Raw genomic sequence first — 72,089 nt, forward strand, 5'->3', positions numbered from 1 at the left:
GGCAGAACTCTATTAGCCTTTGCCCTGCTTCATTCCATACTCCAAGGCCAAATTTGCCTGTTACTCCAGGTGTTTTTTGACTTCCTTCTTTTGCATTTCAGTCCCCTGTAATGAAGAGGACATCTTTTTTGGGTGTTAGTCTAGGTCTTGTACATCTTCACAGAATCATTCAATTTCAGCTTCTTCAGCATTACTGGTTGGGACATAGACTTGGATTACTGTGATATTGAATGATATGCCTTGAAAACGAACAGGGATCATTCTGTTGTTTTTGAGATTGCATCCAAGTACTACATTTTAGAGTCTTTTGTTTACTATGATGGCTACTCCATTTCTTCTAAGGGATTCTTGCCCACAGTAGTAGATAGAATGGTCATCTGAGTTAAATTCACCCATTCCAGTCCATTTTAGTTTGCTGATTCCTAAAACATTGATGTTCATTCCTGCCATCTCCTGTTTGACCACTTCCAATTTGCCTTGATTCATGGACCTAACATTCCAGGTTCCTATGCAATATTGCTCTTTACAGCATCAGACTTTACTTCCATCACCAGTTGTATCCACAGCTGGGTGTTGTCTTTGCTTTGGCTCCATCTCTTCATTCTTTCTGGAGTTATTTCTCCACCTATCTCCAGTAGCATATTGGGCATCTACCAACCTGGGGAATTTATCTTTCTGTGTCCTATCTTTTTGCCTTTTCATACTGTTCATGGGGTTCTCAAAGGAAGAATACTGAAGTGGTTTGCCATTCCCTCCTCCAGTGGACCACATTTTGTCAGAACTCTCCATCATGACCCATCCATTTGGGTGGCCCTACATGGTATGGTCATAGTTTCATTGAGTTAGACAAGGCTGTAGTCCATTTGATCAGTTTGGTTAGTAGTCTGTGATTGTGGTTTTCATTCTGTCTGCCCTCTGATGGATAAGAACAAGAGGCTTATGGAAGCTTCCTGATGGGAGTGACTGACTGAGGGGGATACTGGGTCTTGTTCTGATGGGCGGGGCCATGCTATGTAAATCCTTATTCCAATATTCTGTTGATTGGTGGGGGTGTGTTCCCTCCCTGTTGTTTGACCTGAGGCCAAACTATAGTGGAGGTAATGAAGTGCCGGGGTCCAGCCCCAGCAGGATCCAGGGAACCCTCAGGATGAACGGCGTCGGCTAATGAGAGAGAGAGTGAGACAAAGCTCAAGGGCTAAGTCTGAAGTTTATTTTTGCACGGCCCCTTTATACCCTTAACAACATCTTTTTGGGGGAACTGCATATTGCTTACACACAGGTCATCTCAAAACATTACAGCAACTTGACCTTCAACAAAAACAGGATGTCACCCACATACTTTCGTTCACAAGAGTCTTTCTTATCATTTGGCCTTCAGGCCTGCTAACATTTTATGGCTTGCACCTGGTGTGACTTAAGCAACTTCAGTAGCTGACCCTGTTTTTCTTATAATTAATCTATTTTCTTTCTAATAAGCGTCATCTCCACGGGAACTAGATAGGATTACATTTTTACAGAACAGAAATGCGAGGGAATGCAAAAACAGCAGATATAGCACAAAACAGGCTCTTACTCTAAAAGTTAACTACCTGCAAGAAGTCTCCAGCTAATCTCTATCTAAAGTATTTTCTATTAGGCACATTTGTGACTATTATTTGTGGAGTTTTTCTCACCCTGCGGAGGGGCCTATGCTTAATAGTTTCTTTTGTTAGCATACTGTATTTAGGATGTTTAGAACAATCAAGAGCATTTTGTGCAATGAGATCACACATTTATCAAACAAGCCAAAATGCCAGCAAAATGTTTGAATGGAAGCATTTCCTTCATCCCTGGCCCCTTCATAGGGTACCAGCGTCCAGGAGATTTATTAATTAGGGTTTTAAGTTGGTCCTCATTCAGTGAAAGAGGAGCAGGAGAGCTCTCGGCAGGCAACACAAGAATCTGCAACAGGGCAAACAAGAACAACAGCAGAAAAATGGGGGAGGGTACAGGGTGGGTAGAGGCCGAGGCCAGCCTGGAGGGTCCCTTATCCTAGACGGCCTTGCCTGTCAGGTTTTTTCCTCGTGACCTTGTCATGGATGGGGTCCCAGACGGCCTTGCCTGTCTGTTATTTTCTTCATGACCTCGTCACGGGCGGGACTCCCATACGGCTCCCGGCAATGAAGATAATGGAGACCTCCTTCAAAAGCTCCCAGACTCAGACACTGCCACACTCAGTGCCCCTGACCCTGCAGCAGGCCACTGCCAACCCATGCTTCTGCCAGAGACTCCTAGACCTTCATGAGCAATCTGGGTTAGTCTCTTGTGAGATCACTGTTCCTTTCTCCCGGGTCCTGGTGCATACAAGGTTTTGTTTGTGCTCTCCAGGAGTCTGTTTCCCCAGTCCTATGTAAGTTCTGGGACTCTATGGTGGGGTTAATGGTGACCTCCTCCAAGAAGGCTTTTGCTATACCCAGGTCTGCTGCACCCAGAGCCCCTGCCTCCGCGGCAGGCCACTGCTGACCCATACCTCTGCAGGAGACACTCAAACACAGTTCTGGCTCAGTCTCTGTTGGGTCTCTGGGTCCTGGTGCATATAAAGAGTTTTCAATTTAGTGTGTAGTAAATATTCAATGTCTTATTAACTGGTGATTAACTGTACAAATTATATAAGTGTGAATACATTGGCCATGAAAAACACAGGGGGCTTCCCTGATAGCTCAGGTGGTAAAGAATCCACCTGCAATGCAGGAGACCCCTGGTTTGATTCCTGGGTTGGGAAGATATGCTGGAGAAGGGGAAAAGTTACCCACTCCAGTATTCTGGCTTGGAGAATTAGTCAGTGGGGTCGCCAAGAGTCAGACTGGACTGAGGGACTTTCACAGTTTAGTCATAGCTTAAGCATAATAAGTATTCTTCATTGGCACTTGCCTCTACAGAAATTACTGTGGAGGTGGGAACATTTGAACAAACAACTGTTGCAAAATCACATCTATTGTGAGAAGACAGCTTGTTCCAAGAAATCTGGCTTACACCATGTCAACATTTTTAAAAGATGCTTCAAATAAGAAAAAAGAGAAATATATAAATAAATTTGGCTTCAAAATCGTGAAGGGATTTCTGAGAACCGTGGAACTTCAGAGAGAGATCAAATGAACAACTATTTCTTTCTGTTCCAAGACCCTTCATACTTTTTCCTTTATATAATAAATTCTATTTACTTATTTCATGAATTTTTCACACATAATAGGTAGAACATACTGTACTCTTTCAAATATTCTTATATTTATTGATCACTTATTGTGTTAGGTGCTGCATATAAAGAGCTTACAGTCTTGTCTATAGTAAATATTCAATGTCTTGTTAATTGGTGATTAATTGTACAAATTATATAAGTGTGAATACATTGGCCATGAAAAACACAGGTCTACAAACATTCTCAAAAGAGAGAGATCACTCAACCTTTTTGAAAAAGGTACGAACTCTGGTGTCATAATATTTCATTCATTCATTCAAACATTCATTCATTGCAAATGGTTTCCTAGTGTCTAACCTATGTGGTAGGTGATGTGCTAAACATTAGAAACTACAAAATGAACAGAAAGTAGTTGTTTCCTGCTCTCAATACCCTCCTGGCACCTACCAGTTGTGTGACTCTGAGTAAGTCACTTCTCATGTGTCTTACTTTTCTTGATACATAGATAATTAGGTTGATTATACCTAAAAGGATGTGTGATATCTGAAATCCCTTCTAGCTCTAAAGTTGCATAGGGGAAGACTGAAATTTAGTCTTGAAGGACAAAAGAGATTTAAAAGTGAATGCAAAGACTTTCTGGAAGGAGAGTTAAAAATAAACCACAGGCACACAGCCAAATACACACACAAATGTAGAAGTGAAGCCTATTGCACAATAGGTGTGTATGGAAAAGTAGTGGTTTATAAGGGTCTTAGGTTGTACTATGAAGAGTCTTGAAGCTGTATGACAGAGACTGATTGTTCTCATTCAGAAACCATTCTGATTCTTTTCCATCTGGCTAGAGAAGACACAAACTTTTAGTTGGTAATAAGTGCTCTGACCAAGAGACTACATTCTCTGGCATCTTTTGCCACAGGATAATCCAGTTTGCTCCCATTGGGTGGATTATACATGACAGATAAAACTTCTGTGTCATTTTCTTCAAGACAAAGCTGCTTATCCCGGACTTCCTCCCTCCCAACCCCAATCCTTCTGGGAAATCATGTCAACTAGAGCAACTTTGGAAGCCATATATTAAAGATGGTAAAACTACTTCTCTAGCCATGGACTGCTCCTATCTGTGTTGTGTGAGATGGAATCATACAGGTGTAACCTTTTGGCTTTTTCATTCAGCATAGCACCCTGGGGATTCATTCAGTTGCAAGTATCATAGTTCATTTCTTTTTATTGCTGAGTAGTAGTCCATGATATGGTTGTATAACAGTTTGTTAAACAACTCACTCAAGGAAGGACATCAGGATTATTTTCAGTTTGGGGCTATTATTAATAAAACTGAGATGAATACATAGGTACCATTTTTCTTGGGGACATAAATTTTTATTTCTGTGGATAAATGCCCAAGAGTATAAATCCTAGGAAATATAAATGTAAATTTAGGGCTTTTTTTTGTAAAGAAATTGCCAAACTGTTTTGCAGAGAGTTTATACTATTTTATATTCCCACCAGCAATGTGTCAGTGATGCAGTTTGTCCACATTCTTGTTAGCGTTTGGTATTATCATTTTTTAAATTTTAGTCATCCTTATAGGTATGTGGTAATATTTCATTGTGATTTTAATTTGTATTTCTGAAATGACTAATAGTTTTGAACATCAATTCATATGCTTATTTGTTATCTATATATCCTCTTTGAAATGTCTGTTCATGTATTTGTCCATTTTTATTTTACTGTTTTTCTCTTTTAGTCTCTTCTGTTTACTGTTATTGAAGTTTTTACTGTTGAGTTTTGAGGATTTTTTTATAAAGTCTAGTTTGACTTTTAAAAAATGACCCATAAAGACAAACTTTGCTCTTTGAAAGACTCTATTCAAAGGATGATGGATAAACTACAGACTGAAAAAAAAAATATTTGCAGACATATATCTAACCAAGGACTAGCAGCTAGTCTTTGTTCTATATCCTAAAGATTTTCTCCTATATTTTATCTAAAAATTTTTTAGTTTTACATTTAAGTCTTTGACTTATTTTGAGTTTATTTTTTTAATGCCTCTTTTTATACTCTGGTGGCTCAGATGATAAAGAATCTACCTGCAATGCAGGAGATGGGGGTTCAATTCCCGGGTTGGGAAGATCCCCTGGAGAAGGAAATGGCAACCCATTCCAGTATTCTTGCCTGGGAAATCCCATGGACCAAAGAGCCTATTGGGCTACAGTCTGTGGGGTCACAGAGAGTCAGGCACAACTGAATGACTAACACAAACACACAGACCTCCAGAAATATCTATGGTTATTTAATTTAGATGCAGAATGGGAAAGACTGGGCTAGAGGTGGAGTGGAATTAGTTTACCTAATACTCAAAACTACATATTGTCTCTCAGAGGGATATCGCAGGCTAGAAGGAACAAACTACAACAAGGGAGTTTGTGGGGGGAAAGTTCCTCTTATAGAGAATATCTAGCTTTCTTTCTATAAGTTATTGTATGTGTTTGTGTTTGTGTGTTAGTCACTCAGTCATGTTCGACTCTGCGAACACATGGACTGTAGCCCTCCAGGCTCCTCTGTCCATGGAATTCTCCAGGCAAGAATACTGAATGGGTTGCCATTTCCTTCTCCAGGGGATCTTCCCAACCCAGGAATAGAACCGGTTAGTAGGAGGTGTAGTGTCAGGAGGTGTTTGAGAGAAAGGGAGATTATACACGAATGTGATTTCATATTTTTTTCTTCTTTAAACTCATTCACCTACTTGTCAACTGTACTATTTTTAAAATCTAACCCTAGAGTTTAGATAGATTTTTCTCTTAGGCTATGACTGAAAATCTTAATGAAGAAGGAATAAAGGAGACAAAATGAAGACTCAGTAAGTTTGTTAAATAGAATTGGTGGCAGAACTGTAGCTTTGCTCAGTTTGCCCCTCCTTCTCATTGATGATAGTGAATAAACACTAGCAGTTAGGGATTTTTATTGACAATTGTATGGCCAGTGAGATGAGAGTCATTTCTGTATCAGAGGACTCATCTAGACATTTTACTTTCTTCTGTTTCTTTCTTTCTTTTTTTTTTAAACCATTAGGAAGCATTGTCACTGGGAATTTCCCATTATTGGGTCTCATCTGTAATATCATATGTTCTGTGCTTAGTCACTCAGTCATGTCCAACTCTTTGTGACCCCATGGACTGTAGCCCACCAGGTTCCCCTGTCCCTGGAGATTCTCCAGGTAAGAATACTGGAGTGGGTTGCCATGCCTTCCTCCAGGGGATCTTCCCAACCCAGGGATTGAACCCAGGTCTCCCACATTACAGGCGGATTCTTTACCACCTGAGTCACCAGGGAAGCCTGTAATATCATATACTATGACTGAAGTCTATATTTCCTTCAAACTGTAGCATTCGATCCTAGAGCATAGTAGAAACTTTCTACAGAATAAAGACAGGAGACATTTAATAAGCAGAGAAAATGAAACACTCAGTCACAAACAAACCATTACCCATTTTCCAGGCCACATTTCCCTTTTAGATTAAACCATTTCAATTCCTTTTGATTTCCTTGAATTATTTTAATTAAACTATTTTCTGAATAATGAATTTCTATATTCCATTTGAATTTGAATATGAAATAACCCATAGATATCAAGTAAAGACTTGACCTGTAAAAGGTATAAATGATATGGTTTTAATGATAACTTCCTATGTGTATAACCCAGAATCCACTCACCTGATACCTCATGAGAAATGTATTAGGATCAGGGTTACTTATCCAATCATAGTATAAGGGGTACTTACACAAATGATTCTTTCCTATTTTCTTTTTCAATACTCTGTAACATTGATATGCAAAAAATCTAGGTCTAAATGGCTCAGAGGTTAAAGCATCTGCCTCCAATGCAGGAGACCCGGGTTCGATCCCTGGGTCGGGAAGATCCCCTGGAGAAGGAAATGGTAACCCACTCCAGTATTCTTGCCTGGGGAATCCCATAGACGGAGGAGCCTGGTAGGTTACAGTCCTCGGGGTCGCAAAGAGTCAGACACGACTGAGCGACTTCATTCATTCATTCAAATAAATTTAAAAGAACTTCTTTAATAAGCGTAAAACCAAAATTCTAAATGATAAGGAATACGTCATAGTTCAAGAAGCTTTTCCTTCTTAGCGCAATACTCTTTCTTCTAATTATAATCAGTTCTGAGTTATTCAAATTTTTTAGCTGTTTTCCTATAAAGTATTATCAATTCATACTCTGTCTGAAGTAAAAGACCAAAGTGCTCCAGTTTTGATGAAGAAATCTAATCTTTATTTCTATGATGTTAGCACAATATACTCACACAATAGCTCTGATCTGTACTTAACAAAATACATTATAGCACTTTACAAACTTTATCAGTTTGGAAAACATTGCATAACATTTTATTAAACACAATACTTTATATATATCATATATATCTTCATAATTTTATTTACTTTAAAAAGATAATTAACTCTCTTTATTCAATACTTGGTTTTATCAATAAAGCACAGCCTAACAAAGGAAGAAGTGCTCTCATTAGCAAATAAGATAAATAGAACACTAAGAAGAGATACCACCTGTTAGTCTCATTTGTTTTAAATTAAGGTACCAGTGGAATGTAAACAAATAATTCTTTGTAATCTTTTGTTTACAAAAGATGTGTTATCAAATACACATGCAGAGGTCTGAGTTCTAGCGACTATCATTATATATTTCCTTAACAATGTGGTACAATTTAAGTCATTAAAAACTGTAGCCTTTGGCACTTTGAGTAGAAAAAGAATATATCAATATTCATGTAAAGGAAAAAAAAACTTCAATGACTAGAGAAGTACTTTAAAATCTTTTGTTAAGAAATAGGAAAGATTAGGAAATATCATACTGCACCTGAAATGCTGCAGCTTTTTTTTTCTTCAGAGCACTAAAACCAATCCACCTTTCTCTCTATAAATTGGCAAAAGCCAGTAGGAGTGTCATAATGGTGGTGGTGGTGAGAAGTGGGGAAGGCAACATTTTACTCCCACTCCCCTCTCTGAGAAGGAAATTGCCAGAAGGGATATAGTTGAATCTGTATTTTATTGCCAGAGTTTTCAATTCTGCTGGTTTCAGCTAAATCCCTAATGCCATAGGAGGTTGGTTACTCTAGAAAGCTCTGCCCTTTTCCAGTAGAAGTTGATTAAGAATGTGGTCTACTCATCTCTAAACAAGTACTTCTGTTCTCAGTGAAAATTGAACTGAGATCAGATTAACCAGCATTGTTGTTACCTTTTGTCCCCGTGGCAATTATGAGATGTACATCAGAATTCTTAAGAAATGGTGTAAAAAGGTTAAATGCAAAATTACAAGGACCAAATATTTCTTCATACTTAAAATTTTAAGTTGGAAAAACACCTCAAAATGTTTTGCTTTTACTTTCTTCTTACTGGCAATATTGGTTTCCATTGATTTAAGTTGAAGGCTTCATTCAGGATAGGTAGCGAAAACTGTTATTGGTACATTGAGCACAAAAACTGTGCCTATCTATTTTGAAGAAATACATTCTTAATGTATACTCTGAGATATTTTTACTTATCAATTTTCTTTTTTTTTGTCAGATTCATCCTGTTAGTATACAAATAACAAAATATTTTAAAGATGGTAAAACCCAACCACTGTGACTCTAATTAACTGGTTATCAGGATATCAAAAAATGTTAATAATCTGGAACAAAATGAAAATTTTGGATTACTTAAATTAGAAATTTAAGCCAGTTGGCTGGAAACACCTAAGGTTAACATATGATCAACACTGCTGGCAGCGTAACCCACAGTGTCAAGGTTTGGTTCATATTTCTTGTTTATAAATTCACAGCAGTATATTTTACTCAAGGAATATCAACTGTTATTTTTGCATTAAAAACAGAACATACCTATAATTAAAAAAATTTAAATCAATAAATAAAGGAGAAGCCATAAAATGCAAAATATGATCACATCAATTTCAAAAAACTCTTAAAATAATATCTTTAAATTATGCAAATGTACTCACTAAAAACAGATTTTTCATTAGCAGTAACTTGAAATAAAAAGTAAGCAGCAAAAAGCTATGCAGAAAAGTACTGGTTGTTCCCTTTCACTGAAAATATCCTTATAAATCTTTGTTGTTGAAGAAAGCAAAATTTTGAAGAAATGCACAAAACCTTTTCATTTTTTGACTGACGGAGCCACTACAGAGAAGCTTCAGGGTGTCCTATTCTAACACAAAGAAGCCAACATCTTCTTAATAACAGTAGCATTTCTTTGACAAGGAATTGCACACCACTATTTCACAGCTAAATAGAAATTGAGAGTTTACACCATATATGTACTATAATAATCAGCACCAGCCATACTGAGCTTTTGGTGCAGATTCTGCAAAATGAATATATAATACTGCATGGCCTCTGCTGTAGGGAAAACGTGTGTTCTGGATTCCCACAGCTAATTATAAAGAAAGAACCCTAAAGTTGGCACATTCAGGAAGTACAATAGTATACACTGAAGGAAACCGCTTTCTTTTGATACTGCCCTCTGCAGCCGTTTTGCGTTTGAAGGTAAGTCTTAGGAAGAGTCTTCACATTATCACACGAGTTAGGTTCTTGCATTGTGCTTTTCCCTTCCCTTGATGTGGTCTGCAAGCTTGGGTGGAATAGTTCTCGAGTGTCAGTGAGTCGCAGGCTGATGATGGATAATCTAGTTTGGTGAGAACGTTCCCAATTCGCTGGAACAGAGCACTGGTAGAATCAACACGTGGTCTCTTGGGGTGACCCAAGTGATTTGAATGACCATCCCTCAATCCTTATAAGCCCGTGTGGGGGAGGTTCCTTTGTAGAAGATATTCCTCGTGTTTTCGGGGCTGTTGCTCCTTTCAGGGATTAAGATGATGTTGCCCTTTCTCCGCAGGGTGGAGTCGCGGGAGGAAGAAATGGACAAAGTCTCTGAGCCGACTTCGCTGCCCTCTACCGGGGTGACGCGGATGGTGGTGATTCCGTGGTGGTGATGCTCACTGTTGTCTATGTTGCTTCTCTTTCGATCTCCGGAACCAAAACTGTCTTTCAGGGACTCACAGCTTTCTGAGTCCCTGTTAAGATCGTTGAGCTCGTACGTTTGGCGAAGGCTGCCCTTTTCAGGGGCTTTCCATTTCCAGGAGCCACTGCCTTCGCCTTCGGTGGACGGGATCTGTATGATGGGCCTGTTGTTCTCCGGGTGGGCCTCGACCCTCACGATCCCACTGGGCTCGTGGTCTGTCAGGGTTTTGTAGCGGATGGAGCCGGTGCAGGAGACCGTGCTGCCTTCAGTGTTCTTGGGGCTGCTTTGGAGGACACCCTGCTGCTTGGACATGGCTATGACCTGCATGATGCGAGGCTGGCTGTTGCTTCTGTTACAAGCCACGGTCTTCTCCGCGGCTTTCAGCCACTTGGCCCGGGCAGAGCTGCTTTTGGGGGAGGTGCTTATGTTTTCCTGCGTCTCTTCAGGGATGTGTACTAACTGTGAGGACCCAGGGCGGGATTGAATGGATACTCTTGGTCCCCCAGGCATGCTGTTGTTACACCCAGGGACGGTGCCAGGCTGGATCTTGAGGTACTGATTGCTGCTGGGAGCGTGGTGGTCTCCATTGACCCCCACCCTGGACGGCTCCGAGCTTGATCTCATTTCAATGGATCTGGGTGGTGACTGTCCCGGCTCGGTCTCTATAACCTGCAGAGACAGCTTCCGGCTTTCATTCTTATTCTTCCACTGGGTGAGGAGCTGCTTGGATCTAGCAGAATCCATCGAGGCATGAATGGTGGCGTTTCTTCTCACAGGGTCTTCCACCGATGGGGTATTGGCTCTAGGCAAGGTATTGCTGAAGGTAACCATGTTCTCCTTCCCCATGGGGCTCCGTGGAGTGATGATTTCTACATCTGCATTTGCCCTTTTGAGGTTGGTCAAGGAGCTAGCATCTCTATGGTTTCGGTTAAGGATGCCTTCAGTGTGAGCAATTCCGTCAGTGCTGCTACCATTTTTAGCAGATAAAACTCGGCTGGGGTCTTGATTGAGGTCTGTCAGAGACCTGAGGGCTTCTCTGTGCTGAAACACACTCTCTTCACTAGGCAGAAAATTCCCCACAGCATACAGACCCTAGTGTTGGGAGAAACAATAAACATCAGGCACTAGGAGACACGGTTACTGAGAGTTTGCATTGGAGGATGTAGTGAGGCACATAAAGATGTGTTCTCTATACACCACTGACTAACACAAATAACCAAAACTAAAAGTACAATTACTAGGAAATAGTTGTAAGTTACACCATCAGCCACGGAACTAACTCTTCAGAACTATAAAGTCCATTATTTTTCATTATTAGTTGGGTTTTCTCTCCTTTCTCCATCCCACTGGATGTTTTGGATAATCTTATCCTCTGTTTTGAGAAAAGAAGTCAGACAATGAGAGAAATAAGGACATTCTTCTGTTTCTCTTTTTAAAATTTATTTTTCAATTAGATGAAAATTGCTTTACACTGTTGTGTTGGTCTCTGCCATGCAACAACGTGAATCAACCATCTTCTGTTTTTTCAAAGCAATTCATTTTTCTGGATTTATGAACTGCTTGTTGAGTGACAACTCAGATGGCTTAACTGATGTATTTTACCTTCCATTTTCAATCATACCTCCTGATGGTATGATTGAAATCATACCATTCAATCATACCTGCATGTGGAAATGGAGAACAACAAATCATTCATAAAATATGACATAGGTTTTGTAGTGAGGTCAGAGACACACATCTCAGCTGACATGGAGCTCAGCCCTGTGTGTGGAGCATTTTACAGAATGTTCTGGGAAAAGAGGGCAGAAACTGTCCCTATGTTTGGTTCTAAGTTCTTTTCCAACTAAAACCTGATCTTAAATTTTGAAAGTAATATTTGATCAACTCAGTATTATTACACTAAACTTGAGCTGAGTTTTATTTAATCTTGTCTTCATACTCAGGTGATCAATTATTTTTTAATTTGGGGGATAAAAATCTGATGAAGGCTAAATATCAGATTCAGAATTTTAAACTTTTGACATGTAGGAGATCTAATCCCTGCTGAATTTTCAGTTTTTGAGATGCTTAGTTTAGAGATAAGAGCCAGAAGCAGATAACTATTTGTGTGTTAATCTCAACAGAAGGGAGCCACTGTCAAATTGCAGATCAAACCAAAGGAATTCCATGGATATGATATTTTGTAGAGTGCCTAACAATGAACAAGGACATTGGTTTAGAATGGATAAATTAATAATTTCAGGACAGAGTGTAAACAGGAGCAGAATAAAGTCAGGCTTCTCCCTCTCCAAGTATTTTAATTCCTGGCTAAAATCTTCTAAATAATACCTATCTATGCTCGCACTACAAAAGTTTTCAGGGTAAACAGTCTTTACCTCATGTTCCATTGATAATTGTATTTAAATTCATAAGTCTAGGACCATCTTCCACAAGACTGTACATCAGTTCAGTTCAGTTCAGTCACTCAATCATGTCCAACTCTTTGAGACCCCATGGACTCTAGCACGCCAGGCCTCCCTGTCCATCACCAACTCCCGGAGTTTACTCAAACTCATGTCCATCGAGTCGGTGATGCCATCCAGTCATATCATCCTCTGTCGTCCCCTTCTCCTCCCGTCTTCAATCTTTCCCAACATCAGGGTCTTTTCCAATGAGTCAGGCCAAAGAATTAGAGTTTCAGCTTCAACATCAGTCTTCCAGTGAACACTCAGGACTAATTTCCTTAAGGATGGACTGGTTGTATCTCCTTGCTGTCCAAGGGACTCTCAAGAGTCTTCTCTAACACCACAGTTAAAAGTATCAATTCTTTGGTGCTAAGCTTTCTTTATAGTCCAACTCTTACATCTATACATGACCACTGGAAAAACCACAGCCTTGACTAGATGGACTTTCGTTGGCAAAGTATTGTCTCTGCTTTTTAATATGCTGTCTAGGTTGGTCATAACTTTTCTTCCAAGGAGCATACATCTTTTAATTTCATGGCTGTAGTCACCATCTGCAGTGATTTTGGAGCCCCTCAAAATAAGGTCTGTCACTGTTTCCACTGTTTCCCCATCTATTTGCCATGAAGTGATGGGACCAGACGCCATGATCTTAGTTTTCTGAATGCTGAGCTTTAAGCCAACTTTTTCACTCTCCTCTTTCACTTTCATCAAGAGGCTCTTTAGTTCCTCTTCACTTTCTGCCATCAGGGTGGTATCATATCTGAGGTTATTGATATTTCTCCTGGCAATCTTGATTATAGCCTGTGCTTCATCCAGCCCAGCGTTTCTCATGATATGCTCTGCATGTAAGTTAAATAAGCAGGGTGACAATATACAGCCTTGACATACTCCTCTTCCTATTTGGAACCAGTCTGTTGTTACATGTCCAGTTCTAACTTTTGCTTCCTGACCTGCATACAGATTTCTCAAGAGGCTGGTCAGGTGGTCTGGTATTCCCATCTCTTTCAGAATTTTCCACAGTTTATTGTGATCCTCACAGCCAAAGGCTTTGGCATAGTCAATAAAGCAGAAATAGATGTTTTTCTGTAACTCTCTTGCTTTTCTGATGATCCAGTGGATGTTGGCAATTTGATCTCTGGTTCCTCTGCCTTTTCTAAATCCAGCTTGAACATCTGGGAGTTCATGGTTCACATATTGCTGAAGCCTGGCTTGGAGAATTTTGAGCATTACTTTACTGGCATGTGAGATGAGTACAACTGTGTGGTAGTCTGTGCATTCTTTGGCATTACCTTTCTTTGGGATTGGAATGAAAACTGACATTTGCCAGTCCTGTGGCCACTGCTGAGTTTTCCAAATTTGCTGGCATATTGAATGCAGCACTTTCACAGCATCATCTTTTAGGATTTGAAAGAGCTCAACTGGAATTCCATCACCTCCACTAGCTTTGTTCGTAGTGATGCTTTCTAAAGCCCACCTGACTTCACATTCTAGGATGTCTGGCTCTAGGTGAGTGCTCACACCATCGTGATTGTCTGGGACATGAAGATCTTTTTTGTACAGCTCTTCTGTGTATTCTTGCCACCTCTTCTTAATATCTTCTGCTTCTGTTAGGTCCCTACCATTTCTGTCCTTTATTGAGCCCATCTTTGCATAAATGTTCCCTTGGTATCTCTAATTTTCTTGAAAAGATCTCTAGTCTTTCCCATTCTATTGTTTTCCTCTGTTTCTTTGCACTAACCACTGAGGTAGGCTCTCTTATCTCTCCTGGCTATTCTTTGGAACTCTGTATTCAAATGGGAATATCTTTCCTTTTCTCCTTTGCTTTTCATTTCTCTTCTTTTCACAGCTATAACCTCTACCTACATTGTTTGAAATTCAATGCCCGGAACTCAGCTTAATAGTTGTTTGATTCCTTGTTATGATATGAGGCAAATAGTTATCATCTTCATTTTATAGATGAAGAATCAGGCTTCTGAATGGGTACAAAATTGGCCAAATAGCAGAAAACTGAGATTCGAGCCCAAACCCTTGGATTCCAAGACACCATGAAAAGCAGACATGTACAAAAGCAATGCATGAACTGGAGAGTGACAGTTCTCAGTTTTATTCTGTAACACTTGTTGCCAGTGAAACCCCAGGGACAACCCAGGTTTATGCACAGTTCCTGGCACACCAATTTTCATTTGATGACTTTCTCCTTCACTGAAGAAAGTATGAGTAGGAAGTATGAGATCTGAAGTGACAATCCTGTCTATGCCACTAGTATATAAAAATGAAAAAAAAGTAAATCATTGCTCACTTTAGTACGTTTCCTGTTTTTGTAAGCATTTTTTTTATTAATGCTTTTCACAAGTATTCCAAGATCACAAGATTTAGAACTGCTCCAACAGACAGTTAATTTTTATTTCTCTGTAGATCCTCTTAGTTTCTTTCATCATTGCCTTTTCCTCTGCATGCCACTTGCATATTGGTGATTTCCTGGCTCCTTTTATTCTTAGGACCTGGTAATTTTATATACTCCCATAACTATAATGTTATTTCCACCTATAATGTCCATGATTTCCAAATCTATCTTCCATCAGTCATTGCTCCTTTAAGCTCCAGATCCAACTATTCAACTGCCTATTGATCTTTAAACTGAGCTTGTACAGATCTATTCAGTCAACTAATGAAGTCACCATCTGCCAGTCTTCCAAACTAGAAACCTGGCCATTATCTCTCATTCCTTCTGTTCCCTTACCCTCCACAAAGACTTGATCATTGATATGTCCATCTTTTTGCATATGTAATTTCTTCAGCTTGAATGCCCTCCTCCTTTCTTTACCCTAAGAAACTCTCATGTTTTAAAAACATGAGTATAACTCTATGAAGCCTTCCTTGGCTTCCTTAAGCAGTTTGCTATCCTCAAAGTACTTTGTTTATACCCTCGTTTGTCATTTAACATATTGTAACCATTTATACTTTTCTTAATCTTTGCACTGTAAACTCATAAATGATATATCTTATTTATCAGTGCTGTGATGCTCAGTATAGTACCTGGCACAGATCAGATTTTGAATAAATGTAAAGGTAATGAATGCATGAATGAAATGGACAATTTCAGTTCCCTTATGCTGAAGATATTTCCCTTAAAGGAAGATCAGGTTTGGAAATGAAGGTTGCTAAAGAATTCAATGGGACTCCTCAGGTGGCACAGTGGTAAAGAATCCACCTGCCAATGCAGGTGGCAAGAGATGTGGGTTCAGCTCCTGGGTTGGGAAGATCCCCTGGAGAAGGAAATGGCAACTGAAGCCAGTATTCTTGCCTAAGAAATCCCATGGACAGAGGAGCCTAGCGGGCTACAGTTCACAGGGTCGCAGAGAGTCAGACATGACTAAGTACACACACACACAAAGAATTAAATGTTAGCTGGATTATAGTAATATCCAGGTGCCACATTTGTGTTATTGGGAAAGTATATAATTTTTCCATTAAACTTCTACTCTCTTTAACTAACTTTCCTCATCTATAAAATTATACTAGTAATAGTAGCCCTTGACTTTTTTTGGTGGGAGAGTGATAAGGGAAAATGTGATAATCTTTCTAAAATCCCCTTTTCTAGCCCAAGGTATGAGTTTAATAAATTATTTTACTGAAAGTAGAATATTTGTTTTGGCTTAGAATGGGGAAGGAGTCAGGAATTTTCTCATAGATATAAACTATATTGGAAGTAAATTATTACAGTGCAAGACATTTTGTGCATATTTTCCTTTTTAAACTGTGCTTTGTTGAATAATAGTAAATTATTTACCAAGTACAGAGCAATTCCTCCTCCTATTAAAAAGCCACAGTAGACATCAACTGGGTGATTCTTATACTGAGTTATCCGTGTTAGCCCACAGATGATTCCACAGATGATAAAGGTGAAGACCAAGAGAGGTTTCAGAAGCTTAGAGGAATCCGTTAGTGTGGAATTGAAGTACATCTTTAAAAAAGGAAAGAACTGGGGTAAGTATGTTTAAAAGGTCATTTTTTTCTATTCAATTATAATCAAATAAAAAGGTAAGCTCAAATCTCTGATACACTTGATGTCAATTTTACTATTTCTTTCCCCCTGCTATGGCTAATTTCTGTACCTGAAAAAAAAGGAATGTCTGACAAAATTCATCAAATAAATAACAGACCTCTTATGTGATTACACAAAAGTTTGGAAAAAATTAAAGCAGTAGAATTAGCCAGATAACTGGTTAATCTCCAAGGTTACTTGTCACTTAATTTCAATCCATTTTTTCACATAAAATCTAATAAACTATTATATTAATAAGATATAGTGACAATTCATTGCAGAGCATTCATCAACTTACACTCACTTAGAATTGCTGTTACATAATGATTGAAACGAAAGTGTGTGCTGTGTATGTATATACTTAACACAATTCTTTCAGTTTTACAGTTTTTAACATTCATGTAGTTCACAATACTCTCTCATGAAGTATAATATCACATTAAGGAGATACAAGGCTAAATGAATATTATGACTGTGTCAAAAATTACCTTACTATTATATTGTTTACAGTAGCATCTAAATTCTATTTTTTATGCCATTATACTCTTCTGTTATTACCCAGCTATAATATAATCTAATTAGAGTTTGGAGACAACACTTATTTCTCTGATTTTCTCTAGGACACAGTTTGATGAAAAAGACCCAGTTACTTACCGAAACGTACACAGCTGCAAAGGCAGCAAGGGTCGCATGTTGAGAAGGGAATGATTTTCTGCCAAAGGAAGAAGTCAAATTATGCGTTCTATTTCTGACATGCTGCTAACAATTATCACAAGAACACTGAGTGGTTAAAATGTTCAATTAAAAAGCCACAAGGTAATAAGCAATAACTTTAATTTCTGTTTGGTTTTCTGGAGAAAGATCTGAGTGATAAAATAAACACTGTTAATCACCATTAGTATTAAAGAAGAGTAGTGATATACTTTCCAATATAAAGTGTTAGCTTTCTTAAGGGATCACTTCTTTACACCATTGGAATGCTGGTTGAAAGTGGAAATGGAGTGGAAAGCATTATAACTGTTTATTGGTATTATAATTATGTCAGGTTAAAGTAAAAGCCTATAAAAACTAAGATTTTAATGCCTTTAAACTTTCTCTATGCCCCTAAATATATGGTTTCATTTACATAAATATTTAAAAGAATAATTATTTTCTTGCAGTAGTGGGTCTAGAAGTGTTTTTTACACTTTAGAAAGCATAGGGGTAAAAAATCTAATTTTAGCAAAATGTTTCTCTATCCCACTTTAAAATGACTATTATCTCAAGAATCACAAAGTATATTGTTTTGTTAAATAAGAAGCACGGTGGGAGAGGTAGAACAGAGGATTGTGAAAGATAGAAGGAGAACAGAGAATTTTTAATGAATAAAAAATGGGAAAAAATTTGGTTTTATTAATGACCTACTAATTATTTGGTACCCAATAAAAAGGGCTACTATCCAACACAGACATGATAATATAGAAAAACTGAGAAAGAATACAGAATATAGGTCTTAAATGTAAGTTCAAAATTAATTGAATTGAATGGACTATATGTATATAATTATATAATATCAGGTTCTGATTCTTCAAGTGTATTTAACTTATTTTTGACTCTTAAATCAATCTTTGGTAACTGACTGAATGAAAAATAAAATTCTTATATCAGTCTTTTGCTGCCTTCACCCTTCTGTACTTTATTTCTTATGAACTTCTCTTGCCATCTAAGTTTCTTTCTTTTTTTTTTTTATTGATTGAAAACAGTTTAATGCCTTGGTAGTTTCTTGAGCTTTTCAGTTTTTATTTTCTGAAATGCAAGGTCAGGACCTGTACAGACTTTCTGGGTTTATTCAAAGAAGACACATGCAATCCTAGATGCTATTTCTTTTAAAACTCTACCAAAAGGAAAATTCATATGATTTTTTTTTAATAAAATATGTAATGGAGCTGGAAATATATATAGTCTTCTACTTAAATCACTACATGACACATACTGATTATAAGCCATGACTAACTAAAAACATCTAAAATAAACCAATTTGTGATAACCTAAACCCATAATTCAATCCCTGGGTTGGGAAGATCCCCTGGAAAAGGAAATGGCAACCCACTCCAGTACTTTTGCCTAGAAAATTCCATGAATGGAGGAGGCTGGTGGGCTACAGTCCATGGGGTCGCAAAGAGTTGGATACAACTGAGCGACTTCACTTTCTTTCTTTCTAAACCCATAATTAGTATAGAGGAGATCATAGAACATGACTGGGGTTTGGTGATATGAAGATGAGCAGAATGAATATGGGGCTGAAATTTAGAGAGAGAGGAGCTGGAATGAGCCACCAATGGGTTTCTACGGTATCATCCCTAAAGAGATCACTGAATTGAAAAGAAAAATACAATCCAAGTCATTGTGATTGAAAAGTGTATGCCTATGATGATACCCCAAGCTATTAATGAACAATGAAAACACCAACATGGAAGTATTAATAATCTCCATTTCTAACCTGCCACTGTTGATAACTGTAAGGTCTGATCCTGAGCAAATATCTTCTACAATGTAGGAATTCTCTTTGCAAGACACATTGAGAGAGGTATAGTTTGGCTTGCACACAGTCAGAAAGTACGGTGCCTGGTAGCCTGTGGAGAGCTGGATGATGTCTGTGATAAGAGCTGTAGAGCAGAGTCCAAAGACATGAACACCTAAAAGGAAAAGGAAAGAGCCTGTTACCAAGCTGGCTCTTGATGCCAATGTGGTGCCATCATCAGTCTTGCATATTACACATTAACATGCCAACCTTGAGATCTACTGTGATCATTTTCTCTGGGTTTATTTCAGGAAGATAGTAAAGACAATTTCTAAACTTCCAAACAGATGCTGAAGGCAATGAGTATCTCCAAAGTCATCATTTGAAGGATTTTTGTCTGTTTGCTTATATCAGGCCAACTCTTAATATTATCAACTGTAGGTCACTTGACAGATGCCTGGAACATGTTAAGGTGACAACTGTGTGATTTGAGAAGGATTCAGTACAGGGAATGAAGCAAAATTCAAAATCACTGTAAACTGCTTAGCAGAATTGTGCTTCCAGGGCTCTCTCCCCAGGAGTTCCTCACCCCAGCCACAGTAGGCAAACCCTACGGGTTTGGTTCCTGGTATGACTACCTACAGATGACGAGCATACCAGGAATGTTAATTAAAACAGAGAAAATAGCAAGCCAGCCCTATGATGAAAACAATAATCATACAAGCACCAGGCTGTGGGAGGCTTCCTTCATTTTGGAATGCAAAAATGACATTCTTAAATCTCTTGATTAAATTCTTTCTTTTCTCTTCTGGGACCAGTTTGAAACCATAAACAGACAAATCTTGATGCAGGCTTGTACATTCGAACTCCATTCTTGCTTTGGCTTCCTTGCCTGGTCTTATCTTTGGGAGTCTAGCCCACCTGCTCCCTCTACACCCTGGAGTCATTCTGACTTGAGAGTCTGGATTCTGATTCATGATTTGCTCAAGGAAATCACTGTGACAGGCAGCCAGGTAACCCAACAGTGTTCTCCTTCTGGCCTGGCCCCTTTTGCATTTTCCTTCTCTGCTTGTTGTCACCTAACAATCACTCTCCCAGTTCTTTCTCCACCCACTCACCTCAGATTTGTGGCCCTGGACCTTTATTTCTACATTCTAACTCCTAGCAGCATGTAAGATCTTGGGGAGGAGTATGGGTAAGTGAGGAAACCTACCCATCTCTAGGCCCCCAGGGCATGGGCGTGGTTGACTCTGGGACTGGGTTCTCCAGGATAAGATGGATCATCGTCAGTCATTAGGTTTTTCAGAGAGGTTATGTGCCCCTTTGCCACAGCATTGTGTTACATTAGGAAAACTTCCTCTGAGATCAGCTAGATGTCCTGAAGTTTTACTCCTTGGTCTTAGTTCATGATCCTGGTAAGGGGATTATTCTTGCCGTACAGTCTTTGTGGAGCAAACATGTGCCTTTTTTAGTGGGGCAGAGTCAAGGGTATGATTTAGACCAGATTTTTTTCTCCAGTGGAAGAGATGATGGTACTTAATTTTCTATTAGGTATTAAATAAAGCTACCTATTCCTTTGAACTGAGAGGTTACAGGTGAAAATAACTTTTTATTGATTTACTGGGAATGATTTAAAACATTCACAGTGGTGTGATGTACTATGGCTTGACTTTTCAATTCAGTTAAAAAGAAAGGTCTGTGACTCAAATAATATTAAGATAGTCACATGCTAATCAGAAGAGATGAAGGTTTAGATGCCGATTTGACTTTGATATAGGCCTATGGATTTTCTGCAGGTCTCAGAAAAATAGGAGGTAGAGTTAGATGATATAACCAAGGAAAAACAGCCTTGATGCTGTGCTGCTTGGTGACATTTCCACAGACAGTAACTTCTGGATGAAAACACCTCAGGACAATTGAAATGGAATCACTGATGCAGCTAACGTAATTTCTGAAGGGTTATCCATTTATATTGGTCTGCTGATATTTATTCTCCATTTTAAAAAATGAACCCAGATCCAAGAAACCATTTTAAAGTAAATTCATGATTCTACCAGAGCTAAGACAAAAATAAACTGAAATGCATGGCATGCTGGCTCTCAAAACAAGGACTATAACTATAAATAACACATTGTGGATACAAAACTTAAATTAGGGTGTTTTTAACAGTTTTTATTTTTTTATTTTTGTATAATGTAAAATTCATCATGTACCTGACATTATGCATCTAAATTACAGCTTTAAAGACAATGCCTGTAATTAAATATAACATTTCTATTTGAAAAACATTTTCTTTCTTTGTGGTTTCCCACACCTACCAACGAATCTGACGGCTCTTCTAAGGAAAGAGTTGAAGTTGCAGCCTCCAGCGTTAATGTTGGGCTCCAGGCCAACCCCATTCCTTCTTTTGGACAGACAACAGTAGAGGATTCCTTCCCCTACCATAATCTGCGAAGACAAGAGGGTGTTCAAAATGGATTCAATGGGTGCAGGTGAATTATATAAGTTATCTTTTACGTATGTATGCTCAGTTGCTCAGTTGTGTCTGACTCCTTTGAGACCCCATGTACTGTAGCCCGCTAGACTCCTCTGTCCATGGGATTTTCCAGGCAAGAATACTGGAGTGAGTTGCCTTTTCCTCCTATGGGGACGTTATCTCTTCACATGCCATCAATCAAATTAAGTAAAGATGTACCTTTTGCAGGCATTTTAGAGATGGGAGGATTTCTCCTGAGCATTTGCGGGAGCAGTGAGAAGTCATCAGGGCATTGTAACTAACATTGTTAGATCTTCTGTGCTCCTACATACTGGTCAAAATTGTGATAGCATCCTGGCATTGCAATGTGGTTGCAGCACCCAGACTTTGGCCCTATTCCCAACAATACCCAGTGTTACCGAGCTGCTTAATCACATGGTGACTGATTCTGCTCTGACACTTAGAATCTTGACATTTTATCCTTAAAACCATGAAAATAAGGAGAGAAAAAATTAAGTACCAAAGTTAGAATCAGGAATATTTTATTAGCATATTATTTCAATAAAATAATTTGGGATTGGGCAGAAGGATCACCCATGTAAAGCAGACATGAAAGTAGAAAGGTTCAATCTAAAGCAGAGCTATCTGCTAAAATTTTCTGTGATGATGGACACATTTTCTGCTTTGTCCAATATGGTAGCCACTATTGAGCACTTGAAATAGCACTGTTGGCTATTGAGCACTTGACATTTTTTTTCCTACTGAAGTTGAGGGGTTGAAGTTTTAACTTCATTTTATTGTACTTAATTATTTAAAATGTAAATCAGTCAGATTTAAAATGTAATAGCCACATGTGGCTAGTAACTATCTTATTGGAGAATGTAGATTATAAGAGAATCTATCTAGGTAAGCAGCAACATTTGGGTGAAAGTGCTCCAGGACAACTGAAATAGAATTTGATGTGGTTAATTTCTGAAGAGTTATCCATTCGTACTGAGTAATGCTGAGTAATGCTGGTTCGGCGGTAAAGAATCCTCCTGCAATGCAGGAGACTGCCTACAGTGTAGGAGACATAGGTTGAATCCTGGGTAGGGAAGGTCCCCTGGAGAAGGAAATGGCAACCCACTCCAGCTGCCTGGGAAATCCCATGGACAAAGGAGTCTGGTGGGCTATAGTTCATGGGTGCAAGAATCGCACAACTTAGCAACTATACCACCACCACTACCAGTGAGTAATATGTCTTAAGAATGAAATATTTAGAAAATGTGTTTTCAGTAAACAGAGGACCATACTTACGATAAGGAACAGCACACTTGCTGTTGGATTCTAAGACACAGGACATCAGTGAAAACTCAATACGTTTAGGCATCATTTCCTTCAAGAACTTTCCCTTGAAATCCCTTACTATATCCTAAATTGAATTATGCCCCCTTCTATGTGGCTCCCTTAGTATCTTGTCCTTCTCTCTAGCACAGCTTGATTGTTTCTCACTTGACTGTGACCCTCTGCGGGAAAACCATCTTTTTTGTTTTACCTTTTATTCTCACTGTCTAGCACAGTGCCCTGCATTGTGGGGTTTGCTTTTGTTACCTTCACTGTGGGATTCTCATTGGCTAATTACCTTGGGCATTTGGGCTGGTAGTTATTAAGAAAAGCAAGACTTGAAATAATGTGGTTTTTTAATGCAAAAAAATCAAATATTTGGGGTTACTGTGCCTCAGAGATTATGGTGAAATTAGAATCAGTATGGCTAAAAACGTGGAACTGAGAAACTGGGAACAGGCAGTCCCTTAGATATAAGTGATCATGTCACTTTAAAGATTATCACCGTGACTGGGAACTGAAATATATTTTCCAAGGGAAAGTTCCCAGTTCTCAACACCTACTTAACATTTATATTATAAAGTACTTAAATTTATGATTTTTAAAACTCATGACTAAGTCTATGACCTTATGCTTCAAATGTTCTGTCAGATATATTTAGTTCCATATGGTGTGTGTACAATTATAAAGAACCTTTACTTGTATAAAAATAATTTTCTTAATAAAACTCTACCAATAACCTTAGAAGAGTGAAAATCTTGTGGCATACACTGATAAACTCCTTTATGGATAATTATATAAATAATCAGAAGGAATTTTTTTCAAGTCATTGAATATGAAGTTAATTATACTTTTTGAAAAATATCATAATACATTATCACTTCAAGTTAGACATAGGAACACAAAAGATTCTATAATATTCTGCACAGATAGATGTGACATGCTGCACCATGCAAGTAGAATAATATCATGGTTATCCCAAATTCATCATTTCAAGAAAATTAACCACTCATTTCTGAAATGTGTCCTGAAATGCATTAAGAGACTCATTTCATTTTCATTTCTTTAATAATAATTCTGTGAATAATTTTGTTTCTTTTTAATTATACATGTAAATAGTGATTCACATATTATCCATGAATGCTAAAATATGCAAGAATTTATTTGTTTAGTGTCATTAGGGAAATGCTTCTTGTCATATAACACAGCAGTCATTATCTCAAGTGACCTTGAAATTTCAAGAGTTTTCATTTATTTGCTTAATAAGCTCAAAACTCATATGTCAGGAGAGTGCTTTCACACCCTGGTTTGATTATGGATGGAGGTTTCTTGTCAGTATTTTGACATCATCCAACCCTCCCACTCTCTAAGGAGCACATTAATTTTCTCTTCATTCTACTATTCATTTAACCTTGACCTACATGCCACTGTATGCATTTTCAAAATGATTTAATTTGCTTTAAAGATAGAATTCTCCTCAGGGAAAGGATAGATGTTTCCTGATGTATCTTCAAATATGCCTGCTTGTCTCTCCATTCTGAATGACACGCTGTTGTGATGCAATATGGTTTCAAGGATTAGGTGTTGACAACAAAATTATTTGTTGCTGTTGTCATTTGGAAATAGAGAACAGTATATGACAAGTATCTTCTCACAATATTCTGTTTATGCCATACACAATCTTGAAAAGAAACAATACCAATTTGTGCATGTCAGATATCATGGACAGGTTTTTGAAAGAGATTCTAAAATGACTGTTCCAGGGGAGATGCAAAGAGGAAATACATTGCTTATTATTATATGTACACTGCCCTTGGAAAAGCCACCTAAAGGAGACTGTGTGCTCTGTTAAAGCTAAGGTTACCTCCCAGAAACAATAATAAATTTCAATACAATTCCTCTTTTAAACTGGATATACTTACCCTTTAATCTTATGCAGTAACATTTTACTTCCAGGGAAGAGAACATACACATGTTTTCTATTCATATAGATTTCAGAAAGATTTATGGTAAGCCTCAATATTCTGTGCTATTTTCCCTGAGAATCTCCAAAGGACTACACAAAATGCTTGTTTCCTCATCACTTAAAAGTAAGTTAGAGGTTAATGTTAAAGTTGAAAATGTAAGGACAGTTTAAAAAAATAAGAATATACATTTCACAGACACGAAAGAAGTTTTATAATTTCTTGTGTAACAATACAAAGGCAGGTAATTTTTAAAATACCTTTCAAAGCATCAAAAAAAAATCTGAGGGGCTTCCTTGCTGGTCCAGTGGTGATGAGTCCACCTTGAAATTCAAGGGACTCTGGTTTGATCCCTGGTCCGGGAAGATCCCACATGCCAGGAAGCAACTAAGCCCATGTACCACGACTCCTGAAGTCCCTGCGCTCTAGAGCCTGTGCTCTGCAATAAGAGAAGCCACCACAAAGAGCCCGCATGCCACAGTGGAGAGTAGCCCCCGCTTGCTCCAACTAGAGAAAGCCAGCACACAGCAACAAAGACCAAGCACAGCCAAAAATAACGAACAAATTAAAAAAAATTGTAAACCTGAGAAGCAAACATTAAATGATTTATATGTAAGTGCCTGTATAAAAAATCAGGTGATCTTCCTTCTGTAAAGAATATAAACTTCCTTTTGTAAAGAATTATAAACTTCCTTTTAAAGAATAACTACCCATGTGGGGTCTTTTGTTTTGCTTTGCCTTCTCTTCATATGAATGGGTGAAAATGAGAAGCCCCTCTCCTTACACAAATGGACTATGAAAGTGATTTTCAAAGGAAGAATTCATCCTGCCTGTCTCCCCCACCATTCCATTTTGGAACAGATTAGTACTGCCAAAAAGAAAAAAAGAAAATGGTATCCTTGAAAGTCGGGAATTAGAGTCTGTTATTTTCACTTTCAGGAAGAGTGGGGAAAGAAGTTGGAGCAGTAACATATGTAGTAAGTTTAGAGACAGAATCATGGTTCTGGCACAGCAGTCCCCAACGTTTTTGGCACCACAGATTGGTTTTGTGGAAGACAATTTTTCCACAGATGGGGGTGGGAGGGATGGTTCCAAAATGATTCAAGCACATTACATTTATTGTGCACTTTATTTCTATTATTGTTACATTGTGATATATAATGAAATAATTACATACCTAATCATAACATAGAATCAGTGGGGGCCCTGAGCTTGTTTTCCTGCAACTAGGTTTGGGGGTGATGAGAGACAGTGGCAGCCACTCCCACCCAGCTTGCCTAACCACCTCAGCTCCACCTCAGAGCATCAGGCATTAGATTCTCATAAGAAGTGAGCAACCTAGATCCCTCACATGCACAGTTCACAGTCGGGTTCATACTCCTTTGAGAACCTAATGTTGCCAATGATCTGACAGGTGGTGAAGCTCAGGGGGTAATGTGAGTGATGGGGAGCAGCTGTAAATACAGATGAAGCTTCGCTTGGTTCCTAATGGGCCATGAACTGGTACTGGTCCATGGCCCTGGGGTTGGTGACCCCTATTCTAGGACTATACTGACATAGAGACACTATAGAACCAATGTTTTGGAAAAAGGCTTTAAAACAAGGAAAAATGAAATTAGAAATTTAGACAAGATATATGTTTAGAAAGTAAGGCATAAAAGACAGTTATTTGATGTCCATAAAGTCAGGATTTGTTTTACAATCAAGTTGTTTACTCAAAATCCATGAAGGAAGTGTAGAAGAAAAGAATCACTGACATCCTGGAATATCTTGAATGATAAGGGGAAGATCAGGGACCCAGCAGTGTCAATATTTCCCTAGTTTGCCTCTCCTCCCATAAAGAGTCATGTGACAGCTTATGGAGGCCCAGTGGCAACCCGGGAATTCAGGCAGTCTCTGCCGAAGAAGTTGGCACCAGGTTCCCCTCTACTTGGTAGAGGTAGTCATAGCAAACTTGTTCTTTCACTTCTCAAGGCTCAAGAAAGAAAGTGTTGACTCAGAATCCCCCAGAAGGCATCCTTAATTGCATATTGAGAATTTATTACTGGAAATGAGGGAGTCAGAAAAGCGGGAACACAATAATGAGGCCAAGGTCATTGGCCCCAGGACCTGTAACAATGTCAGCAAACGGATCAGTGTGAAATAAATGGTGCTGGCAGGAAAAGCCACAATTAGATGTGTTCTCCTAGCCACTTAGTCTAAGACCCAGGGAAGAAAGACTTCTGGGTATATAAAAAAGAAATTATGTAATTGATGAAATATCATCTTGGTCTCTTCAGCAGCATCACAAGCATTTGTATTTAATAACTGTACTTCAAAATAATAATTCCAATAAATTTATGCATTATATTCCAATTAGGAGAAATGCTTTCTGGTCTACCAGATTTAAAACATGTATACTTTTTGCTTTTGTCAAATAACTGGATGATAATAGATATTTTGGTAAGTCATTAGAGAAATGACCAGAAAATACTGTTATTCTGAACAATAGCGAAAGTGAAGTCACTCAGTCGTGTCTGACTTTGTGACTCCATGGACTGTAGCCTACCAGGCTCCTTGTCCACGGGATTTTCCCCGTAAGAGTATTGGATTGGGTTGCCATTTCCTTCTCCAGGGGATCTTCTCAACCCAGGGAACAAACCTGGGTCTCCCGTATTGCAGGCAGACGCTTTACCGTCTGAGCCACCAAGGAAGCCCACTCTGAACAATACTGCACATAAAGGCACATTGTGCTTTTAGTCAGAGTCTCAGCTACTTTCAAGCACATCATTAACAGTTCCAACCACCCTGGAGTTACTGAAGTTCAGATAACTCATTTTTTAAAACTTACAAAGTGTTTTGAGACCTAAAGGTCTCAAAATTCATCTTTTAAGTATGATAAAGTTCTAGGAAAAATTAAGTTTCCATTTTATCTTCTGATAATATTTCATGTAATTTATAGTGCAAATAGAATGTTGTTGTTTAATGTGGGGAAACTAAAAAAGAAACAAATCCAAGAGTATACAAAGGTCAATGCTGAGACTTTTCTAAAACTGCTGCCATATACCAAACCAGAATAGACCAGTTCTTTAGGGGATCTTATAAAAACTCCATTCAAATACAGCTTTTTATTTGATGACCACCTCCTCTGACATTCATTAGCATGATAAAAGTAAAGTAAGAGTTCCTACTGTTAGAAATAAATATTATTAACCCTGAAACATGATTCTTATCCTTTAGGTAGGTTTTGGGGGCAAAAGAGATGCTATAAAGACTATGCTGGTGTTACTTATTAATAAATTTATTGAAAAATATGTAATTCCCAATTTATATGTTAGCAAACTAAAAACAACTACATTTCTAATTCAATTTCAATAGGTTAGGTCATTTCTTTAGGCTACACATTTTAAAATCCAAATGCTTATTCTGAATCTAAAGTATTTTATTTTGTGAGGGGTAGGAATGTGAGTTGTACCCTCTTTTCTTTACAGTTGCGCAAGCTCAATGCTAAGAATCAATAAAAAGTGCTAATCTGCTAAAATTGATAGCAACATGCACTTTGGAGAACAAAGTCTGTTGGCTATAGAATTTTTTGTTTCTTTCCCACAGTTTCTAAGACTTGCGATATGGTATGAACGCATGCTGCTGCTGCTGCTGCTAAGTCACTTCAGTCGTGCCCAACTCTGTGAGACCCCATAGACAGCAGCCCACCAGGCTCTTCTGTCCCTGGGATTCTCCAGGCAAGAACACTGGAGTGGGTTGCCATTTCCTTCTCCAATGCATGCATGCATGCTAAGTTGCTTCAGCCGTGTCCGACTCTGTGCGTGCGACCCCATGGACAGCAGCCCACCAGGCCCCTCTGTCCATGGGATTCTCCAGGCAAGAATACTGGAATGGTTGTCATTCCCGACTCCAGGGGATCTTCCCAACCCAGGGATCAAACCCAGGTCTCCCACATCGTAGACAGATTCTTCACTGTCTGAGCCACCAGGGACACCTCATTTATTACATAAATGTAGTTATTCTTAGTTTTCTGGGGCTGACAAACACAATTTGGGGGCAATTCTTACCGTAATTGCAGGTCCAGCAAAAGCCAAGCTAAGCAACATGAGGAAAGGAATTGCCTCCTGGGTAGGTTCAATGTATGGCATGCTAAGACTCCGGTCATAGCAGCTGAATCCAGAGTGCACGGGTTTGAAGACATCCGTGAGTTCAAGGAAATACAGGCTAACCACCGATGATGCCAATATAGGCAACTGAGAATGAAGGACAGAGAAAATCAATTTATTTTTCTACACAGGTCATACATAGAATCAGTACATCCTGAAATTAGAAACACAAGTGTTTTCCACTTTCTCTCAACACTCCTCTCTGATCTCAGAATTAAAATCATTCATACTTGCTACTGCTTCTGCCTTCAAAATAAACTCCAATTCCTCCACCTCTGTCACCAATCTTCTCTGAATCCACGGCATGCCTCACCTTTGCTCTTGGATTACTTCTAAATGCTGCTCCACTTTCACACTTACCCTCCCCACTCCACCTATCCAATTTCTACCCAGCATCCCAAATATTCTGAAAATGTTTTATTTTAGCTCATACTGCTCCTGATATTCACTACGCCAGTGGGTCCCATTTTGCTTGAATAAAATTCAAATTTCACACCATTGAGTGCACGATCTGGCTCTTGCTTCAGTTTCTTACATCTTTTTATACCATATTTATACTATTCCCCAGTCCCCCACTGTAGAATCTGCCTACGATGCAGGAGGCCCGGGTTTGATTCCTGGGTCAGGAAGATCCCCTGGAGAAGGAAATGGCAACCCACTCCAGTATTCTTGCCTGGAGAATCCCATGGACAGAGGAGTCTGGCAGGCTACAGTCCATGGGGTTGTGAGAGTTGGTCATGACCTAGCGACTAAACCACCACTACCAGTCCCCCTTGGGCTTCACAGGTGGATCTGTGGAAAGAATTTGCCTGCCAAGCAGGAGATGCGGGTTCCATCCCTGGGTCAGGAAGATCCCCTGGAGAAGCAAATGGCAACTTATTCCAGTATTCTTGCCTGGAGAACCCCATGGACAGAGGAGACTGAAGGGCTACAGACTGTGGGGTAGCAAAGAGTCAGACACAACTTAGTGATTAAACAGCTGTAGTAGCAACCAGCCCCCTAACCACTATAAGCCAATGGGTCTCCCCTTTTAGTTGAAAAATAATTGACATATATCAACATATAACATTATATTAACTTCAGGTATGCAACATAAGATTTAATATTTTTATATATATTGCAAAATGATCACCACAATAAATTTAGTCAACATCCATCACTACACATACTTAACAATTTCTTTTTTATGATTAGTACTTTTAAAATCAACTCTCTTAGCAACTTTTAAACATACAATACAGTATTATTACCTATAGTTTCTATATGTACATTATATCCCCAGGACTTATTTGTCTTATAACTGAGCATCTGTGACTTTCCACCCCCTTTACCCATCTTGCCCACTGTCATTCCCCACCTCTGGCAACCACCAATCTGTTCTCTGTTTCTATGAATTTGATTTTTTATTGCTGTTGTTTTTTTGATTCTACATATAAATGAGATCATATGATATTTATCTTTCTCTGACTGACTTATTTCACTTGGCATAATGCCTTAAAAATCCATCCATGTTGTCTCAAATATCAGTATTTCCTTCTTTTTGAAGGCTGAATAATATTCCATAGTATATATGTACCACATTTTCTTTACTTCATCCATCAATCCATGTCTTGATTACTGCAAACTATGCTGCAATGAACACAGTGGGGCATATATCTTTTCCAGTTGGTGTTTTAGTTTTCTTTAGATAAATACCTGGAAGTGGAACCACTGGATCATATGGCACTCTTATTTTTAATTTTTTTTTAGAAAACTACTGTTTTCCATAGTGGATGCACAAATTTCCATACCCAAACAGTGCACAGTGGTTCCCTTTCCATCACATCCATGTCAATACTTGTTATTTCTTGTCTTTTTGAGGATAACCATTCTAATAGGTATGAGGTGGTATCTCATGTGGTTTTGATTTACATTTCCTTCATGATTAGTGATATTGAGCATCTTTTCCTATATCTATTGCCCATTGTATATTTTCTTTGGAAAATTGTCTATTCAGATCCTCTGCTCATTTTATAATCAAATTGCTTGGGTTTGCATGTTTTGTGGGAGGATTTTTTTGGATATTAAGTTGTTGTTGTTGTTTAGTTGCTAAATTGTCCCTGACTCTTTGCAACCCCATGGACCATAGCCCACCACGCTAGCCTCTGTCCGTGGGATGTCCCAGGCCAGAGCACTAAAGTGGGTTGCCATTTCCTTCTCCAGTGGATCTTCCCAACCCAAAGATCAAACACACATATCCTGTATTGCAGGTGCATCCTTCACCACTGAGTCACTGGAGAAGGCCCTATTAAGTAGTATGAATTCCTTATATGTACTTTGGACATTGGCCCTAATTATAATAGATTTTGTTGTTCAGTCGCTAAGTCATGTCTGACCCTTTGCAACCCCATGGACTGCAGCACACCAGGCCTCCCTGTCCCTCACTATTTCCTGGAGTTTGCCCAAATTCATGTCTGAGTTGGTAATGACATTATAATAGATAAGTGATTTATAAATACTTTTTTACATCTGATTGGGCTTCCCTCATAGCTCAGTTGGTTAAGAATCTGCAATGTGGGAGACCTGGGTTCGATCTCTGGGTTGGGAAGATTCCCTGGAGAAAGGAAAGGCTACCCACTCCAGTATTCTGACCTGGAGAATTCCATGGACTATACAGTCCATGGGGTCGCAAAGAGTCGGACACGACTAAGCAACTTTCACTTTCACTACATCTGATTGGCTGTCTTTTCATTTTTTGATGGTTTCCTTTGCTGTGTAGAAGCTTTTTAGTTTGATGTAGTCCTATGGTCTTCACTCTTATCCTGTAGCGGTCAAATTCATTTCTACCTAGGGTTTTTGCATGTGCTGTTTCTTCTTTCTTTTGTGCTCTCCCCCAGCTCTTTGTCTGAATGGCTTCTCCTTATCATTTAATGATGACTTCTGTATCATCACTAGGAAAGTAGCCATTGATCCATCTTTCCCTCTACCCTTATCATCTCGTTTCATTTCTTCATGATGTTTATCATTAACTGAAATTGTCTTGTTGATTCAACACTTCACTTATTTATTTTTCTTCTCCCCTCATCTCCCACTGAAATACATGCTCCATGAAGGGAGAGTCTGCCAGTGTTATTTGTTGCTGAGTGCCTAAGGTATAGCATTATTCCTGGCACATGGTAGGCATGCAATATATCATTTCATAATTTAATAAAACAATAAATGCCTGTTGATAAATGACTAATTGAATCAACAAGCAAATATTAATTCATTACAATAACTAGACTAGAGTTACAAGATTTAGCAAATGAAAATACATCACTCAGTGAGATTAGAATTTCAGATAAGCAATAAATCACTTTTAGAGTGGTCCCCATGTAATATTTTGGAGATACTTACATTAAAAATTGTTTATCTGAAATTCTAATTTCACTGGATGTCTTCCAGTTTGTCTGCTAAACCTAAACTAGGCACAATTTACTTTCTAGACTTTGTGTCATAGATTGAATTATTCATTCATTCAACCTACAATGTGCCAGGTGCTATGTGTGTCCTTACTATGATATGACAGACAAGACATGGGCTTGGTGATTAAAGATCATAAGCTTACTGAGACACCTGTTCTCAGCTAGAGAAAAAATACCGCAAATATAAGGTCCAATGCCAGGTCTTTCAGAATCTGAAGACACAGATTTCTACAACATTGAAAAAAGTATCTATCTTAAGGCTTACTTACTAGTGGAGGATAAAATATTTAACAAAGCAGATCAAGTTTTGTTAAAAAATATTATTGACCATCCATGATTTCTGGTCATCTGGTTTAAAAATAAATAAATTTTACAAGACAGTATTATGTCTTCTATTCCCAATACAGTTTTTGTAATGAGGTGATTGGAAAAAGTAATGATGTATGGAACTAATCTGGCATTGTCTTTCTGTTTTTCAGATGGATGTTTTTCAATATAGAGAACAAAAGCCTGTAAAAACACTTACATTTTTCTTATTAAAATCCATGACCATTTGACCACTCTAAATATCTGGTCATTCCTCCTCACCATTTCCCTCTCTTGTAAGAAGCAGTATCTTCCAGACTCGACCAATAAATCAACACTTTATGGTTTATGTGCACAATTAAGATTTTTCCATTTAAATCAAGTTAAATATACTCTATCTTTAATTCAACAAATACTTTAAATAGCACTCAATATGACAGATAATTTTCTGCCTTTGAAATTTTAATTAATCTTATTAATTAATTTTAATTCATCTAATTAAAAACTTTCTATTATGACATAAGTGCTAACTATTTTGGGAGATACTTATGCTAAACAATTATTTATACTTTTCGGATAGATAAGCTCAGTTTCCTCTAGCAAGTAGAAGTGGTTGGATTTTGAATCCATGAATTGTAGCCATAAGGTCTTATTTCTAAAACATAGCTCTGTGCTTCATTTCCAAAAATGGGAGTAGAGTTTTAGGATCAGTTCAGTTCAGTTCAGTCACTCAGTCCTGTCCAACTCTTGCAACCCCATGCATGCCAGGCCTCTCTGTCCATCACCAACTCCCGGAGTTAACTCAATTTACTAAAATTCATGTCCATTGAATCGATGATGCCATCCAACCATCTCATCCTCTGTCGTCCCCTTCTCTTGCCCTCAATCTTTCCCAGCATCAGGGACTTTTCAAATGAGTCAGCTCTTCGCCGAAGTATTGGAGCTCCAGCTTCAACATCAGTCCTTCCAAAAAACACCCAGGACTGATCTCCTTTAGGATGGACTGGTTGGATCTCCTTGCAGTCCAAGGGACTCTCAAGAGTCTTCTCCAACATCACAGTTCAAAAGCATCAACTCTTCGGTGCTCAGCTTTCTTCACAGTCCAACTCTCACATCCATACATGACTACTGGAAAAACCATAGCCTTGACTAGATGGACCTTTGTTGGGAAAGTAATGTCTCTGCTTTTTAATATTCTGTCTAGGTTGGTCATTGCTTTTCTTTGAAGGAGTAAGTGTCTTTTAATTTCATGGCTGCAGTCACCATCTGCAGTGATTTTGGAGCCCCTCAAAATAAGGTCTGTCACTGTTTCCACTGTTTCCCCATCTATTTGCCATGAAGTGATGGGACCGGATATCATGATCTTAGTTTTCTCAATGTTGAGTTTTAAGGCAACTTTTTCACTCTCTTCTTTCACTTTCATCAAGAGGCTCTTTAGTTCTTCTTTGCTTTCTACCATAAGAGTGGTGTCACTGCATATCTGAGGTTATTGATATTTCTCCCGGCAAACTTGATTCCAGCTTGTGTTTCATCCAGCCCAGCATTTCTCATGATGTACTCTGCATATAAGTTAAATAAGCAGGGTGACAATATACAGCCTTGACATAATCCTTTTCCTATTTGGAACCAGTCTGTTGTTCCATGTCCAGTTCTAACTGTTGCTTCCTGACCTGCATACAGATTTCTCAAGAGGCAGGTCAGGTGGTCTGGTATTTTGAATTACAATTAGCATCAATGAATAGGGGTACTGTTTAATCTGCAGTTCTGTTTAAATAAGAGTTTATATTTGCAAATCTGTAGTTAACAGTAAGTTTCACTTAGCATAAACATTATCTTAAAAACGTGGTTTCAATAAATTTAGAAAAAATTTTCCTCCATTAATTTGAATGTCAAATATTTAACCAGATTGGTGATCCACATCCTTCCCTTGATGCCATTAGTTCATATTTTAGGCCTTCTACATATATGTTTTAAACAGGAGTCATGTTTGAGACGGTCTTTGCTGTTATACATATTAATAATAATACACTCCTCAAATGTAACTTTTCCCACTTGCCTTACTTGGTAATTCTTTTTGAGAGTAATTTCCTCTTTCTTAATTTCCCAGTATTTTGTCTTTGGAAATTTCTACACACTGTTCTTTATTACAGTGATCTGGTATAGATTAGTTACAGCCTTTTTTCTGCTTCCCCAATGAAAATATCCTTAAGATGGGGCCTAAGCTTATTCACTTTAATATTTAAACTAATAATATAACATAATAGTGTTTTTCAAATATATATGCATATATATTATAAATAAATGTGTGAAATAATTTCCTTCATTATTAATATTATGCATTTTAGCCTTTTAAGACATTAGCCTCCTTGAAACGGCCAATTTTTCCAGTTTTTCTAATCCATATATCTTTCTATCCATATGTTAATATCTTTTATATAGTTCTATTGAAGCATGTTTCAAGACTTTCATCTGTCTTCAAAATAAGAATCATATTTTTATTCCCTTTTGCTATTTGTTTCTTTGACTTTTTAAAAAAGGTATCTTTTATTCTTTGCCTTTTACATCAATTTTGGTTTTTAAGAAAGAGCTTTGAACAAAATGCTTATTAAATATTTGGGGTAAAAGTAATTTTAGACATCATTTTCCTATACTGTATTTTACTACTGGACAGTGTAATGGATTAAATGGTAATGTTTGTTTCTAACATACTTATCTTCAAAGATTATTTTTATCTTTTGAAGTATACAACAATAATTTTCTTTTGAATGTAAGAAATTTAACAGAGAGTATGTGCTAACTTTGGCATAGATATAGAATTGATATGTATACATAAAATGATATAAATACATAAAATCACACAGACAGCTTTTGATTGCATTTAAAAAGAGATTTTAAAAGTCCTACATAGTCAAGTATTAGGAATTTTATTCTCTAGTTATGTCGTAGCAAAGAAAAAAGTGTGAACACACTATTTTTATGCAGCAATACAGAGAAGGGAAATTATCTGAAGACTGGGAAAATAGTTTTCAAAAAGAAAAGATTGATTTTTATAATTATCCTCTAATACGAGACTTGCAAGTAAAAATAATAGGGCAATTTTTAGAGAGAAAATTATAATAGTTTAGAGAACAGAGCAAACAAAAGAAATGTGTTTCAAAAGATGGCATTTACTAGATAATATTGATTTTTCTGATGCCAGCTTGAACAAGACAAATACAAGGTGTACTTCAATGTTAGTGAAACATTTTATGGAATCTATCATGACATTTTATCTAGGTCAGATACCTTACTTGTTTTTAGCATCTTGATAATAACAAACTTTTCTCATTCAGGGAGTTCACTTGCTCTCAGCCTACAGACCTATCAATTCCATTCTTTTCCTTTTACACAGACATGGTAAATTTGGAGTCCACTGAGATATTCATAAACTGGTGGGATCATGGTAACAGAGGGTCAGTTACATACATTATATCCATGGCTCACTTATTTATTCATTCAACAAATATCTATTGAAGCCTACTGGTTTGAGGCATTGTTCTACATCCTGGGAATACAGCTGTGATAAAAGACAAAGTCCTTATTCTGATGAAGATTTCATTCTTTCTGAAGAATGCAGATAAAAATTAAAAATTACAATATTAGCAAGAACACATATTATAAAGAAGACAAGACAGGGGGCTGTGGTAATTGACTGTATTGCTATTTTAGATCAAGGAAGACCTACCTAGGTAAGTATTTTTAAAACAAAGAATCGAGTGGGCAAGAATGAACTAACCATATAAAAACCAGGTAAAAGGCATAGTCAAAAGGAAAGCTAAAGTCAGAGAGGTGGATTTGGGACCAGACTTCGCAGAGCATTGAAGTCCATGGCAGGTGTTCATATTTTATTCATTCAAAGTACATTTGGAAATAACTTTGGAGTGTTTAAGCAGAGATATAGTAAGGCTCAGAATATATTTTAGGAAGATCACTCTGGCAGTTGAGTTGAGAATGACTGCGATGGGTCAAAGGTAAAAGCAGGGTGAAAATTAGAAGGCTCTTCAAAATCCAACAAATACTTATTGAGTGCCTAGTATGTGCTAGGGCTTTCTAGGCAGCAGTAGTGGTAAAGAATCCACCTGCAAATGCAGGAGACAACGGGGTCTATCCCTGGGTCGGGGAGATCCCTTGGAGGAGGAAATGGCAACCTGCTCCAGTATTCTTGCCTGGGAAATCCCAGGGACAGAGAAGCCTGGCAAGCTACAGTCCATAGCGTCGCACAGAGTTGGACGCCTCTGAAGCGACTTGGCACAACACATGGCACACAGCACTGAGACAAAGATGTCGGCAGATTCTGGATATAACTTTAGAGGCAAAAATGACAGGGCTTGTTGATGAGCTGGTTATTGAAAAGAAAACAATAAAGGTTGATTTTAAGGATTTGAGGCTTGAGTGATTGGGCTGGGGGGTGTCATTTACTAGGATAGGGAAGGCTGAGAGAAGCTTAACTAGGAGGAACATAAGGGGTTTTTTTTTTTTTTTTTGGAAATATTAAAACTGAGATGCCTCTCAGTTATCAAAATACCAAGAAGAGAGTAAGATGCCAATCTGGGTCTAAAGAGCGTCCAAGGTTGCAGGGAGAAAGCTGCATGTCATTGATACAGGATGATTTGAACACCATCACCTTCAGTTTTGAAAAACACCACTTGCACAGGAACTTCAAACTTAAATTAACTTGGTTTTGATACAAATAATGTCACAAGAATCAAAGAATATAATTGAGTATATTCATACCACTTATATGCAAGAGATAATTTAAGAGAAAAAGAACATTTTTATTTAATAACAAATTTTAAATGTCAGACTCTGCATCAATTCTAAGTATCCCCCAATCATACAAAATATGAAACTTAAAACATACATTCTATTCAAATGGAATTCAAACTGGAAGAAATATTAGCATATGAAAGTAATTTTATTAAAACTGGTGGCCAATAAGAACTTGGTCATAGGTCAATACACAGTGATAGAGTTTTCCATTTCCTATAGTGTGATCTTTAATGATATTCCTTAGCATTTTTGCCTTATAGTTAGTAGAGATAAATATTTCCTTTAAATACTGAAAATAATAATAACTAGTAATATAGTATAGGGCTTTATGGTTTGTCTTCAACAAAATTGTAGCATATTTAGGTTAACTATAGTGAACCTCAAGAATATAGATCATGAAAAGCATACTAACACTTGTAACATCATTAAGAGTAGGTCAGAATGTGTCTAAAACATATTCAAGGTCTAGATATCTAAACGAGTTTTCACAAATAGAATGGATGTGGCTTATATCAATGACATGCATCGATACAAATTAAAACAGGACAGTGTGACTGAGGGAAATCAATGCTGACCACAGGACCAGAAAAATTGTTTCTTCCCTCAATTCTTCCACTAGCTTTTGGACTTCCCTGGTGGCTCAGTGGTAAAGAATCTACCTGCAAAGCAGGAGATGAAGTTTTGGTCCCTGGGTTGGGAAGATCCCCATACTGGAAATGGCACCCACTCCAGTATTCCTGTTGGGACAATCACATGAACAGAGGAGTCTGGTGGGCTACAGTCCATGCGGTCAAAGAGTCAGACACAACTGAGGAACTGAGGGCATACACAGCTTCTGGGATTTGGAGCAGGTCACTTAACCTTTCTAGGTTTTATCTGTCATCAGTGAAATGGGGGGCTTCTAATATTGTCATCTACATCTAAAATTCTCTATGTGCTGTCATGATGTAAAAATCATCCCTCACACTTCTTTTATACTCTTACTACCACATATAATGTATTAGATTTTTTTTACCTCTATTCTCTATAATTTGTTTCATCCTCCATAATACTTCAAGTCTAATTTTTCCAGAATTCACCTCTAATCATGCCTTTCATGATTCTCTGCTAATTACAAAATAAAACACAAATTTCCCAGAATAACCTTTTGTATTATACATGATCTTTCATATTACAACTTCCATCTGCCTTTCTTGTTTAATTGTGCTCTGTACCTACTCTTCACTTGCTCAACCACAAACACTTCTGACCCCCTTACACTTATGTCCCAGACAGACATGTTCAAGTCTCTGATTTACATTTTCACATTTGCTTCCCATAAAAACTATCCTCATAGAAGTTGAGATCACATAATTTTTTCTCCCTGAAACCTCTCCCATGGTCTCCATTCAGAACTGAAGATTCTGCCTCATGTATTCATATATATCTTTATTGTAGGACCTGCTAGTCTGCCTTGGATTGTAGTTATTTGTATATTATCAGCCTTTGTCTTAAGATCTGGTACTACAAAGTGAGACCTTTGTAATTCACACAGTGCTTTGAAAATTTGGGGTGTCTGATAAAATGCTTGCTGAATTTAATTGAAAGAAATCAGGATATTACTATTAAATAAGCAGAAAACATGGACAGTTTCTTAGTAGTACATAGAATGTGTTGAGGACCTGGGTGAAAGATACTAAGCTAGTTCTATAATAGACTGCTGCATTTAGTCCTACAACCCTATATACCATCTATTGGTATCCCCAATTTACAGATGAGAAAACTGAGAGAGGTCACATAAATTGGCCAATGGTCACAAAGCCGGTAAAGGGGATCACCCAGATTCCTACCTAAGTGCCTAAGTATAGGAAAAATGCTCTAAACTGCTTTGTTCCTGGGTCTCAAACTGCTTTCCCTCTCGACATTGCTACAATGGCTGAAATTCCCAAATGGGAAGAGGGTATTGCAGAAGGAATGTGCAGTATGAAAAAGCTCCCCCTCGCTCTTAACTCTTAAATACTCCTAACAGTTTCTCCGCTGACTTGTTATCACTCAAACATGAAAACTGCTTCTTTTGAGCAAATCTAGTATCTATCTTTACTAGAACTCTCTTCATTTTGTTTCAGAAAGAATATATTGAGCACTTATTCCTACAAAAAAATATATATATATATTGACTTTTTATTTAAACATTTCCCCATAAGTTTTCTGGGAATTTAAGATAAACTTTAAGGTGGAGACCCTGCTCAAGGTAGGGTGAACAGCATGCCTGGATTCTAAGTACAGGCCGATTGTAGGAACCCAATCTGTTAAATTCCTGGAAGCGTGAGTCCCATTACACCCTGCTGCCACTTCGGTACATGTCACCACGGCCATCTGGCACTAGTCTGGTGCTTTTCAGGAAAGAATAGCCCCAGGCTCCAGTGGAAATGCCAGATTAGAGGACAGAAGTTCAAGATGGCCATGTGTACAAGAGGGTTTAATGACACCCAGAGCAAAGGGGTGCCAGGCACTTTTGAATCATGCTCTTAATTATATGGTATTCCAAGGTCTTGATTATTTTTTCCTGTGCAGTTTTCGCCAATGTTATTTTTTATTTTTTGTAATATCTCAAGAAATTTAGTTATATCTTGGACATGGTCTGCTTTCATCTTCACTTCTATTTTCCATAGCAAATGACTTCAAATACAAAATATCAGGAATTGGCACATTTCAAGCTCCCCAGATGCTTTCCTCTCATGTTTCCTTTGGATCACTCTCTAACTGCACAGAGATGGCCCAATGAATGCCTCTGACACGGCAATTGTCATTTGGGATGGCAATTATTCCTTTACTTTTCTCTCTTACTCAGTGACGAGATCCTGAGAGTAGGGAAATGATCCCATTCACTTCTCTATCCAAAGGGCCTAGTATTAGGGAAGGACCTGCCATACTGGGTAAACTTGATGTACCAAATTAATGCATATATGGATGACTTGAACAGAAATGTCAATGTTTACATGGTTCTTATAAGTGTAGTTAACTTGACTAAAGAAAAATCCCCAAGTTAAAAGACCCTTGTTTACTTCTACTGTAGAAAATGCTCCTACTGTGAATTTCTAGAATTCTAATAATTTTTTTCAACACTACAGAACACAAGAAGCTCAGACTGAGTGCTTCAAATAGCAATGGTAATTAATAGGAAAGAGAGAACAAACCTAATATATATGTTAGGTTTAAGGAGGAAAATATATTGTATGTCTTTATGAAAAGTGAAAGTCTGTCACTAAGTTGTATCTGACTGTTTGCAATCCAATGGACTGTAGCCCGCCAGGCTCCTCTGGCCATGGGATTCTCCAGGCAAGAGTACTGGAGTGGGTTGCCATTTCCTTCTCCAGGGGATCTTCCCAACAGTGATTGAACCTGGGTCTCCTGCTTGGCGGGTGGGTTCTTTACCACTCAGCCACCAGGGAAGACCCCTTATATCTTCATGACCAAATATAAATTACATCTTTACAGATCTAAAAAGACTAGTTAAAATCACTGTGATCTAACAGTAAAGTTTAAATAATGGTATGTGGTTGTTTTATTGGGGTTCCCTGATAGCTCAGTTGGTAAAGAATCTGCCTGCAATGCAGGAGACCCCGGTTCGGTTCCTGGGTCAGGAAGATCCACTGGAGAAGGGATAGGCTACCCACTCCAGTATTCTTGGGCTTCCCTTGTTGCTCAGCTGGTAAAGAATCAGCCTGAAAATGAGGATTCCTTTATTATGTAGGTTGTTTTATCACTTGAATATTGATCTAGCATTAAGCTTGGAGTACTAAGCTTTGTAGTCACCAGCTTTAACCTCAGGTTCTGATTTGCTCCTCTTACATAATTACACAAGTATATGTACTATCTTGAAAAGCATTTTGTTCTTTAAAGCTAATTTGAGACTAAGACCTGAGGCTGGGGACCTGTCTTTCAATTCTTAAAAGTAATTGCTTTGAAATATTTTCTTACAGCTGTAATTTCTTTGCCCATAGAACATATACCTGTCTTTTAAAAACATCAGTACAAATCACAACTTAGTGCTATTAATATTTGTCAGGTATCATGTAAAGTTCATACTTTTACATTTCTGAATTCATCTGATCTTCACAACAGCTGTCTGATAAAGGTACTATTACTTCCCCATCTAACAGATGAGGTAACTGAAACACAGAAGTATCACATGGTTTATACAACATTATACAGTTTGTTAACTAGATTATAAAATCAAGAAATCTAGTATCTAAGTTCATGTTTGTATGCCTACTACCTCTTGCTAAAAATTTTTACCACTGACCTTACTCTCCAGCAGAAATTGAGAAATAGCAGAAAATAAATTAATATAATGCACATTTTTTCTTTTTCTTTATATACTATGAATGTCATCCTACAATTTCTGCTGAGAGTGGTACTGTCTCCTAAAAAAAGTAAGATCTTAATAAACTCAGAATAAATAGTAATTTTTTATTAAATAGTATTTTTTGATGCCCTGGTGGCTCAAACAGTAAAGAGTCTATCTGCAATGTGGAAGACCTGGGTTCAATCCCTGGGTCAGGAAGATCCCCTGGAGAAAGAAATGGCAACCCACTCCAGTTCTTGCCTGGGAAACCCCATGGACGGAGGAGCCTGGCAGGTTATAATCCACAGGGTCACAAAGAGTCAGACACAACTGACCAACTTCACCTTCACTTTTAAATAGCATTTTAATTATTGGTGTAATTATTTTATTCATATAGAAAAAACATATATATTTGGACCTGAATAGTTTAATAAAAGAACAGATAGTATTTTGGGATCCAACACATATGTCGTAATATCAAATGAAATAGGAGGTAATGAAAAAGTGGGAAAAATATTAAATGATGTCAGAGTAATAAAATTAACTAAAAGTTCTGTATTTGAGACATGGAACAAGAGAAACAAATTTCTGATTTTGATATTTAATGTGACAACCTTAACTTATATACACATAAATTATTGACTTTGAGACATCAATATTTGTAAACTACTTCTTTTGAGTTGTTTACTAAGTTAAGTATCAAATTCGTCCTTAAAACATTTTATTTTATGTCATTCTAACTTCAAAGTTTATTCAAAATGTAGTCTCCACCACTTTCTTTAACCATTTTTAAAATTGAAGTATAGTTAGTTTATAATATTGTGTTAATTTCAGGTGTACCGCAAAGTGACTCAATTATATATGTGTGTGTGCTTTTTCAGATTACTTTCCACTGTAGGTTATTACAAGATACTGAATACAGATCCTTGTGGTATACATGGGTCTTTGTTGTTGATTTTATATGTAGTAGTGTGCATCTAATAATCCCAAACTCCTAGTTTATCTCCCTTCACTCAGCTATCCCCTTTGGTAACCATAAGTTTGTTGTCTAAGTATATGAGCCTATTTCTGTTTTATAAATTAATTCATTTGTACATTTTTTTTAGACTCCACAAATGAGTGATGTCATATGGTATTCATCTTTCTTTTGTTACTTACTTCACTTAAAATGATAATGTCTAGGTACATCCATGCTGTTGCAAATAAACCATTTTATTTAAGGACTATAAAAGTTTATGTTTTATATTATGTAATAACTAATTAGTTTATCTAGCAAATGGTTATTGAGTGTATACCACATGCCTGATATATTTCATTCAATCCATAAATTATCCAGAGAAGGGATCTAATCTACTCTGGGAGATGATAATTCAGCAATATATCATTAGCCACTGTCTTTTCAAACTTGTCTCCTATATAATTGTTGTTGTTGCTCAGTTGCTAATTTATGTCTGACTCTTAGAAGATATTTAAATGTGCATTATAGGCCCACCTTCAAGATTAAAATCTTTCCAAGGCTGCTTAAGACCTAATTTACTTGAATATGTCTATAAAAGGGATTGATGAATAAGAGATATTGAAGGGGGATGGTTAATGTGGGACATTAATAACTTTAATTTTCCAACATCCTAAGGGTATGATTAAATTAAGTATGATTGTTATGTGTTTCATTGTGAGATACACCAAAAAGTCAAATTATGAACAAAATATATAAAAGAAATAAAATGAAATATGGGATACAAGTATATCACACAAACACATTTTATTACTAACAAATCTAATAATTTATTCTACCATAACAACAATAAAAAAAAATGTCTTTGCTGGCATGTGCACTTTATATCAAATAATTTTCTATGAAAATTAAAACTACAAGTTCTTTGCTTAAATATGCCTCTCTTTGAAGTTGCAAATCTCAAATAATCCATAGGTATGCTCCAGATCATAAATGAGCATAAATATAATTAAGAATGAGGACTTATAGATCTTAGAGATTGATTCAATCTTAACCTTCATCACAACTTATTTTTCATATACAAATGTCTCCACTGGCTGAGAAAAGAAAGTTAAGAAAAACAATTATGTTCATAACTATTAGTCTTATTTTACTCCATCCATTCAATAAAACTTTATTGAAATTCTACTATAGATTAGAAGGTGTGCCAGTAATGATTCCATATTATTTCCATTAATTTAACCAAAAGGCATATAGTAAACAATCAATAAGTATTTATTAAATGAATAAATGAATTTTCATAAAAGTACAAACAGAATACACTCTGCTATTTTACTTTGGCACCCATTTTGGAGTGTATTTAATATAAGATTGGTCTCTTTTAGACCATCCACAAAGGCCCAGTTTCTGAAGCATGAGTAGAACTTAATTAAATGATGATTTTACCGCCAAAGCAGTCCTACAGCACAGGCTTTGGTAAGGACATTAAATTGCAGACAATACATCCATACATATTTCCATGGTTATTACTCACAAACAACCGTCCACTAAATGTACTGATAACTTGTTCACCTTTTCCTGAATATACACTGATTTTTATTACCTTTATTTCTTCTTCTCTTTAATTTGTACCTAAATGGCCTAATGTCAGTTTTAGCAGAATGTACAGAAGTGATCTTGATTTCAAAACCAGGCCCAAGGTGTCCCTGGGAGGTGTGAGCAGGAAGGGTTCCTTGTTGGCATTCAGTTTTTTTGTGGCATAAGATGGCAGAGTAGGGGGAATTGCGCTCATCTTCTGCGAGAACTCCAAAACAACTTGCTGCTGAGCAACGGTCAAATGGAGAATGTTAGATCCCACCAAAAAAAAAAAAAAAATACCCATACCCCACATCCAAGGGCAAAGGTATAGCCCCAGCAAGATGATAGGAGGGGCAAAATCACATTGAGAATCAAACCCCTCACCTGCCAGAGGTGCCCAGAGGACTCAAACAACCCTTGTGAGCACAAGGACCCAGAGACCCCATAGAGACTAAGCCAGAACTGTTGTTTGAGTGTCTCCTGAGAAGCTATGGGTCAGCAGTGGCCTGCCATGGGGGCAGGGGCTCTGGGTGCAGCAGACCTGGGTATGGCATAAACCCTCTTGGAGGAGGTCATTATTAAACCCACCATAGCACTGCCAGAACTTATATAGGACTGGGAAACAGACTCTTGGAGGGCACAAACAACCTTGGGTGTAGCAGGACCCAGGAGAAAAAAGCAGTGATCCTGCAAGAGATTGACCCAGACTTGCCCGTGATTGTCCACCAGTCTCCGGTGGAGGCGTGGGTCAATGGTGGCCTGCTGCAGGGTCAGGGGCACTGAGTGTGCATGCCTGCATGGGACATTTTCAAGGAGGTCGCCATTACCTTCATTACCTCCACCATAGTTTGGCCTCAGGTCAAACAACAGGGAGGGACACAGCCCTGCCCATCAACAGAAAATTGGATTAAAGACTTACTGAGCATGGCCCAAGATTAGAACAAGACCCAGTTCCCCCTCAGTCAGTCTCTCTCATCAGGAAGCTTCCATAAGCCTCTTATCCCTATCCATCAGAGGGCAGACAGGCTGAAAACCACAATCACAGAAAACTAACCCAAGTGATCACATGGACCACAGCCTTGTCAAACTCAATGAAACTATGAGCTATGAAGTGTAGGGTCACCCAAGATGGACAGGTCTTGGTGGAGAGTTCTGACAAAACGTGGTCCACTGGAGAAGGGAATGGCAAACCACTTCAGTATTCTTGCCTTGAGAACCCCATGAACATCATGAAAAGGCAAAAAGATAGGACACAGAAAGATGAATTCCCCAGGTCAGTGGGTGTCCAGTATGCTACAGGAGATAAGTAGAGAAATAACTACAGAATGAGGAGATGGAGCCAAAGCAAAAACAAAACCCAGTTATGGATGTAACTGGTGATGGAAATGAAGACCAATGGTATAAACAGCAATACTGCATAGGAACTTGGAATGCTAGATCCATGAATCAAGGCAAATTGGAAGTGGTCAAACAAGAGATGGCAAGAGTGAACATCGACATTTTAGGAATCAGTGAACCAGAATGGACTGGAATGGGTGAATTTAACTCAGATGACCATTATATCTACTACTGTGGGCAAGAATCCCTTAGAAAAAATGGAGTAGCCATCATAGTAAACAAAAGACTCTGAAATGCAGTACTTGGATGCAATCTCAAAAATGACAGAATGATCTCTGTTTGTTTCCAAGGTAAACCATTCAATATCTCAGTAAGCCAAGTCTATGCCCCGACCAGTAATGGTGAAGAAGCTGAAGTTGAACGGTTCTATGAAGACTTACAAGACCATCTAGAACTAACACCCAAAAAAGATGTCCTTTTCATTACAGGGGACTGGAATGCAAAAGTAGGAAGTCAAGAGATACCTGGAGTAACAGGCAAATTTTCCCTTGGAGTACAAAATGAAGCAGGACAAAGGCTAACAGAGTTTTGCCAAGAGAACGCACTTGTCATAGTAAACACCCTCTTCCAGCAACACAAGACAGATTCTACACATGGACATCACCAGATGGTAAATACCAAAATCAAATTGATTATATTCTTTGTAGCCAAAGATGGAGAAACTCTACACAGTCAGCAAAAATAAGACCGGTAGCTGACTGCAGCTCAGATCATGAATTCCTTATTGCCAAATTCAGACTTAAATTGAAGAAAGTAGGGAAAACCACTAGACCATACAGGTATGACCTAAATCATATCCCTTACAGTTATACAGTGGAAGTGACAAATAGATTCAAGGGATTAGATCTGATAGACAGAGTGCCTGAAGAACTATGGATGGAGGTCCACGACATTGTACAGGAGGCAGTGATCAAGACCATCCCCAAGAAAAAGAAATGCAAAAAGGCAAAGTGGTTGTCTGAGGAGGCCTTACAAATAGCTGTGAAAAGAAGAGAAGTGAAAGGCAAAGGAGAAAAGGAAAGATATACCTATCTGAATGCAGAGTTCCAAATACTAGCAAGGAGAGATAAGAAAGCCCTTTTCAGTGACCAATGCAAAGAAACAGGAAAACAATAGAATGGAAAAGACTAGAGATCTCTTCAAGAAAGTAACAGATACCAAGGGAATATTTCATGCAAAGATGCACACAATAAAGGACAGAAATGGTATGGACCTAACAGAAGCAGAAGATATTAAGATGAGGTGGCAAGAATATACAGACGAACTATACAAAGAAGATCTTCATGACCCAGATAATCACAATGGTGTGATCACTCACTTAGAGCCAGCCATCCTGAAATGCGAAGTCAAGTGGGCTTTAGGAAGCATCACTATGAACAAAGCTAGTGGAGGTGAGGAAATTCCAGTTGAGCTATTTCAAATCCTAAAACATGGCGCTGTGAAAGTGCTGCATTCAATATGCCAGCAAACTTGGAAAACTCAGCAGTGGCCACAGGACTGGAAAAGGTCAGTTTTCATTCCAATCCCAAAGAAAGGCAATGCCAAAGAATGCTCAAACTATCACACAATTGCACTCATCTCACACGCTAGTAAAGTAATGCTCAAAATTCTCCAAGGCAGGCTTCAAGAGTACGTGAACCGAGAACTTCCAGATGTTCAAGCTGGATTTAGAAGAGGCAGAGGAACCAGAGATCAAATTGCCAACATCCATTGGATCATTGAAAAAGCAAGAGAGTTCCAGAAAAACATCTGCTTTATTGACTACATCAAAGCCTTTGACTGTGGATCACAACAAACTGTGGAAAACTTAAAGAGGTAGGAATACCAGACCACCTGACTTGCCTCCTGAGAAACCTGTATGCAGGTCAGGAAGCAAAAGTTAGAACCAGACATGGAACAACAGACTGGTTCCAGGTGGAAAGGAGAACATCAAGGCTGTATATTGTCACCCTGCTTATTTAACTTATATGCAGAGTACATCATGAGAAATGCCAGGCTGGATGAAGCACAAGTTGGAATCAGGATGGCTGGGAGAAATATCAATAACCTCAGATATGCAGATGACACCACCCTTATGAAAGAAAGCGAAGAAGAACTAAAGAGCCTCTTGATGAAAGTGAAAGAGGAAAGTGAAAAAGTTGGCTTAAAACTCAACATTCAGAAAACTAAGATCATTGCATCTGGTCCCATCACTGCAAGGCAAATAGATGGGGAAACAATGAAACAGTGAGAGAGTTTATTTTCTTGGGCTCCAAAATCACTGCAGTTGGTGACTGCAGTCATAAACTTAAGAGACGCTTGCTCCTTGGAAGAAGAGCTATGACTAACCTAGACAGCATATTAAAAAGCAGAGACATTACTTTGCCAACAAAGGTCTGTCTAAGTCAAAGCTATGGTTGGATGTAAGAGTTGGACTATAAAGAAAGCTGAGCACTGAAGAATTGATGCTTTTGAACTGTGGTGTTGGAGAAGACTCTTGAGAGTTCCGTGGACTGCAAGTCCAGGGACCAAACCAGATAATCCTAAAGGAAATCAGTCCTGAATATTCATTGGAAGGACTCATGCTGAAGCTGAAACTCAAATACTTTGGACACTTGATAAGAAGAACTGACTCATTTGAAAAGACCCTGATGCTGGGAAAGATTGAAGGTGGCAGGAGAAGGGGACTACAGAGGATGAGATGGTTGGATGGCATCATGACTCAATGGAAATGAATTTGAGTATGTTCCGGGAGCTGGTGATGGACAGGGAAGCCTGGCTTGCTGCAGTCCATGGGGTTGCAAAGAGTCAGACACGACTGAGCGACTAAACTGAACTACACTGAATAGAAACCATCTTATGATAGAAAATAAGGAAGCAATTATCCTCCCTATGATGATTAAGGTAAATGTTTGTGATTTAAAAACAACGAAACAACCGACTATATAGCAAAGGGACTCTACTCAAGCTCTGTGGTGACCTAAATGGAAAGTAAACCCAAAAGAGAGGGGATATGTGTATACATATAGCTGACTCACTTTGCTGTACAGAGGAAACCAACACAACATTGTAGCAAATACACTCCAATAACAACTAAAAAAAAAATAAAACAAAGGCCCAGTGATGGACCTAAGAGGTGATTGATTCAGCGCCTAATTAAAGACTGGAAAAACACACTGATATCAATTTTGTCCAAAGAAATGACAGTCCATTCCAGTATTCTTGTCTGGGAAATCCCATAGACAGAGGAACCTGAGGGGTCACAGACCATCGAATCACAAAAGAGTCAGACACAACTTAGCAACCAAACAATAATAACCTTGGCTTTCACATTCCAAAACCCAGCTCACTATAAGGAAATGATTCTAGTCCATAGTTACATGGAAGTACATGTCTCAATTAATTAATTCTAGAAGAAACTAAAGAAAGCTTAGATGTTTCTAATTAGACATTTCACAGTAAATACAATCATTTTTCTTCCTGTGGTCAACAGGGGAAAATGGCACTACTTGGGCTTTAGACAAATTCTTGAGCTTTAGACACTACTTGGGCTTTAGACAAATGCATGAGTCTCAGTTACTTAATTTGCAAAACAGACTTAATATCTACTCCTCTGTTGTATTAAAAGGATCACATGAAATAATGTATGTGAAAAAGTAACATTAAACTATAATGTAAACTGTTTTATCAAACTGGGCTTCCCTGGTGGCTCAGTGGTAAGGAATCTGCCTGCCAATGCAGGAGACCTGGGTTCAATTCCTGGGTCAGGAAGATTCCCTGGAGAAGAAAATGGCAACCCACTCTGGTATTCTTGCCTGGGAAATCCCATGGACAGAGGAGCCTGATAGGCTACAGTCCATGGGGTCGCAAAGAGTCAGACATGTCTTAGAGACTAAAAAACAACAAACTGTAAAGAAAATTCAGTTATTTTGTCACTGATATTGTAAATTATATCCTCACTCCTTTCAATGTTTCCACTTTCCTTTCCTGTCAGAGACCTCATCATGTCCAGAGAAGTCATTGTGAAATGATAAGTAGACAATTAAGCAATGAGAAAGAAAAGTATCACTTACAATTTTATGATTTTTAGCTGTAAGCATACTTTTCAACAAGTCTAACAATTTGGAAAAGCAGAAGATCCATTCATAATTGCTTTAACTTGCTAATGCAATGTGATATGAAATATGTAAAGATATTTAGATATAAAGTTCAAAAACTGAACACAATTTGTTCATGTGTAGAATTATAATGACTTATATTGTGTTATAATCCAGAGGGAAACCCTGTAATGTAAGGAATTCTAGAACTAGTATAATTAGAGAGGAGCAGTAGAACAGCAGTGGGTAGACAGGCTGTATTCTTGTCTGATATTAACCATCGTGTGTTTTTAGGTAACTCAGTTAACCTTTTCAAGCCACAGTTTCCTCATTTGTGATAGGAGAATCAAACCAAGTGTTCTGGGAGTACATGACTTTATTAGACCTAATTCAGCAATGAGACATTTCCTCACATTTTGTTCTTGATACATTGCATGAGAAATAGCCTGTGATGTATACACATGCAGGGAAGAAATCTTTGTGATAATATTTGTAACACACTCCCAAAGTAAACACTAAAAATTGCACCCTTAATGCTTTTTATTTAACAAGCCAATTTAGACAACTCAAGTCCCTAATGGAATCCCCAGAGCTTGCTCACAAAGTTGATGCCCATTGCCTCCACATGCCTTTCATGCCTATCTTCTATTTTTCTCATGTTTTTTCTCCTAATCCTCCTTGGTCTAACCTCCCTCCATTTCTATTCTATTAGGAATTCTTTCCTCCATGCTCTATCGTTCTCACAGACATACACAATCTATTTTTCTAAATTTTCTAAAATTCTGACTCTTCCTTCTCAGTCTACCCAAAGCTCCGTGTTCACTCTTCCTTCACAGGAGTCTCAAGGGTACCACTTGTGCTTTCCCAAAGGAAGCATCTTTTTGGGTAGACAGCCCCTGTGCCATCTACACCTCTGTGTCAGAATTAAACTAGTTGCTCTCAGTAGAAGATAGCACTATCAAAGCCAGGTTCAGTAGCTAAATGAAGAGAAAACTCTGTTCCACAGAGTAGAACCCCCACAAGACCTCATCCACACACATGACTTCCAAAACCACAAAGCTAGCCAAGTCACGGGAGAGGTCTCCCAACCCACTCCCTCATTAAGGTTAGCATTATTAGAGTCATTGTGAGGTGGACTGGGGTAATGGTAATGCAAGAGGGAGATGGACAAGCACCCAAATCGTGGCTCTTCTCTTAACTGCTGTGTCCCCAGAAAGACATTTAGCTCTTTGAGTTACAACATATTGTTTATAAAAATATGGATAATGATGCCTTCTTGATAGTGTGCTGTGCTGTGCTTCGTCGCTCAGTCGTGTCCGACTCTCTGTGACCCCACAGACTGTAGCCTGCCAGGCTCCTCTATCCATGGGGATTCTCCTGGCAAGAATATTGCAATGGGTTGTCACGCCCTCCTCCAGGGGATCTTCCCAATCGAGGGATCAAACCCAGGTCTCCTGCATTGCAGGAAGATTCTTTACTGTCTGAGCCTCCAGGGAAGCCCATGAACACTGGAGTGGGTAGCCTATCCCTTGTCCAGGGGATCTTCCTGACCCAGGAATCAAACCGGGGTTTCCTGCATTGCAGGCAGATTCTTTACCAGGTGAGCCACCAGGGAAGCCCCTTCTTGATACTACCTTAATACAAATAATACTACCGTTTAAAGTAGTTCTCAGGATGAAAGATAATGTATACATAGAGTCTGTAATATAAAGGCGGCTTGAAATAGACTATTCCTTTTTATTATTATCATTATCATTAATATCTCTTTAAGGTTGGTAGAAGGCACCCATTTTTATCCCTACTAGGAAAAGGATTACTATGAGGGACTTGACCATGGAGACACTGTAAGATAGTGGAGCAACCTAGGAATAGTATAGAATTCCCTAATAGTTGGTTCTGGGTTCAAGACCTGGTTTCAGTATTTGTGGAAATGTCCTCATTTAGTGTCTCTAAAACCCAGGACTCTATTACTGTCTCTATTTCCTTTTTGTTTTTCACCAAAGGACTTTGCACTGTAACTTTAAAAAAGGAAGAAAGATTTGTCAGCTTGTCTCTCTTGGTAGGGTTTGGACTTCTTCTTTGAGTGGACCGACTATGCCACGCTGAAAAGGGAAAAATCCTACAACTACTATTTTGGTATGTGCGATGCAGAAATGTTGTCATTTTGTACTTCCTGCTGATGCTAAAGTTTATGTAAAAGGAAATCAGTTAGCTATATTTCCCAGGAAGATCATGTGAATTATAAAATTTTCACATAGATCTTGGGCTAAACAGAAATCTTGTGAATTAATGTTTGCTACAATTAAGATACAGTGAACACTTTCCAGTGAGGAAAAACATAAAAACATGTTAAGGTTTTGTCAAGACACAATAATGTCTAGGCATGATGTTCAGACTGAACTAACCAGGGTATCTTTGCTTAAACAAAGGCCTTTTGAACTTCTTCAGGCAGGACAGTAACAGAGAAATGATGGCTTCTACTCCTGAACACAATGTCTAGATATTGATTTAAACTATAGTAATTAACCTGCATTAAAAAATTCCTGAAACATATCCATTAAGTACAGTATTCAATTAGTGAAAATTTTCTATATGACTTCAAGCCTGTCGTGTTTAAAATATTTTGAATTGGATTCAGGTAGTTATTTCACGAAGGATAGAGAATCTTTTCCCCATTTATTTATTAAGAACTTGCAACTTTCGGTTTCAAGGTTAATTTGTCATTTGTTTATAGTAGGTACTGAGTCAATGTGAACTCATATCTTGGAAAAGGATGACTAATGAGAACAAAATTGTGAGTCTGCGCACAGGTGGAAGCATTGTTAAGCTTTGCATAAAGGAAATGAATTAGGCACACACCAGCCTTCTCATGTCTAATATTGGGTTCTTAGGCTGAAACACCTTTTATTAACTTGAGGCGTGCTGCCGGCTGCAATTGCATGGTAAGTGATACAACCATCACTTGGAGAGGGCTTTGGAACTTTAAAGGCAAGAGAAACCTTTTCTTCAGTGGAATGTTCCTTTCCACCCGCTTTTCTGTTTAACCTGATAAGGCCTAGGGTATGCTTGCTTTAAAGTTCCTTTCATAACTTGACTTTTCTCTTCCCAAATTAAACAGTGCAAAACTGAACTGTCAAACATGTTCATAAAGTGAGGTACCATGTTGGAAATCATTTGTGTTTTTTAAATTAACATGTAATATTGATATATTTAATTACTGTCAACCATAAACCCCTTTATCAGCATAAACAATTGGCAGCATAAACCAAAAATGTAAGGAAAAATTAATTATATCCATTAATTTAACATTTGCTTACCATCGAGTTTGGACATAACCTGAGACATGATTACTTGATTTTAGTGACTGAGTACCTCAGCCTATATATAGGATATAATTTCTATACCCTGACACCATGCAAAAGCACCTGATACATCCTGAGTGCATATTCTAGCTCAGGTATGATAGCTGGTATATTTTATGCTTTAACTGCATAATATTTTCTAAGATACATGGATATTATAATTTCTATTACCTATGAATAAATATATTTGTCATACCATATAATTTTTATCACATGTGTAGAAATTGAGAATGAGAGAAGTAACTTGGCCAGAATTATCCAAGCAGTATGTAGAACAGGTGGTATATGAACCAGGTCAAGCTGTCTATCAGACCAGGTTTTCTGGCCATAATTCAGTTTAACCTGATTTCAGCCTCCTCTGGTTGGAATGAATGTTGTTCTTCACTTTCCTAGTTAGTTTCTTCACGTGCTGTGCTGTGCTTAATGGCTCAGTCATGTCGGACTCTTGGCGACCCCATGGACAGTAGCCCACCAGGCTCCTCTGTCCACGGGGATTCTCCAGGCAAAAATACTGGAGTGGGTTGTCATGCCCTCCTCCAGGGGATCTTTCCAGCCTAGGGATGGAACCCAGATCTCCTGCATTTCAGGCAGATTCTGTACCATCTGAGCCACCAGGGAAGCCTGATAATACTGGATTGTGCAGTCTTTCCCTTCTCCAGGGGATTTTCCTGACTCAGGAATCGAACCAGGGTCTCCTGCATTGCAGATGGATTCTTTACCAGCTGAGCTACCAAGGAAGACCTAGTTTCTTCATATTTAATGCCTATCATGAATAGCAATTTAAAACAGCCTGAACTCCAAGAAGAAAGGCAAAGTTTAAATTGTCCGTGGTATCACTGACTTGAGACTCAGAAACTTTTTTTCTCTAAAATTTCTTTAGAGTATCTTCTGTTATAGAGAAACTTTTTGGGATGGTAGGAAAATGTGTTAGTCTTTTCCTATATTATTTCTGACTTTAGTTATATGTTAAGAAAGGTCTTTCACACTGTAAAATCTAAAAAACATATGGTTATGTTGTTATTACTATTTAGTTTTTAACCATTTCTTAAAATTTAAATTATTGGTCTGTCTGGAATTTATTTTTGTATGGGATATGGGTATGGATATGGGAACCTAACTTAAGTCTTAGGTCCCATATTCTCCTCAAATTCTGGTCTTTTTTACCTTTTTGTTCCTTACATTATTGTCTGGCGTAACAGAAAAGAAATATGTGCTTTGGGTTGATATGTGGTGAAAGACTCACTCATGTTTCGTTCTTCCATTTTAATTACTAAGGTCTGGGGAAACTATACTGGAAAGCAAAGTGCCATTACTCTAGAGCATTTTACTGACATGTTAATTCATGCTATATTTATTCATCCTCCAAAGGAGATACAAAGCTCATTCTCACTGCCTACAAAATGAGTCATTCCAAAGGAGTACAGTAGTGCATTCTGTCAACTCTTTAAATAATCGGTGTACTAATGCCTCCTCTCATTTTTGAGAGGTTCTTTAGTGGTTCATCATGAATATAAATTTCAGAGAGATCATCTGCAATCCAGTTTTGTGGCTCTTCCTTTGAAATCTGCTACTCTCAAGACATAATGTCATAAGTACAATCCAGACTCCATGAATTGTTTTCAAGAAATGGTTCTATAGCTTGTCCTACTAGGGAATCCATAGAGGGTATCTGAATGGTTCAAAGTGAAGGTAATGATTTTGAGCTGTTTCCACTCATGGAAAAGAACAAACATTTGTGAGATGCTTGTTCCTATAGAACATATTTCAATGTATTTTGAGGCATTTTTACTTTTAAAATTTTAAATTAAAAGATAATGTACTCCTATTAAAGTCACCTCAAAAGTGCACACATAGATTCTTTTAGGTACATCCTTAATTCTCTGGTTTGCATCCTCTTTCATGAAAGTGTTTTCCTCGAAGCCATACAGCTACAATCTAAATGTGGTCAGATTCTAGCTGACCTCAAGTGTGCTCTGTCCTGGAGACAGAAGCCAGCAATTAACTGATTTCTCCTGGACAGATGTAATAGATCCAGAAGGGAATGAACATGCTTTTGCACAAAACCACAGCGGATTAGCAATGCGACAAGTGGCCTGACAGGATTTAACTTGAAGGCAGGGATCTCATCTCTCTATCCCTTTACCCTGTTCATCATGGAATCTTCTGTGCCCACATTTTTTACCTCGGGAAAACTCTTCATAAGCTTTCAACAAAATTATCTAAACCATGGCCTCAAAATCCCTTGTGAAAAGAGAAAAGATAAAAATAAATGAATCAATTAATTACTTTAAATAAACAGGTCATTTTTTTCCCCTTCTTTTCTATTGGTCATGGATGAAGGAATCACCCATCATTTCTCTGAGATTTATGCAAATCACGTACATCTTTCTTAACCCTGAAACCATTTTTTTAAAAATTTGCAAGACCTAAGAGAAACCTGCAGGTATACTGTTATCTATAAAAACAATCTGACAATGTCACTTCTCCCAAGTTTCAAAACAGTGACTATACCTCAACACAGATAAGCCTCACAATCATCAGATACAGAATCTACTATCTGTACTTGTAAGTGCTAAACCTCCATATTTGGCTGAAAAGACAGCCAAGGAAGGATATTTATAATTCAGCAATGGTCTTATACTTCTCTCTGAAATCCAGGCTCTAATTACACAGAATACAGTTTTATGCTTAAAACCATATGATTTCATAAACATATCCAACACATCTCTTCTCTACCTATGATTTAATAAACCTCTTGCTTAAAAATGTCTTCCTAATGCAGTGGACCACAGTGCATGGAATCACCGGACCTGTCAATCTTTATAACCCTCCCATAAATTGTACCTCCCTTAAATACCGCATTTTGGTAACTTAGACGCTCATTATGAATATATCTGCATGTTAACTGCTTATCTGTGATACTGCTCAGCACAGAATAAATGCACATGTACAAATCATGTAAAATCAGATGATGTCATTTATTTTAAAAATATTATACATACGTATACATATGTATAAATATACATATACATGTATATATGCATATAATTTTTGTTAACCATGGAAAAAAGCTAATAGATTGATACCTAGAGATGTGGACCCAATTTTAGAAGCAGATGTGAACACCAGAGTAATTTTAATAGGGGAGGGGCTTTTTGTTTTTGTTTTTGTTTTTGTGTAATAAAGCAATCGATATTCCTAATCCTGTATAAACATCCCCAGCCCTCAGACACCCAGGGCATGGCTGTGTGTATTTGAACTCCCTTAGAAAGCTCACAGAGTTCTAGACAGCTATTCGTAGATTGAGGACACAAATCCCAAAATATCAGCATCATGGCCCTTCCGGGCCAGGACGACGCTGAGCACACCGGCAGTCCAGGAGGGCCAGGGAACTAGCCCCACGCTCACTCACACAGGTATCTCCCCGTCTGCAGGCCCCCAGCAGTGGCAACGCTAGTGGCAACCAGCCCGGGCTGGCGGGCACTCACAGGCACACTCCGGGGAGATCCCGAGAAACCTAGGGGGAAAGGGGAGCGTGGGGGCATTTGGGGGCAGCAGCGCGCACCCAGCACGGTCTCTGCTCCTCCAACACCTTCCGGGACCCGAACTGGCTCCGGAGGCGCCCGGAGGATCTGCATTATGCCAAGGCGCTGGGCCAACTCACCTCCACGAAATAAAAGCAGGGCAGGAGGGTCACGCTGTCCTTGATCACTTTGCCCTTTGGCCTCTCCTTCGCCGACATCCCTGCCGCCTGCCCGGGATGCGTCCTCCCCGGGGCGAGGTGTGCACGGCGCAGCCCAGGCGAGATGCCTCCTCCAGCCGCAAGCGCGCGGCGCCGCTGATGTCACATTCCCCGCGGGCACCGCTGGAGCCAGCGCGGTGCAGGCTGCGCCCCCGCCTCTCCCCGCCCCTCTTTGCAGCAACCCAGCGGCTCCCGGAGCGAGCAGGTCCCCCGCCTCCCCTACCCTGGCTGCCACCCCCGGTTTTTCTCGGCGGAGACGTCCAGCTCCTTCCTCCAAGCTGTTGCTGCAATGGCTTCCCCTCCCCGCCACCCTTCCTCTGCTCTCCACCGCCCTGGCGAGGCTTCGTGGCGGTCGGGGCTTGACGTCAAGAATCGGCAAAGGGGGACGCACCCCTGGATGCTGCAGCCCGAGGCTGAGGAGAGCAGGCACCCACGGCCCCCCGGGAAGCCTCCTAGATCCCTCTAGGAACTCTTATTCAGGACTGCTGCAGAGCGGAAGCTCAGCCCTTGCGCACTGACCCGCAGCGCGAAAACCGACCTCCACCTGCGCGAAATTAAAACTTAGATCCCATTCCGAAAAGTAGGCCGTGGTGGGAACTCACTGAGAGCTGGCTGCCAGCCAGGAGTGACTTCCCCGACTGAGGATTCTCTGCCCAGCAGACTCCCTGGCTCCCCAGGACACCGACTTAACCTGCTGATAAACTTTCACTGTTGCCTGTCTGGGAATGGTGAGGCACTGGTGGAGGCGGACGTGTGGGCATCCTCATAGAGCCCCAAAGCCACGATATCCTCTTACCTCATCATCGCACCCCCGGAACCACGTCAGTATTTCAGCCATAACCGTAAAAGGAGGCACTTCTCGGCCGTTAACAATCTAAATTAAGTCCTTCACTTTGTTGCCAATGTCCTTGGCTTGTCTCAACTTTATGCTTATTTTGGCAACCCAGAGGTGTCAAATGATATAGAGGAGAAAAAACTCAAAAATATAAAATGCTGTGTTATGCTAAGTAAGATAACCCACTTTCAGGATTACATGGCCCTGGGCATTTCAGTCTCCACATTAAGCGTCTGAGAGCCAATTCCCACCGCACTTTTCAACTCACTTCAGCTGCTAGCCTGTCTTAGTTAGTTTGGGCTTCTATAAAACAAACAAACAAGCAAACACATAGACTGGGTAGTTTAAACAACAGACATTAGTTTCTCACCATTCTGAAAGCTAGAAGTCCCAGTTCAGGCTGCCAGCAAGATCGGGTTGTGGTGAGGATTCTGTTCTTGGCTGTATGCTTATGTAGAGGAAAAAGAGAACTACTTTTCTGGTCTTTTCTTAGGAGGACACTAATCCCATCATGAGGGCACCATCCTCATTTGTTGTTGTTATTTTTCAGTTGTTCAGTTGTGTCAGACTCTTTGTGACCCCATGGATGCAGCACACCAAGCTTCCCTGTCCGTCACCATCTTCCTGGAGTTTACTCAAACTCATGTCCATCGAGTCGGTGATGCCATCCAACCATCTCATCCTCTGTCACCCCCTTCTCCTCCTGCCCTCAGTCTTTCCCAGCATCAGGATCTTTTCAAATGAGTCAGCTCTTCACATCATGTGGCCAAAGTATTGGAGCTTCAGCTTCAACATCAGTCTTTCCAATGAATATTAAGGGTTGATTTCCTTTAAGATTGACTGGTTTGACCTCCTTGTAGTCCAAGGAACTCTCAAGAGTCTGCTCCAACACCACAGTTCAAAAGCATCAATTCTTCGGTGCTCAGCCTTCTTTATGGTCCAACTCTCATATCCATACATGACTACTAGAAAAACCATCCTCATGACCTCATCTAAATCTGATTGCCCCTCAAAGATAGCACCTCCAAATTCTGTCATCTTGGGGGTTAGGGTTTCAATATTTGAATTTTGAGGAGCCACGAATACTCAGCCCATCACATACTCCAGTCAATCTTTGGCAGCATCAGGACAGTCTGATCTACCAACGTCCACATTTCTGATCTACCACTGCCACTACCACCTCTACTGTTCCCTTCCCCTACTGGTTTAGGTTCTAGAGTTCAGCAGTATAATCTCTCAGTTCCTACTTCTGGTTCACCACACTCACCTGGAAAAACACCAGCTCAGTTAAACCCAATTCTCTGCTTTTACCAGAAGGTGGATGGAGAAGAACTCACAACTATCTTGTTTTGTGTCACATTAGACTCAGGACTACAAACTTCAAATAGTCCCTACTACTTCTCACATAGTCTGTTCACTTTCTTATTCTCTGAGGACAGACTCACACCTCCTCTAGTCTCTTCAAATCTTGACATTTTCAGCTAATGACTTTAACTTGCCTTCATTCAGTTCTTTGTTGTTCAGTTGCTCAGTCATGTCTGACTCTTTGTGACCCCATGGACTGCAGCACACCAGGCTTCCCTGTCCTTCACCATCTCCCAGATCTTGCTCAAACTCATGTCCATTGAGTCAGTGATGCCATCCATCTCATCCTCTGCCGTCACCTTCTCCTCCCGCCTTCAATCTTTCCCAACCTCAGGGACTTTTCCAATGAGTCAGTTCTTTGCATCAGATGGCCAAAGTATTGAAGCTTCACCTTCAGCATCAGTCTCTCCAATGAAAATTCAGGACTGATTTCCTTTAGGATTGACTGGTTTGGTCCCAGGACTTGCAGTCCAAGGGGCTCACAGGAGTTTTCTCCAAAATCACTATTCAAAACCATCAATTCTTCTGGGTTTAGCCTTCTTTATGGTCCATCTCTCACATATATACATGACTACTGGAAACGAATAGCTTTGACTAGATGGATCTTTGTTGGCAAAGTAATGTCTCTGCTTTTTAATACACAGTCAAGTTTTGTCATGGCTTTTCTTCCAAGGAGCAAGTGACTTTTAATTTCATGGCTGCAGTCACCATCTGCAGTGATTTTGGAACCCAAGAAAATAAAGTCTCTCACTGTTTCCATTGTTTTCCCATCTATTTGCCTTGAAGTGATGGGACAGGATACCATGATCTTAGTTTTCTGAATGTTGAGTTTTAAACCAGCTTTTTCACTCTCCTCTTTCACTTTCATCAACAGGTTCTTTAGTTCCTCTTTGCTTTCTGCCATTAGGGTGATGTCATCTGCATATCTGAGGTTATTGATATTTCTCCTCTCAATCTTGATTCCAGATTATGCTTCATCTAGCCAGGCATTTTGCATGATGTACTATGCATATAAGTTAAATAAGCAGGTTGACAATATACAGCCTTGATGTTCTACTTTCCCAATTTTGAACCAGTCTGTTCTTCCATATCCAGTTCTAGCTGTTGCTTTTTGACCTGCATACAGATTTCTCAGGAGGCAGGTGAGGTGGTCTGGTATTCCCATCACTTGAAGAATTTCCCACAGTTTGTTGTGATCCACACAATCAAAGGCTTTAGCATAGTCAATGAAGCAGAAGTAGATGTTTTTCTGGAATTCTCTTGCTTTTTCTATGATCCAACAGATATTGACAATTTGATTTCTGATTCCTCTGCCTTTTCTAGATCCAGCTTAAACATCTGGAAGTTCTCGGTTCACACACTGTTGTAGTCTCTCTTGGAGAATTTTGAGCATTACTTTACTAGCATGTGAAGTGACTACAATTGTGCTATAGTTTGAACATTCTTTGGCATTGCTTTTCTTTGGGATTAGAATGAAAACTGACCTTTTCCAGTCCTGTGGCCACTGCTGAGTTTTCCAAGTTTGCTGGGATATTGAATGCAGCACTTTAACAGCATCATCTTTTAAGATTTGAAATAGCTCAGCTAGAATTCCATCACCCCCACTAGCTTTGTTCATAGTGATGCTTTCTAAGGTCCTCTTGACTTTACACTCCAAGATGTCTAGCTCTAGGTGAGTGGTCACACCATGATGGTTATCTGGTTCTTGAAGATGTTTTTGCATAGTTTTTCTGTGTATTCTTGCCACCTCTTCTTAATATCTTCTGCTTCTCTTAGGTCCAAACCATTTCTGTCCTTTATTGTGCCCATCTTTTCATGAAATGTTCCCTTAGTATCCATAATTTTCTTAAAGAGGTCTCTAGTCTTTCCCATTCTATTGTTTTTCTCTATTTCTTTGCATTGTTCACTTAGGAATGCTTTCTTATCTCTCCTTGCTATTCTTTGGATCTCTGCATTTAGATGGGTATGTCTTTCCTTTTCTCCTCTACCTTTTGCTTATCTTTTCTCAGCTATTTGTCAGGCCTCCTCAGATGGCCATTTTTCCTTTTTGCCTTTCTTTTTCTTGGGTATGATTTTGATTACTGCCTCTTGTACAATATCATGGGCCTCAGTCCATCATTCTTCAAGCACTCTGTCTATCAGATCTAATCCCTTGAATCTATTTGTCACTTCCACTGTATAATTATAAGGGATTTAATCTAGGTCATACCTGAATGGCCTAGTGGTTTTCCCTACTTTCTCCAATTTAAGTCTGAATTTGGCAATAAGCAGTTCATGATCTGAGCCACAGTCAGCTCCCAGTCTTTTTTTTTGCTGACTGTATAGAGCTTCTCCTTCTTCGGGTGCAAAGAATAAAATAAATCTGATTTTGATATTGACCATCTGGTGATGTCCATGTGTAAAGCCATCTCTTGTGTTGTTGGAAGAGCACATTTGCTATTACCAGTGCATTCTCTTGGCAAAGCTCTGTTAGCCTTTGCTTTGCTTCATTTTGTACTCCAAGGCCAAACTTGCCTATTACTACAGGTATCTCTTGACTTCCTACTTTTGCAGAATGGTCTCTGTTTATGCCAAGGCAAACCATTCAGTATCACAGTAATCCAAGTCTATGCCCCAACCACTAATGCCAAAGAAGCTGGAGTTGACAGAATTTACAATTCTTGGTAGATGTTGAAAAGTAAGTTAGAACTTTCCTGAATCTCAGCATTTATATATAAAAGTAAATAAAACACAAGGCTAAAACTATAGTTTCCTAATGTCATTGGCCAGGAGCTGAAAATATGTGTCAAAATACCAGAGATATATCCTGACCATACCTCAATAATTTAAGAAAATATTGAGACATCAGAAAGGTACTCTCCTTCCCTCTCTAGGTTATTTGATCAACTTGACCTGATCACATGGTCAGGGATCAAGAAATGCTTCAGAATTCAAAGCCAATTCTTATTACAAATTCTTTATCACTCTTTTACCCAGTTTCTCTTTCTTTCTCTCCCTCTCCTTTTAAAATACTCTTTCCTATCTAAAATCATTTCACTAAGCAACCAAGCTACTCATGTAATCCCTTAAATACTAAACAGAGTAATAATGCCTACATTAGGGTAACAGCATTTTACCTACTTGAACTTTTGATGCTCAAACAAAGCAATAAGCAGGGCAATTTCCCCCCTATTTTTTAGAAAAGTCTTGAAGACAAGTTTCAGAGATGAAAAATAAATAAATAAATGAAAGGTTGAATCAGAGGAGAAAGAGATTTGGAGTCAGAAGAACCGAGTTCAAGCCCAGGACTTGTTACATTTGACATCTGCTCTTGAGAAAGTAATTTAATAACTCTAAGCTTCAGTTTCCTAACTTGTAAAGTGAGAAAAGTATTTGGTACCACTGACAGCACCATTCTCTAGTCAAATGTGTGCGAATGCAATTGGTAGATGATCAAATTGACCCATCCATTCATACATTCATACATTCAACCTACAAATATTGACTGACCCTCCACTATGTGATAGGTATTTTTCCTTCTGAATATCTACTGGAGAGAAGAGATATGGTTCCTGCCCTCACAGAGCTCACAGTCTAATGCAGGTGGAGAGGAGAGAGACACAGATAATACATTAGTCACAACAATAGGAAAACACTTACATGATGCTCACTACAGATGAGGTACTGTTAAAAGTGCTTTGCACATGTTACCTCGTTTAATTCTCACCACATCCTTAAGAATGGGTACCACCCTGCCACATTTTTTCAGTAAAAGAAACTGAGAGTTGGAGAGGTTAGTTATGGTTATGCAAGTGCAACGAGTATAATTACTATAATTAGTGAAGCTGAGATTTTGAACTCAGTGGGTTGCTTCAGTTCTGTGATCTTAAGGGCTACACATACTGCCTCTCTTAGCAAACATATAATTAGATCTTGTGCTATACACTACTGAAGAAACATTAGAATGTGGTTATAATTACTATGAGAAACTTAAGTATGATGGCCAAGGAAGACCTTAGGAGGAGCTGACATTCAAGCCTGCTTATAGTATTGAGGTTACTACAGGATGGTCCTGAACTGGAAATATGCTCCATCACACCTTCAACCCATGTAAATCCACCTTTAGGTCAAGGACAGAACTCATATGTTGACTATCGCTTCAGGTATGCCAGCTGCAGGTCCTCATAATTACAGTGGCATTAGAAATAATTTAAGGTGTCTCACAGAACTTGAATATTTTCCATGAAAATCCTGTTTCAGGGCATTCAAATGAAAAATGGCACCCACTGAAAAAGCTGCACTCTGATATTTCACAAGACAGTGTACTTCCCAGCACAAATAACCTGGAAAAATATGCCTGAAAATGCATTTGACATCATCATTAACACTGTCAGATTCCAGAGATAAGAAAGAAGCTGCTCTTCTATATATACTTTTGGGTTGCCCACAGCCAAATACAAACCCTTCTTCAGCTTCCTGGCAACTATTCATCCTCAGAATATTTGTCTGACATTTATCTTTAAGGTCATAAAAAGGTGTATTTAATTTAGTAATGGATTTCCCAGAAATCAGCTCACTTCACGGTATTTTGAGGAGACACTGTAAGATTTTATTTCATTTTTTTAAGAGAGAGAGGTTTAAAAGAACTGAGCATGCAATTTGTAAAAGAGGAAAAGTACTGAAATGAGGAAGATCCTGGAATATGGTAAAGGGATTTTCTGGTCCTGGCCTCATCACTGACTAACAGAGAGGCTCTGGAGAAGAACATTTTACCTCAGGGACTCAAGTTTCCTCACTTAAAAAAGTGGAGTAGGCTTGGTAAACTGCACATCTGTTGTTTCTGTTTGTCCAAGATCTGTTGTTCATTCTTCTTGAGTTTGTTTCTTGAATTTTCCTGATGGACTGTCCTACTAGTCACAGTCAGGACTGGGCCTGGAATGAAGGTGCTCAGCTCTCTCTGGAGTTGGGGAGGGGATGGTGAGCCAAGGAAAACAACTGGAGTCTACTCCCAGGAACTTGAATCTTTTTTTTTTTTCAGTGGGTTTTGTCATACGTTAACATGAATCAGCAATAGATTTACACGTATTCCCCATCCCGATCCCCCCTCCCACCTCCCTCTCCACCCGATTCCTCTGGGTCTTCCCAGTGTACCAGGCCCGAGCACTTGTCTCATGCATCCCACCTGGGCTGGTGACCTGTTTCACCATAGATACTACACATGCTGTTCTTTCACAACATCCCACCCTCACCTTCTCCCACAGAGTTCAAAAGTCTGTTCTGTATTTCTGTGTCTCTTTTTCTGTTTTGCATATAGGGTTACCGTTACCATCTTTCTAAATTCCATATATATGTGTTAGTATGCTGTAATGTTCTTTATCTTTCTGGCTTACTTCACTCTGTATAATGGGCTCCAGTTTCATCCATCTCATTAGGACTGATTCAAATGAATTCTTTTTAACGGCTGAGTAATATTCCATGGTGTATATGTACCACAGCTTCCTTATCCATTCATCTGCTGATGGGCATCTAGGTTGCTTCCATGTCCTGGCTATTATAAACAGTGCTGCGATGAACATTGGGGTGCACGTGTCTCTTTCAGATCTGGTTTCCTCAGTGTATATGCCCAGAAGTGGGATTGCTGGGTCATATGGCAGTTCTATTTCCAGTTTTTTAAGAAATCTCCACACTGTTCTCCATAGCGGCTGTACTAGTTTGCATTCCCACCAACAGTGTAAGAGGGTTCCCAGGAACTTGAATCTTGAGGGGAGTGATCCTGAGATGGAAAAGTCTTGGTATCGATTCATGGCAAAAGCTGAGAGAACAGTGATTAATGTTGGTCTTTCAATTTTCAGAACTGCCCTTGATCCATTTCTTTCAGAAGTCTGGCTTTTCTCCTTTTGGTACATCCCATATTCTTTCAAATAAATTCTTCTGTCTGTCTCCATCTCTCTCTTCCTCTCCCCATCTCTCATTTTTCAATTAATTTAGCCAGAGCTAACGTCTGTGACCCCAAACACCTAACTATTACAAGGAATCACAAGACATTCATTTGCTAAATGATTAAGATCTAAAAAAAAAAAAAAGCAAACAAATAAAACAAACAGAAAAACCCTTAACACCTAACAGAATCCTCTGGCAAGAGACATAAGAGAGAAATTTTAAATCAAATTTTGTATTTACTATCAATGACTTTGGTCCACCATGGTCTCCTGTGATTCCCTATCAGGGCATGGTAGAAGGTGATCTGCACAATTCTAGTGAATGTCATTCCCCAGAATATGCCTTTCCTCTGGGGGTAGGGGCTATCCTGAGAAAGTGAAAGTGAAAGTCGCTCAGTCGTGTCCGACTCTTTGCAACCCCACAGACTATACAGTCCATGAAATTCTCCAGGCCAGAATGCTAGAGTGGGTAGCCTTTTCCTTCTCCAGGGGATCTTCCCAACCCAGGGGTCAAACCCAGGTCTCCCGCATTGCAGGCGGATTCTTTATTGGCTGAGCCACAAGGGAAGCCCAAATCCCATAGCAATGATTCAAAGAACAGAACAAAAGTTTGCATTACAGAGCTTTGCTGTGGGTGTGCATTGCATATTAGTGTGCTGGGAATGGATTACATCTGTCCCACAAAATATTTGTTTCTTCAGGTTCCTTCTGGTTGTGAGCATCCTGGTGGGGGGTGGGGGTGGGGGGTAGAGTGTTCTCTGCTAGCATGCCCTGTGGGCTGCTAGGGAGAAAACCAGAGGAATCATATCAGAACTTGCTGTTCCATCCCAGAACAGAGCCAAGAAGGAACCCTACCACCTGGAAACCCACTGAGCAGAGCCTGGAATCACTGAACATACATCTGGACAGTCAGCTGCAGAACATGTTACTGTCACAGCCTCAGGTGTGGCATGTTGGGGGTGATGAGAGAATGGAAAGATCCAGAAGTGTCCTCATGGGTATGTCTGATATCCCTCTTAGATCTGTTAAGTCTGTCCATGTTTTTTATGGGGTGTCCAGCTATGTAGCAACTGCCCCCAAATACATATACTTTCTGCAAATAAGAGCATCATTTTTGTTTTGAAACACTTGACATAAAAATACATAATTGGATTTAAAAACATCCAAGTTATCACAGAAATGTAAAGGTTACTTTTATCAACGAAGGCAGAGTTATTGGATTTTTTTCCAATGTAATTTCAAGGGTTGCTGTATTTTCAATGATCACAAAGCAATGATTTTAGATTTTTATTAGCTACGTGTACAGTTTCTCTTCAATGATGACTATCAAGAAAAAGAACTCAAGTTTGTTCTGCCAAACAACACCCCTCTGGATAAATATGCCACTAGACTTCCCTTGTCTCAGCTAAACGGCCTAGTTTCCTGTTCTGAAGGCTGTGTCCTCTCCTTTGATGAGCTTGTTTGACCCATACTTGAACCGTGTTTGTTGTTCTGTCCCTGTGCCTCCTCATATGTGTTCCCCTCCCCTGGAATGCATTAACATCTCTCCTTTCTGAATTGTATTCATGTTGCTCCAACGTTCAGTGACCTCTCTTTGAACACCAGTGGTCCTTATTTTGCACTATACATTCTAGCTCTTGTTTATGAACTGTTTTATTTGATACATTCTAATCTTGTCCTCCCAACTGTAGGAGTGAATTGGGGGAGAGATGCTTGCCTTTTTTCTTCTGTCCATCTCCCTCCCTTCCACCTTTGCTCTCCCCATTTTGTTCAGCTCTTCATTAGTTCTATGACAGTAGAATAGGCTCCAGGCCAGTTTCCCTGGATTCATCTCTGTTTTCTGATCAGTTCTTTAATTTTGTACCAGGATAATTCTCCTAAGCACAATTTTGATTATGCCACTTATCTGCTCAAAATGCTCCATAGTTTTCCAGTCTTTACCCTGATGTTTATTTAAGGGCTTCCTTGGTCTGGCCTCCACCAATCTGACCCTTTAGTCTCCCCTATGCAGAGCCTACACTCAAGATACCCCAAACTACATGGTACTGCATAAACTATACTCGTCTGCAATGAAGAAACACACTTTTTATGTGTGATTCCTTTTCCACCCTCAAAATTTATAGACAAAAAAACAATTTCCTGATGAATCTTACTCAATCTTTTCCAAGTCTAAAAGTCTTTTAAGACTTTCCTTGGACACTGTTTGTAGATCATGTTATTTTCTGCATCAATTGTTTTATTTTTCCTCAAATATATTTTGCTGCTTGTAAGTATGGATCATATCTAACTCATCATTCTTTTCTTTTTCTCTTGAACCTTCAGCATAGTACACATAAAAAGTTCAGTGAATATTTATTGAATGAATGAATGAATTCCATAATTTCTACTCTCCCCTGCAGTAGCTAGCACAGTTCTAGAATAATGCAGAGATTCTGAGTACATACTTATTAATTAATTTAGGGTTTTATGAGTTGTGATTCTGTAGGAATAAACACTCTCTCATTCTCTCTCCTCTCTCCCAACCCTTTGAAAATATTGACAATTCTCACAAGAAGTACAAAAAGACTTTGACACACACAAATGAAAACTTGTTTTAATTAGTCCAGAGTGACTCCTGTTCTCTCCATCCTTCAATAATTATTCATTGATTGCACAGAGTTTGTCTAATGATTAACTCAACAAGAGGATGTTGAGCATTTGTCGGGAGCTGCTAAAAAGTGTGCTCCAGTCACCAGATTTTCATCCTCTTCTCTTCTCTGCCCAGTGTCTAGCCAACCAACCGTGATCTCTCTTAAATATTACAGATCAAATTCTCCTAGAGAAACAAGTCCTTTAGGAAGTTACTTTAAGCTGGTTTTTGGGCTCTAACAGATCCAAACATGTCCCATCATCCATATGCTAGCTGTCTTCTTCTTTCTCTGAGCACCTGTTCAGTTATGTGGCTCTTGTGTAGATCCTCTGGCCTATTCTGGTCTCCTTAGCTGTTGAACTCCTCTGTGGGCCAGGACTTCTGTTTTATTTGTCATGCTAAACTACATTTCTCTTTATGCTGTCTTAATTTGACTATCATAATGGTAGATACTATGTTTTATTTTTATTGAGGTATAAATAACATGTAATATTACATTGGTTATACATGTATAACATAAAGATTTTATATTTGTATACATTGTGAAATGATCACCACAATAAGTCTAGTTCATGTTTGTACTGATACATAGTTACAGGTTTTTTCTTATAATGAGTGCTTTTATTATCTACTCTCTTAGCAACTTTCAAATATGCAATATTTCAAATATACCATTCAACACTGTTAACTATAGTCACCATGCTATGTTTCATAACCAACTATAAGAAAAACTAGAGCAGGAGTCCAGATGATTTTAGAAGGATTTATTGAAAGGAAACATCTCCCCAGACATGGAAGGCCATGTGAAATGATGTAGAGAAGTGGCTCTGAACCTTTGACACCATTCACACCACTTTTATTGTCACAGTATGTGCTCAAAGCACTTATGGAAAGAGCAACAGCAAGATAGCATTTAAAATTAAGATATCTCATGATTTTAAAATAAAATATAATTATAGTTTAATTTCTTAGTAATATACAAACTATATGAAAATTGCATATTTCAAACAAACTTTACTCCTTTAGTTATATTTTAGATAAATATTTGTTCACTGATATTTGAAAAATAACCATATTCATGTTGGACTTTATTTTGATGTGCTAAATTAATACAAATTTGATTTCACATAAGTATGGAATCACAAACGGGAGAGGATCTCTTCTGTCTTTGCAGATGTATAGATGTTGCTCGCCTAAACTCTGGAATTCTCAGATTCATTGACTCAAGTTTTACAAGAACTTATATGTCATTGATTTGTAATCTAGTGAAATATTTTCTCACCCAGTTTTTATCTTTTATAGGCTCCAGGCATAGGAAACATGTGCTGCTTGGTTTAAAATCTCTCCTTCTGAGATAGGACATCTTCTCCATATACAAGTTAATCTGTTATTCTGAAGCATGAGGGCATCTGTTGTCACAGAATTCACCATGTTGGTCATGGAGGGAGCACACGACTGAAGTGACGCCTACCATATGTGACTCTCTATCTTCTGCTCATGGAGATTTATCCAGAGATGCTCATGAAACCAGTGGAAGCCTCTCAGAACATTCTCCCAGGAGTTTTCTAACTAGAGATAGGAAGGAAGAATGCCCTTCCCTTTTTGGTGATAAGATTAAACAAGTGTTAAATTCCAAATTGCCTGTGGTCATGTTTCCTCGACTAAATGAAGAAAGGCTCATAGTAGTAAAAGAGAATAAGGCTGAATTAAGAGAGAATAAAATATCAAAGATATAGAGAGATTTCTGGGAGTTTCATGTCTTTGAATTCAATTACCCACAAGATCAGTTGCAGAAAAATCTGAGAGATTCAACTACATGAGTCAATAATTGGCCCCTTCCCCAACCACCTGTGCCTGAATTACTTTTCTTTGAATTCCAGTCATTTGTAAACAAATCTCTGTGCAATACACACTCTATAAGAATAATACTACTAATGATATTTTAAGAGTTCTTCTCTGGGAATAAAGTATGAGGTGTTAACAATCAGTGTCTAAATGATGTCAAGCTAAAATCTTATCATGCTGTCATACTGAAATGTATCACAACAGACTACAAAGTAAGCCTCAACACAAGTTATTCATCATTGTATAACTTGTTGGAAGGGATGATGATAAGGGTGTCTGTGAACCATCATAGGAAGTGATTCTGGTGCTTCATTACTTGTGGGCATGCACAGCTTGTCCACGTACATAACTCACTGGGATTAACTGAAGTTGGCAAATTTTGATTGGAGAATTGTCCAAGTTGTGCAATGGACCAGCATGTGTGAAGTGATGCCTGAATAAAGATAAGCAGAGTACTGGCAATTTAAAAGAACTAATATATGCAGTGCTTTTTAATTTGCATTTTGGATAATTAACTTATATTCAATTTAGAAAGCCTAGTCCTTCCAGAAAGAACGACCCAGGAAATGACCTCACACCTAAATATGAGCTTATTTTAAATAAGGCTAAACTTTCTTTTTATGATGACAAACTGCTAGTTTATTCTACAGGCAAAGAGAAAAGTCACCTTGGAGCAGATCTTTGCTTTGAAAGGGTCAACAAGGACAAATGTAAACTGAATAGGAAACATTCTCAGAGAAGGTTATCACATAGCTTTTGTAGCCAGGAAGCTGCTTTTCTGTTTTCTTTAGTATGCCAAGAGGTGAACCTGTTTTATAAAAAGTTTCACTGAAGAAAGAGACACAGACTCTGACACCTATTTAACTGGGTACAGACTCTGCAGGTGACCTAGGATAGCCCTGAACAAGCAGTCTCCTGGTAGGAGGAGACATAGAGACACAAGAGGAACACACTGGAAGGAAAGAGTTTCTGATTCAGTGACCCTGGTCCAAAATAATAGAGCCCAAGCAATGTCAAAGAACAGCTCCTTTTGGAGGGATATGTAACTAAGGCGGCAAGTCCCTCTGGACTTGACCCTGACATGGTGTGGTGTTTAGAGGGACAGTGATGACCATTTGCAAAACAAGACAGTTCTAATCACGGTATTGTTGCAGCCTGTGTGAGATGACACCACAGCAGAAAGAGAAGAAGAACTAAAGAGCTTCTTGATGAAAGTGAAAGAGGAGAGTGAAAAAGTTGGCTTAAAGCTCAACATTCAGAAAACTAAGATCATGGCATCTGGTCCCATCACTCATGGCAAATAGATGGGGAAACAGTGAAAACAGCAACAGACTTTATTTTCTTGGGCTCCAAAATCACTGCAGATGGTGACTGCAGTCATGAAATTAAAAGACGCTTGCTCCTTGGGAGAAAAGTTATGACCAACCTAGATAGATTATTAAAAAGCAGACAACTTTTACTTTGTTACTTTGCCAACAAAGGTCCACCTTGTCAAAGCTATGGTTTTTCCAGTGGTCATGTATGGATGTGAGAGTTGGACTATAAAGAAAGCTGAGCACCAAAGAATTGATGCTTTTGAACTGTGATTTTGGAGAAGACTCTTGAGAGTCTGTTAGACAGCAAGGAGATCCAACAAGTCTACCCTAAAGGAAATCAGTCCTGAGTATTCATAGGAAGGACTGATGCTGAAGCTGAAACTCCAATACTTTGGCCACCTCATACAAAGAACTGACTCATTTGAAAAGACCCTGATGCTGGGAAAGATTGAAGGCAGGAAGAGAAGGGGACAACAGAGGATGAGATGGTTGGATGGCATCACCAACTCAATGGACATGAGTTTGAGTAAACTCCGGGAGTTAGTGATGGACGGGGAGGACTGGCGTGCTGCAGTCCATGGGGTCACAAAGAGTCGGACACGACTGAGCGACTGAATTGAACTGAGATTCTGAGTCACTGAGTGAATCTGTGCAGCCTTAGATTAACCTGGGCTGGACTGCAGATGATGAGGGTATAGCAGCAAATGGAACCAAATGTCAGAGGAAGAGGAAGATCTGTGATTCCCTCTTCTGGAGTTGGCAGGGGACTCAGCCTTTTGAGCAACTAATCACCCCCTGCGGTTCATGGTCACTCCAGAGCAACGCTGGTCAATGACAAGCTCACAGACCGAATCTAGACTTCTTTTCTAGTGTCATTAAGACACAACTGCCCCCATTCCTTTCTGTATTGTCTGCTACTGCTTTGGTGCTCCTGTGGCAGAGTTGAGGACTTGTGACATAGATTATATCCCTCAGAAAACCTGAAATATTTATTCTTAGGCTCTTTACAGAAACCATTGCTGACTCCTGATATTCATCAACTTTTACAATTTTGCTTTACCTCACC

The 72,089-nt window shown here is 38.8% G+C and overlaps 1 protein-coding gene across 2 annotated transcripts; it reads right to left on the bottom strand.

Annotated features, from left to right (window-relative positions):
• Positions 1 to 7,437: 7,437 nt before the first annotated feature.
• On the bottom strand, positions 7,438 to 57,806 carry PLPPR4 (phospholipid phosphatase related 4). 2 transcript variants are annotated; one of them, XM_043878240.1, is made up of 7 exons: positions 57,038 to 57,806; positions 29,021 to 29,206; positions 21,527 to 21,656; positions 19,188 to 19,383; positions 17,363 to 17,420; positions 16,454 to 16,627; positions 7,438 to 11,311 (listed from the first exon to the last, which is right to left on the bottom strand). In XM_043878240.1, the coding sequence occupies exons 1-7, from the start codon at positions 57,113 to 57,115 to the stop codon at positions 9,983 to 9,985; spliced, it is 2,151 nt and encodes a 716-aa protein (XP_043734175.1). In that variant the 5' UTR covers positions 57,116 to 57,806; the 3' UTR covers positions 7,438 to 9,982. The 2 variants fall into 2 exon arrangements, with proteins under 2 accessions (XP_043734175.1, XP_043734176.1); XM_043878241.1 differs by lacking the exon at positions 16,454 to 16,627 and having other exon boundaries at positions 57,038 to 57,272.
• Between the last annotated feature and the right edge of the window lie 14,283 nt (positions 57,807 to 72,089).

Source organism: Cervus elaphus, chromosome 20 (assembly GCF_910594005.1).
Source record: "Cervus elaphus chromosome 20, mCerEla1.1, whole genome shotgun sequence".
In the NCBI taxonomy this organism is placed as follows: Eukaryota; Metazoa; Chordata; class Mammalia; order Artiodactyla; family Cervidae; genus Cervus; species Cervus elaphus.

Excerpts from the sequence above, each read along its gene's own strand:
- PLPPR4 (XM_043878240.1), bottom strand. The coding sequence starts at position 57,115 with ATGTCGGCGAAGGAGAGGCCAAAGGGCAAAGTGATCAAGGACAGCGTG. Across the intron at positions 21,657-29,020 it reads TTGCTGGACCTGCAATTACG|ATTATGGTAGGGGAAGGAAT; the intron begins GTAAGAATTGCC and ends TTGTCTTCGCAG. Across the intron at positions 19,384-21,526 it reads AAGAGCCGTCAGATTCGTTG|GTGTTCATGTCTTTGGACTC; the intron begins GTAGGTGTGGGA and ends TTTTCCTTTTAG.